Raw genomic sequence first — 72089 nt, 5'->3', positions numbered from 1 at the left:
TATTTCCTGCTTGGCCAATTAACCAATGCGCCATCATAATCATTCTCTGCCATAAGAGCCTTTTTTCCTTTTTCCCCTCTTCTTTAATTTGTCTCTTGTTTTGCTTTCTTTTACACCTAATTGAGTATGTGTTCTTGTTAGCGTTATTGTTTTTGCTTGGACTACATTAATAAGATGTCTCTGTGTTACTCGACAAGCCCTTCTGGGTTTATTTGGCTCCTCCAGCACATTTCTTTCAAAATGTATATTTTGTCAATTAACTAATCATTATGTACAGTCTGTTTTTCCATTGATCTATTATGTTTTTTGTTTGTTTGTTTTGCTTTGCATTTTAAGTGCAATAAAATAAATAAAAAAATAATTAAAAAAATAATAATCAGTCGTGACTTGAAAGGCTCTGAGATTAAAGAAAGGCAGTAGCCACAGGTTTATCCCTTTGCAAACACCTATGCTGTGCAAACATTGTCAGGTTATCTAATAATGCTCATTTCTTTTCAGGTAACACTAAACAACCTGGTTGAATTACTTTGGGCTTCAAAAAATGATATCCAATCTTTGGAGATCTTGATGGTTCTGCTGACATGCCCTCTACTCCAAGAGGGCCTTGCTGTCTTTTACATCGTGCTGCCTTTGGCCCAATTTATCGCAGATCTGAGTTTGAAGAATCGCAAAACACTAAGTAAATAACTTTTGTACTTTTATTGTCACGGGTTTGCTCAGATGTGTAATGAATCATGAGCTTACTGTCAAGAGTTTAAAAAAAACAGAAAGTTACAAACTCAATGTTAAATACAGCCATGAAAAAGAAAAGATTGAATATTTTAACTGTGATGTAAAGTTTATATGTCCCTCCATGTGCTTAGTATTTCTAACACATCCTATTACACAACACTTTAAAAAAATATACTACATACTTATAATAAATCACGAGTTGTTAAAACTGAGGTTTCCTTCTAAATAACTTTAAAAAGCATGAAAATTGGACTTGATGTTCTCTTATTAAATACAGTGACGGTGTTATTTTGTTTTTGCAGAGAGCTGGTGGTCTTCCCTGACTCGGACCATGATTACGAAGCACATCTTGGTGTTTAAAAACGCCCTGAGCTTCTTGGGCACAAACCCTGACAACTTGACAACTCGTGACCAAGGAGTCAGTGTCCTGCTGGGTGCCCTCAAGCTGCTCTACAAAGTCAGTGTTGTGTTTTAGTGTCAAGTTTTGAATTTGGTATCAACTACAAGTGAAAATAAATTATTTATATAAAGTAAGTAAGGGGTATCATAGAATTAAATCTCTTACCCTCACTGGATTAGAAAAGGGGCTGAAAAAATAAGAGATGAGATTACTTTTTTATTTTTTTTCAGTCTGACTTAACAAAATGAAAATATTTTCTGAGCGCTTTGAGTTATCAGAAAACTATATGCGCTCAAACCGTTCAGTCATTAATATGTCTTTTTTTTTTTACAGGCAAACAAAGATGTGTTCCCTCTGGTTCAGAAGGTGGAGGTCTTTGACAGCTGTGCCGACATCTTGAAGGTACAGAATGTATTAGGGATAGACTAACAATTATCCTGCAGGTATACATTAATGCTACAGCATTTATCTTAAAACATATTTTAACTATTTAATGTTTAATTATTTTACCTAGCTGTCTGAGTACTACGGCTTCCTGCTCACATTGAGACGCACTCACCTAGTGGAGGACACCTTCAAACAACTCGCTGCAGCCGACCACTGCGCCTTCCACAGGGGGCTTGTGGTAAATGATGAAACAAAAGTTTGTGTTATGATTTAAATGAAGGACTGGATCCAAGAGCAACACAATAAACACAGGAGCTGGTTTATGGTCCAAAAAAAACAGAGCAGTAATGGTGGATAATCCAGAGGTTGTGGCAGGCGGGCGGACAAAAACACTCAGGCAAAAAAAGAAAACGTGTTAGACTTTTGAAAAACTCCTCAAGAAAGAAGCAAAAACTTGAATTGTTAATTTAAGGGACAGACTCTAGCTACCACTCAGGGTGAGTAGACAATGTGTCAAAGAATGGAGGACAGGCCATGGTTTAAACACTGCAGGCTTGATTATAGATGGGATGCAGGTGTGCAGTAAGGAGGAGGAGGTGGAGAGGCTTGACAAGGTAACGGGAAGGCAGGACTGGAGAGCCTGCCACACAGGCAGACAGACAGACAGACAGGCAGACAGGCAGACAGACAGGCAGGCAGACAGACAGGCAGACAGACAGACAGACAGACAGACAGGCAGGCAGGCAGGCAGACAGACAGACAGACAGGCAGGCAGACAGGCAGACGTTTGTACGCCCAAAAAGCGGTATGTCTCTCTCTTCTGCTCTTGTCCTGTTCATGTGTAATTTATGTTTTCAGACCAAAGAATGATCTCATCCAGCTTTCATGGAGGTTTATTTATCAACCCTGATAGTCATTCAGTTGGTTCAAAATGAACTTGGTTAGGGTCTTTTAAAATATACGGTTTGTTCCCTCCTAGGTGCAGTTTAAGGATCAAAATAAGTTGATGAATGTCAACATAAGGGACCTCTTCCTGCACGTGTTCGATGAGCTGATCGCTCCCGAGTCTGAAATGTTCAATTACAACGAGAGCAAGACTCTGCTCTGGTTCCCTTCCAAGGTAAAACCAGGTGTTAAGTTTTTGCTTTTACTGAATGATCTCATTTGTAGCTGACCAGTACATTTAAAGTATTTCTGACTTTAACATACAATTCTGCAAATTACTGCACATGAAAGTGAGAATTAAAAATGATCAAGTAAAACTCTACCTTTAACTGATGACTGACGCCCCATCAAACAGTTTTGCTCTGAAACTATGCTGTAAGGGTTTACGTGCTGTTTTCATTTAAAACCTGGAAGCTCCTTGATTTATTCAAAATCCTTGTCTTGTCTTCAATCAAAAAGCCAAAAGTGGATGAGAAGACTTACTTCCTCTTTGGCGTTCTGTGTGGACTGGCTCTCTTCAACAAGAACATCATCCACCTGCCTTTCCCCCTGGTTCTCTTCAAGAAGCTGCTTTGCTTCCAACCCTCGTTGGATGACCTGAAGGAGTTTGACCCTGGGATGGGAGAGTAAGATTCAAAATCATGCTGCAGAGCTTTATTGTTTATGTTTTTACCTACCACTGTAAAGAGAACAGTTACATATTCTTTTCACTGTGTCTTGCAGTTTTAAGTTATTTTATTTTGTTATTGTGTCTTCAGGTCTTTGCGTTGCATGCTTGAGGACTACACCCCTGATGAAGTGGAAAGCCTATACATCACCTTTAATGTAGGTTTATTATGTCACAGAACAGACGGTTAGTTTTTATTCCATATTATCACCCAATGTTTTACCTGGACTTTACCCAGTTTTGATCATATTCAGGATATGGTGTTTACATGCACACAGAGAAACCAGGTTATTCGAGCGGCTTTAGCTCAGTCTGTGGGGACCTGTGTTGGGAACCAGAGGGTCACTGGATCAAATCCCGGTGCGGATTAATTCGTGCCGAGGTAACCCTTGAGCAAGACACCAAACCCCTAACTGCTTGAGCACTCCTTCATGTGCACCCCCCCCCCCCCCCCACTCTGACATCTCTCCATTAGTGCATGTCCAGAGGATCCTATTCGTGCATGTGTGTGTGCAGCATGTCTCAATGACAGTGTAAAAGAAATGCCCCCTTGTGAGATTAATAAAGGATATCTTCTTCATATCCCTGTATACATGATTAATACTAGCATACCAGTTTTTGATTACTGTGCAGTAGCCTGTGATGTTTATTTTTTAAAACATGAAATGCAGTAATTTTGAAATCTGAGACAGATTAGACCACCTTGTGGGCTTAGCACTATTAAGTCCAACATTGTGTTGCAGATACCAAAAGACAAAACTCAGTTTCTTCGTTGCTCCAGTAGTAAGACACTCTAGTTGCCACTGCCATGTTTGCCTTGCTGAAAAGTCACTTGGCTGAGGCAGGAGTCAGCTACTGTCAGAATCCAGGGTAAGGCATATGCATGCCCAAGTATCCCGTTTTCCTTCTGAGCTCTCCAGGTAGCAAAATCAGGATTCTGAAAATCAGGAAATTATGTTGACATGCTCAAAGACAAAAACAGGATACTTAAAAAAACGATTCAAACCATGATATTCAAGTGCATGTCACTATCAACTATTCCCTGAAGGTACCTGAAATACTCCAATCTGACTGTAACTCTTATTCCTTGCAGGTGACATGGGATGGTGAGGAAGTTGAGCTTGATCCGACAGAATCTGAAAAACCTGTCACAGCATCAAACAAGTATGTTTATACAGAACTGCTGTCTATAGATTGTCTACAACACAACCTTTTGAGATGCTTTACTTTACTGATCATTTGTTTGAACAGAAACTGTACTAGTTATGAAAACAAAAAAACCTCCAGCACTTGGTCATAGCAGCTTTTGTGATTTAAATGATTTGCTCTTTTTCCAACTAGAAAAGAATTCGTAAACACCTTTGTTAACTATGCCTTCAACAAATCAGTGGAGAGGGTGTTTGAAGAGTTCAAGAGGGGGTTCTTCAAAGTGTGCGATTACGACGTGGTGGACTTCTTCCAACCGGAGGACCTGCGGGCTGTGATGGTGGGCCAAGAAAACTACGACTGGGATGTGTTCAAGCAGGTAGGCTTAAAGACAGCCCTTTAAAGGTCCCATAACATGCAAAATAAACTTCACCATGTTTTTCTGACACTAATCTAACACTACAAACCCCCCAATTATCAGAAAAGACCATCATCTTTTATCTGCTCCACTTTTTAGAAAATGTGTGCTCAAACAGGCCTTTTTGAGATTTTCCCTTCATGACATCACAAAGGGCAGTAGCCCCTCCCCCAGGTGGGTGACACTCCCACAGCTAGATGTTTGTTCTGCCTTCTGAGTCTGCCTTCTCACCGTAAACAATAGGACATGGAGCGAGAAAGACCAAGACACCCAAGCCCTTCCAGAGAGGGGGGCGTGGTCAGACACAGCTCATTTACATATTTAAAGGTACAGACACAGAAACAGCCTGTTCTGAGTAGGGCTGAAATAGAGGGGTTTATAGACATAATCAGAGTGGATTTAGAACAAGAAACTTCAGACACATGTTTTGAGGAGCTCTGTGACCTATTTAAACTGGTTGGAAAGGCGAGCACGGTCCCTGCAAACGTCGAGTCGTTACATACTGATTGCGGTCAGAGTGGTCTGATTGCTCAACATGGCCTGAAGAAAGTACTTTCCGGGCCCTGTAGCCAATCATTGCAACGCGGTCGGCATGAACTTGTCCGTGTTGTTACAAAAGGTGCGCGACTGGGCGCTCAGATCCTCCGTGGACCATTCTCTTGCCGACCGCGATTGCGCAATATCGTTGCGCCTTCCGCAAGAAGCATGAAACCTGATTCAATGAGCCGCCATGTGCAGCACATGGCTAATTTACATAACGTTATTTTTCTGTGAAAACACTGTGGAAAGATTCGGAGTCTGGCTAGCAAGCCAGCCTTTCTGTTAAACATCCTGTCTGATCATATTTAATGTTTGGTAGCCATAGGTAAAGTTGTTGAGAGAAATGCGTGCTAGCTGAAGGTAACTTCATACAGCTTTCTCGTTCATTATTATCTCAGGCAACATTAAAGTGACAGCTGGTCAACAAACATAATAAGGTAGGCCAGAGGGAATATCAAGTTAATGAAAACCCCCTTCACTATGCATCCTAAGAAACACTCTTTCATTCACACTTCCCAACAACCAAAAAAACACAATACTCATAGGGCTCACTATCGCCAAGAAAGCAATCCTCCTCAACTGGAAAAGCAGAAAAAAACTAAACACCTAAGTATGGATAGACCTCTTTGTCGAACATCCGTCCACAATAAAACATACCAATTTCTGACAACTTGGGAGCCAATCCTCACCTCACTACTTCTCGAACAACACAGTTCAAACCCCTGATATTCACTACCACAAATATAGACACATACAAATACATACACACATACATTAAGACACACACACACACGTAAAGACACACGCACACACTTACACACACATAAATACACATACACATACACACACAAACACACGCACATTAAGACACACACACAAAGACACAGACACACATCACATTTCCTCTCTCCCCCTTATATTCATATCATATTCATCATCATGAATTCTCATCACAGCCACTCTCATTTTTTATGCATTTATTTTTTTTTATTTTTTTGTTTGTTTTTTCTTTCTCTTTCTTCATTCAGATGATTATCTGTTTTTCTTTGGTTGCCTTGTTTTATTCATTATTTATGTATTTTCTGTTTCTCTTATAATTACTACTGCTATCACCCCGTGCCAACAAACCTTTGCTTTTTTTTGTTGTTGTTGTTGTTTCTTTTTACTATTATTATCATAATTACTACTGTACACTCTTGTAACAATTGCTTCAAATATTGATATTATCTCTATTATTTACCATTATTTTTTATTTTTTTTCTCTCTCGCATTTTATATATATATATATATTTCGTTCTTTTTAGTATTTATTTTGTACTATCATTATTATTATCATTTTTCTCTTTTTCTGGTATTAGTGGTATGTTGAGGAGGGTAAAGGAGGCAAGATAATGAGAATTAAAACGATACACAAGAAAATCATAGTCAAACAATCTGGAGAAATTACATTATTATTACTACAATACGATCTGCGCTATTTATATTACTGTCATCAACACAACCCAACAACACAATACACTGGAACACATTTGATATGGTCCATACACATACTTTTTTATTTGATCATTCCTCAGTTATTCTAGTTTTCTTCTTTCCCTTTGTTTTGAATGTGCTTTCTAGACCCTCCTGGTGCCTCCATCCTCTCGGTGGTCCATCTTTGGACACGAAGGTTAAAAGGGGGATGGACTTCACATCCCCCACATGGACAAATAAATACAAATACATAAAAAAAGACAAAAAAAGAAAAATGGTTGCAATGGTGAAGATACTGTGCCTTGGAGAGGTTGATCAGGTGATGCCTCCGAGCACCAACACGGGCAGGTCCCCTCCCATCGGGTCTGGGGGTTGTTCGGGATTGGCGGGAGGGTGGCAGTGGGCGACCCTATCGGCTGGCCCCCTCCGCAGGGTCTGGGGGCAACTGAGACAGGGGCACCCCTGCATCGCACAGTGACTGAAGTGGTGGAAATGAGAATATATATAGAAAGAAAGAGGGGGAGGAAAGGGGAAAGAAGAAAAAGGAGGAAAAATTCAATAAATAAAGAAAAGAAAAGAAAAATAGAATAAAAGATAAAAAAAAAGGGAAAAAGAGGAAAGAAAAAAAGAAAATGCAAGCATACACTTGAATTACACACACACCCACACACAGAAACACGCACACACACAAGCAGGGCCCTTTAACACCCTCAACATACAAAATTGTTAAACGTTATTATTACTCCCTGCTTGCCTGTTTTGTCTCTGTCTATGCTGTGCATTGTATCGTCGCGTCTCCCGTCTCCTACATACTACATACTACTTGCTCTTGTCATGTCCCTCACTCGTCTTGTATTGTTCTGCATCACCTAATACATTTTTTTTTAAACAGCAGGAGCAAAACATCAGGTTAATATATTGATAATGTGACATATTTTATGATAGAAGATATTTGACAATATTGTCATACTTGATGACTGTATTATGTTCTCTCAGACTCTGCTCTGAGAGCTACTAGCATAGTGACTGCTCTCTCATCACCCCTTACTAGAACATGGTAAGTCCTGTTCTGCAAATTCATCCCATTTATAAAAAGGGACTGAAGGTTGGGAGCACAGGTTTTTCATGTTTCACTGAAGCTTTATCAAAAAGTTAGAAGAGAACATAGATACCGACAAGCAATTGTGTTGTTCTTATTGTTTGCACTGCTTCTTTAGTCAGTCTGAATGCTAAAATTGTCTGTAAATTAACATTTTAAAGCTGATACTTAACAAAAAATAATAATAATTCCCAGGGGGGCATGTCACCTTTTTCATCCCTGATGAGTTTGCACCCCTGCTTTATGAACCTTTTATTCCACTTCTACATTATTGTTTATATTTTTTCAAACAGAACACAGTCTATGAAGGAGTCTATCGTGCTGAGCATCCAAACATCGTTACCTTCTGGGAGGTGTTTGAGAAACTGACAGCCGAGGATAAGAAGAAATTCCTTTGTAAGTGTTACACGTGACGGTGATTATCATCATTAATTCAAATTGAAGAAGATCAACACGATCTCCTTCTTATTTTTTGTTTCAAGTGTTTCTCACCGGTTGCAACCGCCTTCCCTTCCTGGGTATGGAGAGCATCAGGATGAGAGTCGCTGTCCTTTATGATTCCAATGAGACCCATCGGCCAGAGTCCCAAACCTGCCATAATCGGCTACTACTGCCGCTCTACCGGAGGAACCCGATCAAGGAGAGGATGCAGACCAAGCTCCTGCAGGCTATTCAACACAAAGGGGGCTTCGGGAAAAAAGACACTGCAGAATAAAGTTATGAAGGCTTATTTTAAAAGATTGCACATATTTGACAGTTCTTGTTTTTATTTCTTAAACCTGCCAAATGAAACATCTTTATTTTATACTATTTAAAGATACATTAAGTTAAATTAATACTCTAGAGAGGTTTGACAGTATCATGTTTTCTTTTGGTTCTTGTCTTGAATTTTAATCTCTTTCAAAACTTTCTGGTTTTACATGTCAAGTTGTTGGAGAATAAGATGTACATAAAGTCACTGCTTCATCTCTGCTTTAGGTCTATTATGTTTGACTCTTCATTATTTCACACATTCTCAGTATGTAGTACTCTTTTTGTTTGTATTATAGGAGTTTCAAACAAGAGCAGATATTTTGCTGGCTAATACTTATTTAATTTACTTTTAATAATTCCAGAGTATTGAGGCCCGAAATACACACATGCACAAACTATGGACATGCATTAATGCAGAGATGCCAGAGGGAGCTGCTCACAGGGAGCCCTCCTGAGCTGTAGGGGGTTCAGTGCCTTGCTCAAGGGCACCTCACAGTACTCAGGACGGGACCTGGCACTTCTTCAGCAACCAGACCAATTTGCATACCGTGATCCAACCCAAGTCCCCACAGACTGAGCTACTGCCACACTCAGTTTAGTCATTATACTCTGCTATTCTTCAAGAATGAAATACAATGTGACTCCTTTTACCAGATTGTGAAATGGAAAATAAAATGAAGATGACTAGAGATGGGATCTTATATCAGTGTCAGGTCCGGTATTGACGTAATTTACGTATGGCACATCAGACTGATGGCATCAATCCACATCACTGATCTTTGAAGACGTTCAGACTGAACTATAAGACGTGTACACAAGTCGTCTCCATGACGACGTTCAGACAAGATGGAACAGCTCCTTCTATATGATCAAAAGTACAATTCTTACAATTCAGTTTAAAAGCTTTACTTTGAAAACCTGACAGTTGTTGCTGCTTCCTGTTTGTATGTGAAGCCAGCACAATGCAATGCAGGGCTTACTGTTGTGTAACCTCACCAATAATACCAATAACAACAAAATGATAATAAAAACATCCCAATCAGTATCGTTATAGGATTGGAACTGAAAAAAAGTGGACTGTTGCGTCTCTAATGATGACTCACAATCCCATTGTGATTGTATTTAATGCTTTTGGACTCTTGTGCAGTTAAATAAATTCTGAAAACACTGCTCACATAAAATCTTCATCTCACCATATGTTGAAATGTTAACCTTTCTTTATGTTTTTACCAAAAATGTTCATATTTTTAAATGAGATATGTCCACTAAAGATGAAACAAGATGGTTATTGACTAATTAAATCATTTCATTGGCTCTTCAAAACAATGATGCTCACACATCGTAAGTGTATCTCCTGAACTTTCCTCATGGTGTCAAAGTATATCATACTTTATTAAACAAATCTGCAGCACACCATACAGCTATGAACACTGAAGTGTCTCTCTGAGTGAGTTTGTCTTTGTGAACTTTCTGGAGTTATAGTCCCATCCATGAACTCTTTTCTTCATTTATATATTTATGTAGTGCCATACTGTTTGGTCCTGTGCCTTTGGGTAGTCAGATTCTGTCCTTGTTGTCAAACATCTCTAAGTGGAGTTTAAGTTAAGTCTTTGTGACTGCTTGATGAATGAGGAAGAGCCTAATTTAATACAAATCAAATATAAGATGGCAGTGTTTAATCTGTATGTGGAAATTATATTTCAGTGAGAGTCAGTTAAACAACATTATTATTGTATTGAAGGTTTTTTTTTTTTAAATAGATCAAATTGTAAATAAAATTGATTTTGGCACCAAGACGTGATATGGATGATCTGTGATTCTGGCATGAATTTAAATTTACTTTGAAATGAATATATGCGCTATTAGAATGACTTGATTCGTTTTATTACAGCTATTTATCTGCTGATAGTAGCCTACGTATTTGTTAACATCAGGACAATGTAACTGTGATCAATGCTTTTAACATTCAAACTTATTAAAACCACCTACCGACACCAGAATTTACTAGTATGGAGTCGATAAAGTGCATCTACTTAATTTCCGATTTCTACTCTGATCAAAAGGAGGTGTTGTTAGTTTCGAAACTGAAAGTATGTTAATACTCTAGTTTGCAGACATTTTTGTTAGTCGCTGTCTGTATTAGATTTCTACACTAATAGGAAGAAACTCGATAGGATGTGTGTGTGGCTCTTAAAAGAGCCTTTGTGGTGTTGCGTTCAAGGACGACTTATTTGGCCTTGCCAGCTTTCTCGGCCTTCTTGGGCAGCAGGACAGCCTGGATGTTGGGCAGCACACCGCCCTGAGCGATGGTGACGTTAGTCATGAGCTTGTTGAGCTCCTCGTCGTTGCGGACAGCCAGCTGCAGGTGACGGGGGATGATCCTGGTCTTCTTGTTATCACGGGCTGCATTTCCAGCCAGCTCCAGGATCTCAGCCGTCAGGTACTCAAGCACCGCCGCCAGGTAGACGGGAGCTCCGGCGCCGACACGCTGAGCGTAGTTCCCCTTCCTCAGCAGCCTGTGGACCCGGCCGACAGGAAACTGAAGCCCAGCCCGAGATGACCGGCTCTTCGCCTTTGCCCTGGCCTTCCCGGTGGTCTTTCCTCTTCCTGACATGTTCGATATTAATTTCTTTTCTGTAAAGAAATGTGAATTATTTTATCACCGTCGACTCTCTGTTTATATATTCTTATTGCTCCGCCTAGCTGACACGTTATTGGACAAAGCTAGCGTATGTTGTATCGTCCAATCAGGAGCGGAACTTTATTATGCAACTTCCGTACACGCTTCTGGGGGATTTTCAAAATACAGGAGGCTACTAACTTCTAAATGTAAAAGTTCACTTTCTAACATTATTTGCTTTTTTGATTATAGTCAGACTTGTTTCAATATACAAGGCATTCAAGTATAAAAAATAAAATATAATAATATTAAAATAAAGAGAGCCCTTGTAATTTTGTGAGGATTTGTTTGATAGGACAAGATATACTTTTTTGATCCCGTATTCGGGGAAATTACCTAATTTCAGCAGCTCCAAGTCATGGGCAGGGATAATGAAGAGATGATGATGGACACACTAGTTAAAAAACAATGAAATAAGACTAAAAAATATATAAATCTAAGAATATACACTGCATTCTTGCTTTATGGAAGAGAACAGTTTTAACACAGATAATTGCTTAATGTTATGATAAACAGTGTGCCGCATGTTGGTGTCACAGGCAATACTAGGAATACTTTGCACATGAAAAACATATTTTTAGAGCCATGATTTTACAGTATAGATTAATAGTTATACATCATAATTATGCAAAATATATAAAAAACAGAAGTGTGAATCTATACAACAATATTAAGATAAAGTCGATATGCATATGCGTGGAAAAATGATTAGATTAGATTAGATTAGAAAACTTTATTGATCCCCAGCGGGGAAACTCATTTGTCACCTGGTCAGTTCATAAACACAACAAATAATATTGACAGTACATCACAGTACACAACAAGTAAATAAATAACAAACACCACTGAAACCATTTTAATGATCATGTGCAGCCATGAGTCAGAAACACAACTAAAAATGTTCATTAAAATATCGGACTGCTGCAGGAACAAAGGAGCTCCTGATGCGTTCAGTGGACAGGAACATTGTGGCATCACTAGTCGCTCACTGAAGGAGCTTCGGAGTCCGTCAAAAACATTGTAAAGGATTGCCTTCAAAGATCAAAACAGTTTTAAGTTTGGTCCTCATTCTCTTATCAACAGTGATCTCAAGTGAGTCTGGGGTAATGCCAATCACAGAGCCAGTTTTTTAATCAGTTTATTGATCCTGTTTTTATCATCAACACAGATGCTGCCACCCCAACATAGCACAGCATGAAAGAGGACACTAGCCAAGATTCCCTGATAAAAAAAAACATAAAGAAGACTCTTGCTAATTTCAAAGGATCTCAGCTTCCTTAAGAAGAAAAGTCTGGACTGTACCTTCTTGAAAACAGCATCAGTATTATTTTTCCAGTTCAATTTACTGTCCAGGAAGACGCCAAGGTATTTATAAAACTGGACAGTCTCGATCTGCTGACCGTTAAAGATCTGATGTCCTCGGCCATAATCCCCCACATTATTGATTCTGGCTGACTTTTTGGACATGTGATTATGTCTCTATCACCATATGATAAAAAAAAACATGTCTCACACAATGTAATTTGTCTTCATCACCCTATTCATTTTGTCAAACATAGTCATGAATATCCTGTAGGGGAGGTGAAAAAAAATGAAAAAGCTTACAACACCTGGTATTCCCAGGCGGTCTCCCATCCAAGTACTAACCAGGCCCGACCCTGCTTAGCTTCCGACATCGGGCGTGTTTCTTTTAAATTATTTTTTAAATTATCATCAAAAATACAAATTACATTTTCCATTTCAGTTTCCTTCATGTTTTACGTTCTTTTCCAAATAAACAACAAACAATAAATCAAACAAACAAAAATACCCACAACTATCATAATTGACTTATACACTTCTTTTTTTTTCCTTTTTAAATACACAATAAATTCAAACATACAAAATCAAAACACCAGTCATAATTAAATCATACCTTCCCCCAAATCAAGAAATTCACACAATAAATACATTCCCAAGTGAACCAAACACAAAACTATATACCAAAACCCACCATTCTCCTTCTGTATCTTCTCCCTCCCCCATCCCTCATCAGAGTCACCCTACCCCTGGTGTCACCCTCCTTCCTTGCCTGCTGTCTCCCTCTAGTGGGAGCAGCAGTCACTCAACCACCTCCCACCACATCACAATATACAGGCACCTATCAATCCCACTACTATCATACTTTGTCCTTTTGTCTTCCTATCTCCCATCCCTCCTACATACTTCACCATTTCACAAAAAAACCATACAACTATAATACTCATACAACACTTAAGTGGTACGACATCACATTCAATTCCTCCTTCGCAATGCATTCATACGATCCCTTTCCACTCAACCCTGTTTTTCCCCTCAGTTTTGGCACCACCTAGTGTCCAGAAATAATCCCTACACCCCAATCTTGTTGTCCACTCCCCCTCCAAACCCACTCCTTCCATCCCTATCCATAATCCATCTTCACCTGTACCTCCCCCCTCTTACCCAACTCACAGATCTTGTGCCCTAACACAAACCACTCCTGAAACTCCTCATTCTTCAGGAATTTCTGGCCCAGAAGAAACGTCCTATACACTACCGACCTGAAAATGGACCATACATCAACCTTCCTATTTTCAAAATGTACCAGGTTCCTCCTACTCCACATTGCGTACCTGGCATGACTCAACATAAAGTTTAATAAATGTGCACTACCTACCCTCACTTTCCCCCCCACTCCCAACAGAAACAACTCCCACCACTCCCTTTCTCTGCTTGTTACAATTTTCCATTCATTCTCTAATAATGCCTTCAATTTCTGGTGAAACCTCTCCAACTTGCTGCACTCACAAAATAAATGTGTACTGCCCTTTCTGCATGTTCCAATGTACAGGATTTGACAGCCAGATAACACTCAAACAAAAGTGCCTTGTCTTTTCTTGATTTTACTTGAGTTCCTTTTGTTTTGTTTTGTTTTGTTTTGTAAAACTGCAATATTACAAAGAGAATAACAATATTTCAGTACAGATAACAAGTATACATTTACAAAGTATAAGCATTTCTATCTAAATTCAAGCAAGTACAGAAATGCATAAAAATGCTAATTCAATCCAAAGCTACACGCTATCATAACCATGAAGAAAACAGTTAGCTACTACATTTAGCATTAGCTAAGAGCACATGTAAGACAAAAACAAGTAAAAGTTTCTGACTTGAATTTTGTGTTAATATCTCGATATTTTTAGAAAGAACTGAACATAAAACTTACAGACAAATCTCTCTCTGTCCTTCTGACTGCTTCACTGCAGCATGTGACTTAATGAACAAACTACCCACAATAACCAATAGATGGCAGTATAAACCATGTAAAAATGCAAGGTTTTTAATCTTTTAAATCTAACTTTTTATGACCACTTATTTTAACATTTTTAACTTAATTCAAATTACTGACTTCAAAATAAAGGCAGCACACTCCCCGCTTGATATAACAACATTATATCACTACAAATACAACAAGACTCAAAAGGGAATGTCTTCAGTTCGAAACATACTAAGAGTCCTTTCTCTAAGGCTCTGAAAGAAGATTCACAATTTCTGAGACTGGCCTTTCTGACACCTTTGCCGTCCCATCCTGCACAATGCACACTTCCACCTTGCGCACCTTCTTGTCACTGCTTGCCAAAGCCTTAATCACCAGTCCCATGGGCCATTCATTTCTGTGGGCCTGGCTGTCTTTTAGCAAGACAATGTCTCTTTCCTTGACATTTGGTTTGTCTTTTGTCCATTTTCTACGATTCTGAAGAGTAGACAGATACTCCCCATTCCATCTTTTCCAGAAGGTGTCGGCAAGACTCTGGACATGCTTCCACTGCTTTTTGTACAACTGAGGTACTTCAAATTTTCAAGGGCGTAGGGCGCATTACGGGGCCCGTTGATCTGCTCTCGAACCTTATGCACCCGAAGGATGTCTCTTCCTAAGAGCAGGAGGATCGGGGCATCTTTGTCTACAGGTTGAATCTTGTTAGCAACTGACTGTAAGTGTGGGTGATGTTTTGCAATCTCTGGCAATCGAATTTCGGTCCTGTCGTCAGGTACCATGTCACACTCAATTAGGGTGGGTAATGGTATTTGTAGCTTACCATCCATAGACTCAATAATAAAGTCAGCAGCTCTTCTACCTGAAGTTTCTGATTCCCCAGAACAGGTTTTCAGGGTGTATGGAGCAGGGTTGGCTTTGACTTCAAAGATGTTGAAGAATTCTGTCTTAGCAAGAGATTTATTGCTTTGTTCATCTAACACAGCATACATCTTAATTGCCTTCTCTTTTTTACCTGCAGGATATGCTTTCACCAAGCAGATTTTGGAGCATGAGCGTGGGCTGTCTGCATTTCCACAAATGTCAGTGAACTTTGATGTAACAGAAGGAGATGAAGTGCTACCTTTCTCCCCGCTGTCATCTTTCTCCCCGCTGTCATCTTTGTCAGCAGCTACAGTCTGTGTCGTCACAGAAGGGGGACCTGGATGCAGGGCGGCAATATGTCTGTCGCTATTGCACTCAAAACACTTTACAGTCGCCTTGCAGTCTTTCGCCATGTGTTGTGTAGATCCACAACATCTCAATCAGATGTAGTTCTCTCTGAGATATGCTTTGCGGTCTTCCAGGGATTTTTCTCTGAAGGGTTTACATTTTTTCAGTGGATGAGGATGGATTGGACACTGATGATCTGGATCATCCAATATCTTCAGCCCAGGACTGGACTGGATGCCTGATGATTCTGCAGGGATGTCTGTTTTGTGTACAGTCACAGAAGCTTTACTGTTGAACTTCTCTGGCCTTTCTGTTCTTGGAGAGACATAACTGCTGGTGGTGGATAAAGTAAAGCTAGGATCATTTTTTATCTTAGCCTGTTGACGAATGAACTTAGAAAACACACAAAAGGGAGGAAAAGTCACCAGATGATCCTCCTTGTATTTGCTTCCAAAGCTTACCCATTTTTCTTGGAGATAATATGGAAGTTTTTCTACAATTTGTTTTGTTCCGTGAGCTGTATCCAAATATGAGAGGCCTGGTAGAGTACCATCTTCTTTAGCACATTCCAGCTCCAGCAAAATGTCACCTAGCTCTCTTAGCTTAAAATTATCTTTATTGGTCAGCCTCGGGAAGAGTTCAAGCTTTTTAAGCAGTGCTTCTTCGATGACCTCTGTGGACCATAACACTCTTCGAGACGTTGCCAAACCATGTTAACACCAGCTGCAGCTTGTTGACACTGAAGAAGATGGAGGCTTGCATCAAAATCAGCCTTCTGCTTCAGCAGGCTTGCTTCCAGGTCTGCTCTCTGTTTCATCATGTTAGCTTCTTTTTCAGCGTATGCAAGTTGAGCCTTTGCAGCTTTTGCCTTGGCATAGGCTTTCGTAGCTGAAGAGACTGTTGATGATGAACACTGAGAGGTTCTTGTTGTTGCTCTAGATAACTGTGACTTTGCATCAAATGCTTGATGGAGCTTTGGCTGATTTAATGTTTGTTGCTGTCCGCTAGCTTCATTTTGTAGCACAGTGGACTCGTGTTTGCTGAGTATTGTTTTCTAATGCTTAAGCCTGCTGTAGTATTATCTTTTTACTGTACTGCCCTTTCTGCACGTTCCAATGTACAGGATTTGACAGCTAGATAACACTCAAACAAAAGTCCTCCAATAAAAACACAAGGCCTGTCTTTTCTTGATTTTACTTGACTTCCGTCAAAATTTCATTAGAATTAAAACGACGAATACGATTTTGCAAAAAAATCAGAAAATTCACTGCAGACTTTTGAACATTAGGTCCTTAGCATCCAAATCTCTTCTAGTGAATGATCTGATATCAGATCAGCATATTGATTTACTTTGTTTGACTGAAACCTGGCTGTGTCGAGATGAATATGTTAGTTTAAATGAATCCACTCCTCCCAGTCATTTTAGTACTCATAAACCTTGAGACACTGGACGGGGTGGTGGAGTAGCAGCTATTTTTAATTCTAGTCTTCTTGTTAACCCTCGACCAAAGCTGAATTTTTTTTCTTTTGAAAGCCTTGTTCTTAGTCTTTCACATCCAGTCTCAAGAACCTTTCAGCCAGTTCTAGTTGTTGTAGTTTACCACCCTCCTGGCCCATATTCTGAATTTCTATCTGAATTTAGTCCTTAGCAGTGATAGAATAATTGTTGTAGGTGACTTCAATATCCATGTGGATGTTGATAATGATAGCCTTAGCACAGCTTTCATGTCATTATTAGACTCTATTGGTTTCACCCAGGGTGTAAACGAACCTACTCATCGTTTTAACCACACCCTGGATCTTGTTTTAGTTTATGGCACTGAAATCCAAAACCTTATCCTAGAAAATCCTCTTCTATCAGACCATTTCCTTATTACTTTTGACTTTGTCTTACCAGAATTATCTCTGCTTAATAAAAATGTGCTCTCTAGAAGTTTATCTGATAGTACTGTAGCTAAATTTAAGGAAGCTATTTCAGCTGCTTTTGATTCAGTACCGTGTTTTAACCCAGTTAGAAACTCTTATGATAGCTTTAGTCCCTCTCAGATGGATAAGTTTGTTGATAGTGCAGTGGATTCGCTGAGAGTTACTCTTGATTCGATTGCTCCCCTAAAACAGAAGGTTATCAAACGGCAGAGACTAGCTCCATGGTTCAACTCAGAAACCCGTAGTCTAAAACGAACGTCGCAAAATTTTGGAAGAATATGGCACTCTACCAAAACGGTGGAATCTCATTTATTCTGGCAGGATAGTCATATTAAATATATGAAGGCTCTACGTCACGCTCGAACTGCCTACTACTCCTCTCTAATCGAGGAAAACAAAGCAATCCTAGATACCTTTTCAGCACTGTGGCCAGGCTGACAGAGAGTCATAGCTCCATTGAGCCTTGTATTCCTTTAACCCTCAGCAATAATGATTTCCTGAGCTTTTTCAACAAAAGAATTCTAGACATCAGAGACAAAATTGGTAACCTCCTGCCTTTACCTGGTGCAGATACGTCTGATATAGCAGAAACAGTTCCAGGACCTGATATTAACCTCAACTGTTTTTCTCCAGTCGACCTTTCAGAATTAAATTCTATTATTTCTGTGTCGAAACCATCAACCTATCTTTAAGACCCAATCTTAACCAAGCTGTTTAAGGAAGTCTTTCCCTTAGTTAGCAACTCTATATTAGATATGATCAATATGTCTTTACTGGCAGGCTATGTACCACAGTCATTTAAAGTAGCGGTAATCAAACCTCTAAAAACCTACTCTAGATTCAGGAACTCTAGCTAACTATAGGCCTATATCCAACCTTCCTTTTTTCTCGAAGATCCTGGAGAAGGTGGTAGCTAATCAGCTGTGTGACTTTCTCCATGACAACAATTTATTTGAGGAGTTTAAGTCAGAATTTAGAGTCCACCATAGCACTGAGACTGTATTAGTTAAAGTTACAAACGATCTACTTCTAGCTTCAGACAGGGGACTTCTCTCTGTGCTCATCTTGTTAGATCTTAGTGCTGCTTTTGACACCATTGACCATCAAATCCTATGACACAGACTAGAACAATTGCTTGGAATTACAGGGACTGCTTTAAGTTGGTTTGAATCCTATTTATCAGACCGATCTCAGTTTGTACATGTCAATGATAAGTCCTCTAGCCACACCAAAGTTAGCCATTGAGTGCCACAAGGTTCAGTGCTTGGACCAATTCTCTTTGCATTATATATGCTTCCTCTGGGAAATATTATGAGGAAACACTCCATACAGTTTCATTGTTATGCAGATGATACTCAGCTTTACGTATCAATGAAGCCTGATGGCACCAGTCAGTTATGTAAACTAGAAACGTGCCTTAAGGACGTTAGGACCTGGATGACCAGAAATTTTTTGCTACTTAACTCAGACAAGACTGAAGTTTTTGTGCTAGGCCCTAAAAACTTCAGAGAGACTTTTTCTAATGATGTGACTGTCCTTAATAACATCAGCCTGGCATCTAACACCACTGTTAGGAATCTAAGAGTTCTATTTGATCAAGATATGTCCTTTAGCTCTCACATCAGTCAAATTTAAAGAACAGCCTATTTTCACCTTTGTAATATATCTAAGATCAGGAATATCCTGTCGCAAAATGATGCAGAAAAACTAGTTCACACATTTGTTACCTCCAGACTGGATTATTGTAACTCTCTTTTGTCAGGGTGCTCTGGTAAGTCTCTAAAGACTCTTCAACTGGTCCAGAACGCTGCAGCTCGTGTACTGACTAGAACTAGGAAAAGGGACCACATTACTCCTGTGTTGACTTCTCTGCACTGGCTCCCTATACAGTCTAGAATAGAATTCAAGATCCTTCTTCTCACTTATGAAGCTCTAAGTGGCCAGGCACCATTTTCCAGTCCCAGAATTCAGGCCTGCTAGTGGTACCTACAGTCTCTAAATGTACTATGGGAGGTAGAGCTTTCAGTTATCAGGCCTGCTCGTGGTACCTACAGTCTCTAAATGTACTATGGGAGGTAAAGCCTTCAGTTTTCAGGCTCCTCTCCTCTGGAATCATCTTCCAGCCGGGGTCCGGGAGGCAGACACAGTCTGTATTTTTAAGAATAGACTTAAAACTTTGCTTTTTGATAAATCTCATACTCAGGGCTGGCGCTGGTGTAGACCAGCTCCTAGTTATGCTGCTATAGGCTTAGACTACCAGGGGAACTGGCATCTTGAGCCTCTTTTCTCTCTCTCTCAATTCAATTCAAATGAACTTTATTGGCATGACAAATCAACAATCCATGTTGCCAAAGCAGTACAGAAAACATTTTGATCAACAAATGATTGCACTATTTTACAGTGTATTTCTAAGAAACATTAAGTGTATTTTGTCTCAGTTTGTGACAATCATAAACATAATTATCAGCTCGTACTGCACACAGACTTTTCTCTCCACATAGATAGAGCAGCTTCTGAGGATCAGGAGATGGAGACAGTCAGGATATTTATTATCAATGTCATTAAAGAGAGCCTCTCTTAAATCTTTATATATGTCACAGTGTAGGAGGAAGTGAGATTCTGATGACAGAGTGAACACAGCCTGGCCTCTCTGGGTAACCAGTTCTGTCTGTGACAGCCTGTTTCTATGGTCAGACTGTGTCCACTCAGTCTGGACATCGTCATGGTTTTCCTTAGTTTCACATCCATCACTGTGCTCAGGTACTCTGCCAGCTTGTACTCTCGGTTTAGGCTTAAATAGAATTCTAATTTACTTTGTGATTTGGTGCTTTCCTTCCAATATTTGATATAATTGTCTTTTTGTTTTGAGATAATTTGGTTGGGCCAGATTGTTTGGGGTGTGTCCTGAAGCCCTGGTGTTTGAGGGCGGAGCTTCAGGATCAGCTGGCAGAGGGGACTCTTATCTGGGTTCAACTCTTAGCACTGAAGGGTTTTGAACTGGTAGGAGTGGGGGTCACTGGATTGGAGGTGTTTATAGAATGTTAATGTTAATGATTAAAGGGTATTGGCAGAGTTCTGACCTGCATGCAGGATGTTTCTACACAGTTCTGCATGCAGTGCTTCCAGCGGGTGTTTTTCCCATTTGGGGAAGTCTTGGTTGGTTAATGGGCCCCATACTTCACTACCATATAAAATGATTGGGTCTATTATTGAATTGAGAATTTTGAGCCAGCTCCTAATTGGAATGTCAATCTGAATTTTTCTTTTGATGGCATAAAAAGTCCTTCTTCCTCTCTTCAGCTTATTCACAGCCATACTAAATGTCCAGTGGGAGTAATGACTAAGCCTAAATATCTGTATTGTTTGGTGTGCTGGATTTCTATGTTTCCTAATGTGAATGTGTTTCTCTGAGAGTTGGATATGCTTTGGAAGGTCATTATTTTGATCTTGTTCATATTGACAGTAAGTGCCCATGTTTGGCTGAACTTGTGGAGGATGTCCAGGTCATCAGCAAACATCAGACATTTCACCTCTGTGTCCTGCAGGGTCACACCAGGAGCTGTGGGCTCCTGCAGTTCTTCTGTGAATGTGTTAATATATATGTTAAAGAGGGTTGGGCTCATGTTGCAGCCCTGTTTCACCCCACGGTACTGCCTGAAATAATTTGTTCTTTTGTTTCCAATTTAATTGCACATCTGTTATTTACATACATGGTTTTAATTAAATCATAGGTTTTCCCCCCTATGCCACTTTCTAGTAATCGGTAAAAGAGTCCAAATGGAGTCAAAGGCCTTCCTGAAGTCTACAAAACAAGAATACATTTTCTTTTTCTTTTAGTGTACATGGTGGTTAATGAGAGTGCTGAGGGTGAAGATATGATCTGATGTGCGATGGTGAGGCATGAATCCAATCTGACTTTTATGACGTTGTGTTCTTTTAAGAAGTCTATGAGTTTATGATGCTGCAGAGCACTTTGCAGCTGGTGACACATATTCCTCTGTAGTTCTGAGGGTCACTTTTGTCACCACTTTTAAATATCGGTGTAATAAGACCTTGACGCCAACTCTCAGGGAAATATCCCACACTCAGAATTAAATTAAATAATTTGAGAATAGCCAATTGGAATTGTTCTGTGCTGTATTTTAGCATTTCGTTCAGTATGCCATCAGGGCCACATGATTTTTTGTTTTTGAGGGTCTTTAAAGAGCCCATATTATGCCCTTTTTGGGGTTCGTATATTTAATCTATGTTCCTACTTTTGTACGTTCACAATAGCTAAAGTTCGAAAAAAGTGTCTGTTTTCATGTACTGCTCCTCCTTGCTCCCTCTCCGCTCTGAGTCCGTCAGCTACACTCTGCTGAGCCCACACTGTTAGACCCCACGTGGGCCAAGCCTGCTCTGATTGGTCTGCCGATCCGCTCTGTCCTTATTGGTCAGTTGCCCAGCACGCTTCTCGGAAATTTCAACATGAGCTGCAGGGCTTGCCACAACGAGCCAATGGGCTTAGATCAGTGATCTCACACTGACAATGACGTTGCACTGACAATTTTTATCGAGGGGGGCTAGAACCGAGCGTTACATGCAGCTAATGCTACAGCTAACAGGAAGACGTAGGAGAAGCCACGTTTCCGCGAATTTTTGCACATAAATGCACATGTGCCTAAACATGCACAGGACACAAAACACACTAAAGGGCATATAAAACCAGGAAAAGTATAATATGGGACCTTTAATTTAGTTTTCAGGTGGTTCAAATTAACGGGGAGATCTAGGGGGTTTTGGTAGTCTTTGATGACCAGTTCCATATTTTGTAGTTTTTCTAGTATTTGAATGGTTTCAGAGTCAGTTCCTGGTGGTTTAGGTCCAAATAAGGACTGGAAATGTTCAGTCCATATGTCTCCGTCCTGTATGACCAGCTCTTCAGGCTCAGACTGACAGACAGACTTCCATTGGTCCCAGAAAGAGTTCGACTCGATGCTCTCTTCAAGTCTCTCTAATTGTTTCTGTGTATGGTGGATCTTTTTTTTTCTGATTGTATGTTTATAAGTTTGAAGTGTTTCAAAGTACTGAAGGCGTAGTTGATTGTTTTAAGGTTCTCTGTGCTTAAGATGTGATCATTTTCTGACTTCTTTTCTCAGATTTTGACACTCTTTGTCAAACCACTGGTTCTTTTTGGTTGTTTTCCTTTTGTTTGTACGTACTTTCAGTTCAGCTGAGTTACCGGAGACTCCACTCCTAGAGGTGAGAGTCCCGAGGGAAGTCTCTTCCTCAGATGAGGTGACAGAGTGTAGTGCCCAGACAGTGATTGAGAGTGAAACTGCAGAAGCAGCAAATGATAAAAACGAGAGTGAAAATTGTGTGGAAACGATGAAAGCAGATGAGTCTGTGTGTGAGATTTTAGATGAAGATATGTTGAGCGATGATGATTTGAAAATACCACATAAAAGAAAAAACAAAAGCTCTAGCAATTCCATCTCTAAATGTAAAAACCTGAGAGGAGTTAAAAGCAGCCAGGAGGGGGACAGTGATGTCCTCCTCGGGGCGATGGTGGCGCAGTGGTTAGTGCGCGCACCCCACAGGTGAGTTCACATCCCACCTGTGGCTTCCTTCCTGCATGTCATTCCCCACTCTCTCTCCCTGATTTCCGACTCTATCCACTGTCCTAGCTCTCCATTAAAAAAGACTCAAAAAGCCCAAAAATAAATCTTTAAAAAAAAAAGTGATGTCCTCCTTCGATATCTCAGACTCGTTTGAGATTAGGAAATTTGCTGCTGGTTTCTATAGAGACCTCTTTAGGAGTGAATGGACAGATAATCCAAATGTGCACAGCAGCTTCCTAGCAGGTCTCCCTCAGGTCAGTACAGAGGCAAACTCGGAGCTGGAGGCAGAGTTAACTCTGGAAGAACTGTACACAGCAATGATGAGTTTGCAGAACGGCAGAGCTCCGGGGATGGACGGCCTTCCTGTAGACTTCTTTAAATCGTTTTGGTCCATCATAGGACCAGACCTGCTACAGGTCGTTAAAAACAGTCTTCAGAAGGGAAGACTCCCTCTGAGCTGCAGGAGGGCTGTCATCACCCTGCTGACTAAGAAGGGAGACCTGCAGGAAATTAAGAACTGGAGACCGGTGTCTCTGCTGTGCACAGATTATAAGATCCTGTCCAAAACTCTGGCCCTCAGACTGAGAGAGGTGATGGCGTCCATCATCCACCCTGACCAGACCTACTGTGTGCCTGGCCGGCTCATAAGTGATAATATCACTTTAATTCGAGATGCTCTGGCGGTTTCCAGTGAATTGGGCATAGAAACTGGTCTTATTTCCATAGACCAGGAAAAGGCTTTTGACCGGGTTGAACACCAGTACCTGTCAGACTTTAGCCGGGTTTGGCTTCAACCCTGGGTTCATAGCCAAGATCAGGGTTCGCTACAGTGACATTGCGAGTATTCTAAAGATGGTTAGGTAATGCTTATTCGGAGTATTAATAAATGGTTAATTATGGTTAAGTAATGCTTATTCAGAGAATTAATAAATGGTTAATAATAGTTAAGTAATGTTTATTCAAAGCCTTAATAAATGGTTAATCATGGTTAAGTAATGCTTATTCCGAGCATTAATAAATGGTTAATCATGGTTAAGTAAGGCTTATTCAGAGCATTAATAAATGGTTAATCATGGTTTAGTAAGGCTTATTCAGAGCATTAATAAATGGTTAATCATGGTTAAGTAAGGCTTATGGTTAGTTATGGTTAAGTAAGGCTTATTCAGAGCATTAACAAATGGTTAATCATGGTTTAGTAATGCATAACATCAACAATAATGATAGGTCAGGCTGTAAGTTAAGAATGTCTACATGAAGATAAAAGAACAATCTAACGTCTACATGAAGACCATGGTGTGGTCCACTGATCTCAACCTTTACCAACAATAAGTCACCAGTTGGAGGATGGACAAGTAAGTGAACAGTCATTTACCTTAAATAAACATGAATAAAAACAAACACTTTTGTCTTAATGACATGACTTAGCTGTGAACCTCAAGACATGCATCTACATGAACATCTTTATCAAGCGTTCATTTAGTAATATTAGTTAATAGGCTTAATTAACATGTGAACCCTTAATTAATGTTAACAAGAGCCATCTGTTAAAGGTTTCTTAATGTTCATTATTGTATGAATTTACTGTTAACTAAGGCTTATTACTGTATAAACAAATGTTAATAGCATCCTTAAAAACAATGAAATAATGTATTAATTAATATCTTGATTACTAGACACATTAGTTAACTGTTAGTAACCATTAGTTAATGCTTAATGTATCAACTAATGGTTATGCACCCTTATTGTTAAGTATATAAGTTAATATCTATCTATATCTATATAAATATAGATAATAATAATTATCCCAAAAGTTTATTTGGAATGAATTTGCCTTGGCAAATCGTTCAGTTCAGCCTCATGGAGATAATTGAAATGTTATAACATACCTTAGAATATTAGAAAAAGAAGTTACTGCTTTAACACACTGCAGGTTAACAAAATGTACTGTTTTGAATATTATTTTTAAACATTACCTGACATTAATATAAACACTGAATTCTTAACCCTTTACTCAAGGGTTACATATTTAGGGTACTTAGAAAAATGAAAAAAAACTGTTCACGTTTGTATGTGTACATGTTAATAAAGTAAGTTAATTCTAAGACAATTCTATAACTTGTTGAAAACAGGTTCTTTGAAAAGTATTTGACTGAAGTGCTTAGGCAAAACTTATTTAAAGACACTCATATCAATATGTACAATTATCTTGGGTGCACAAGTTAATTTCTTTCTTTCTTTTTACTTTTCGGGAGTTCATGAGCTACTTTCAATTGCCTTTTGAGTGTCCAAAGAAAAGGTAGCTATCGGGGGTGTCTTTATTGCGACTAAGTTGTATAAGATGTAATAAGTGTCTGACATTATCTGAAGAAAACCTTCCTTTTATAAATCACACTTGGTCTGGGTGTATTAAGTGTTGCAGGATAGTTTCTAACCTCATAGCAAGAACCTTTGTAAGAATTTTACAATCAAAATGAATCAAACTGACTGGTCTGTAATTTCCTGGGTCTGAGGGATCTGTATATTTTTTAGCAATAGGGAAATCAGGGCTTCATTAAATGTTTCTGGTAATTTGTTCAGTGTGAGAATGATTCATAGACTTGGATAAGATTGAAGCCAAATTGTCTGCAAACATTTTATGGTATTCTGAGGAGAAACCACCTAGCCCAGGTGATTTCGGGTTCACTTCTGATTTATAAAGTTGGTTATGAAAATCTGCAAATACCTCTTTAATTTCCTTTAAGTGTTGTCAACTCCCCTTCCTCATTTTTAACCGCTGGCATATTATTACTAATCAGCTTGTGATGCAACTGTCTTGCAAGGAGTTTCCCGGATTTTTCTCCACTCTCATAATAATGACTCTTAAGTCGAAACAGTGCCTACTCTACTTTTTTATTGTATATTTCATTGATCTGAAATTTCAGGTTTCACACTTGTTTCAGTAAGCGATCAGTAAAGTTTTCGGACATAATTTTAACTAAACCAGCACCTTAGAATTTGGATGTTTAACATGTATCTGTGATAAAGACAGATCTTTGTATTAGTTTTTTTTGTCTTCCACTCCTCATGATGTTATAAAAGTAATGACATTTGATGTTATAACGAACTTTGTTAAAAGAAGACAGATTTGAATACCTGCCCATTCCTCCCCTGGTTATCCTTCACACCACAACTGAATTTCTCTCCGGTGGTCATCATTTTTGCTAATCCTGACCTGTTCCTGGTCTCTTTGATACCTAACAGGATCATAATTAGAAGCCAGTGGTCCGTTGTATGCATAAGAATAAAAAACTCTCTTCATTGACAAAACTGACTTGTTTATTAATGCTAAGGTGTTACGTTACATCCTGTTGCCTGCAACACCAAATTTAAAATAAACACACAAAATGATTCCAGAATTCAATGTAGAGTGCTAATTCATATATTTTGTTGACAATATATTTTCTAAACCATTTTCCTGTACACTGATTGAGGTCTCCAACCTACAAGTTTCCCTTTAAGAGCTTGCATACTCTACCAAAGGTTTCTGTCAACACAACAAAGTCCTCAGAGCACTTAACAATAAAAAAAAATCTTCACATTATTCAAAAACAAAAACGTTCAGCTTCTTATTATACTCACAAAGGCAAGATAATTTAAAATGTATATTTTAGGCTATGACAAAACACCAAAACTGACATTACAAACATTGCAAATTATGTTGTTCAATAAAAAAAAAGTATTTGTTCTCGGTGGGCAATTCAAAGGTTAGGTGCAGATTGTTTCTGTAATTTGCTCATTTGCTTAAACCCAAAACCAGCTTTAATGGAATAAATGGTGAAACTATAAGAAGAGAAAATCACACAAAATAAAGACACGTCCCTTCCTTTGAATCATTCCAGTCAAGTCGTTTTGTCATCCTAATCATAACAAATAAAACCACAAGACAAAAAGCTTTTGGTTTCAACATACGTCTAGTCTTAGTTCAACATGATGTAGGGCCCTTATGTAAGTGACAAGAACCTTTTAACTGTACAAATGGTTGTGGTTTGACCTGAAAATTTTCCAAACATTTGGAGTATTTCTTTTAGTTTAGTGAAAAAGTAAAGAGGCAATATGTCTTGGGGAAATAATTTACCATAAAAACTTTACATTTATAAAGTGTGTGTTGGTTTAGTGATAACATGTAAACACATATTAGAACCTATTAGATATGATAAGCCAAACAATGATAATATTGTTGTGCACTGCAGCAAAAGCCAGTGTCGACTATTTATTTGGTTGATCCTTCAATATTTGCTGGAGCCTTCAAGTTGCCTCCCATCTGGAGCAAAAAAGCTGTCCTATTTGACTAAAGTAGGGAGCTGATTTCTTGTTGTTTTTTTGGATAAGTTGGCAAAATCAAAAATACTAAATATTGCCAGCATTATCCATTACATTCCAGAACCTTAAATTCTCAGCTTCTATACTACAATACTATATTTAACACCTAACATTTCACAATTCTTTTTAATGTTCAGTTTTTCATTTGGCTTTAGAATATAAACATAACTTTTTAGGGGCCAATTAGGTTTCCACAGGCCCATTGAGAGGTTTCTTTCATGCAAAGAATCCAGGTTTGGATTGACTTGACAGAGGATATTAGCAGGCATAACCCACATTTCTAAATGTTAAAACTGTGATACAGGTTAAAAAAAAACTCAGATGGCCAGCTGGAGTCTGGTGAGGTTCCTCTGGTGCATGTTGTGGTGTCTCACCAACTCATCGCTGCGGGCAAACTTCTTCTGACAGTTAGGCCAACGGCAGTTAAAAGGCTTCTCACCTAAAAAGAGGTGGAATGAATTGACATGATGGAAGACAGTCAAGATAAATTGAAGAAGAATTTGAAAGAATGGGAGGTAGAAAAAGTATGAAAGATGGAATTTTGTATAGGGGCAGGTCAGATGGAAAAAAAAATTAAATCAAGTGAAAAGACAGGGCACATGAGAAATATTAGAATAAAATTATTATATAAAATATGAATCAAGTATTAATGTGTTGATTTGTAACGATAGGTTGTAAAATAACTATCAATACACCATACATCTTTCATATGAACATCCAATGGATGAAGAGAAATGGGAAAAATTGTACGCACTTGTTTTACCTGTATGAGTCCGGTTGTGTGTCTTAAGGTGGTCAGATCGTGAGAATTTTCTCTGACACGTCTCGCATTGGAAAGGTTTAACTCCTAAACAAATATACAGTAATCATGCACACACAAAATTCAAATGTTAAAGATCGCACACACATGCACACAAACACAAAGATATAATACAGTAGAACAGAGACTTGCAGAAAAGCCACACAGAAGTATGACCATTCATAAGCAACTAAGATTTCACATGCCAAACTGCACACAAAAAAACACTTATTTTCAAAAGACAACATTGTCATCAAAATGCTTGTGTCCAACCTGTGTGCCTCCTCTGGTGTCTTTTGAGCTGGTCAGAGCGAGAAAACCTCCTGCCACAGTCTGTAAATTCACACTGGTAGGGTTTCTCCCCTGATCAAAGACAAATTTAGAAATAGAAAGGTCATTGGAAATGAGTTTGATACTCTTTAGGAACCTTTTTAATCATTGAAGATATCACAGTATTTCCATACTTGGAAACAGGCTTACTTTTTGTTTTTACTAAACGTTTAAAAAAAAGTTTCATGATCAAAACTTAAATAGCCAGATCAGACAGAATTATGACATTTTTTAACTTGTATGACATAAAAGTCATTGCCTTGACTCTTTCTGATATCCCCAAGAAAGTGGGATAAACAGAGCCCCATTTCCAAATCAGTGTCAACTAATGTGTGGTCTTATGAGTAAGTTATGTGTATGTATGACCACTGTCATACAATCAGTTTGCAGGAGAAGAAAGATTCAAAAGTCAGGACCCGTGAAACAAATATTGATAAAACCACAATAAACTAAAAGAGGTGAATATTCAGTATGTTGTACAAAGTATGTGTAAGTGTGTCAAAACATTGGAGAGATCCATTATCCCACTGCCCCCTCCTCCCTATTCGATGCGCAAGCGGGTTGCCCTGCTGCAGACACGGAAGCTTCAGTGTTTAGCCAGCACTGCATCTGTCTTGAAACCTTACTGTGTTCTAACCTCTATCCTATTTTAATAGCATCTCTCCAACATTTTTCCTAATTTTGCCATGTTTCTGGTCATGGAGCTTATAAAAATTTTTTTTTTAGGTCAGGTAGTTTAAAACATTATGTACAAAAGTCAATTATGATGCAGTGCCCTTATAGATCATTTTGATGTGGCTGCTGGTAAAGGTGGAGCAAATCTTGACAATGTATGTACTGCCAAAAAAGTTAGATACTTATTAAAGATGGAGTCAGTAGCTTTTCCCTAAAAAAATAAAATATAGAATTAAACAAAAGTAATGGCACTCAAGTATCACTTGGGTTATGACAGGAAGTTTCTGGGCGGGAGCTGGTGTATTTCACGAAGCCAATGACAGCGTGCAGAGTTTAGGAGTGGATACAATTAAACAATTAGACGCGATTCAATGTGATAGATGTGGACATAGCAGCAAAGAAGAGAAAATAAAGTGAGGCGAAAGGGCGAACGGATAAAGCTTACCAAAACGAAGGTGCCCCTTGGGTAAACTTTTACCCACAGATGCAGAGTTGGCCTTGTCTCTGTTGGACAGGCAGGTTCCAAACACTGTCGATTAGCTTGTGCTAGTTTGCAGCAGCTTGCAGTGAACATCCTGCAGTGAGTGTGCGCTTCTTGAGGCGATGAGCCCAAGAGGAGGGGCCCAGTTTGAATGGTGTGTTTAAAAGCTGCAACAAACAATACTACCGACTCCACCTTCAATATTCTGCTTTCAAATTACATTGAAATCAAAACTGCTAAGTTAATGAAATGTAAAATTGTGTAATGTTTATCACCATAATATTGATAGAAGTACTGAGTCACATCAAGTAAATCTCTTTATTTTTCTTGGTTTCACCTGTGTGCTTGCGACTGTGCATCTGTAAATGGGAAAGCTTGAAGTAGCGCTTGTTGCATCCTGGGTAGGCACACATAAAGGGACGCTTCTCGTTGCTCTCTGACCGAACTATGGCTTGAGGTAGGCTGGGCCCCCGCTGCATATCCTGTACAAGCACACATACAAATCTTTCATATGAAGCAAAACCACTTTTCTTTGACATCAATTATTAATTATTATTACTTAAAGTATTGAAAGGCAACTATGCAAAAGACAAAGACAGATCTTCTTGCGAGGGCCCTCACAACAGTCTGCTGCATATGCTAGGTGAGGAATTAAAAGAAATAACAGAATATTTAATCAATAAAAATCACATTAGGCCTTCTACATAGTTGATCTTAGTTAAACCCTTGCTTTTGTTTCATTCAACATACCAAATGTTCATTTTTTTCAAGTTGTCAACACAATATTACATTCCAGCACTTTTTCCAGGCTTCCCTTATGTTGTCCTCCTCAACTGTTTCCATCATGCTTCCCTAAACAAATACTTCATTATTTTTAAATAATTTTTTTAAACTATCACTTTGAAAAATGTGTAGTAAAAATCATGAATATATAAGTCAAATTTATCCTACTCATGCCATACATCACACCTCAAAAAGGCCTCTCTCTACAGTTGGTATAATCCAAAAGTCATGAGTGGGTGTGCACAGACATGGAGGCCACAAGGAGCTAAGAGTTTCTAAAGTAGTCTAATCAGCAGAGCATCAACTCGTTACAATGTGTAAAGAGGAGATATTATAGCGTACAAATACTTGAGGATCAGCTAAAGATTTAGAGCCTTCCCTCATTCAGCCCTGGCTTACTATAGCTAAAGTTAGCTACAATCTGAGGACAGGGCAACATTTTCTATTAATTCATATTTACAGGATGCAGCAGAAATCTCTAGCTTCCAGAACCCTTAACCGCAGACTGTAAATATAGTTATCTGACATTATGATGAATGTTATACTCCACGTAAATGTCGACATCAAAAAACAAACTTTGTGTAGTAATTATCCATCAGTAACATAAACTGAACTCAACTGAACCTAATCTGCTGTAGGTTAAAAAAAAAAAAAAAAAAAATTATTATTATTATTTTTTTTTAACTTGACCTTCAAGGGGGGCGGGGTGGGCCGTTGGGGGGTGGGCCGCCCCCCTAATATAATGGTAGGGGAAACACTATTACCTTAAAAAAAATAAAGGCAAGCAGATATATATTTTTAAATTGATCAATCTGATCCAACTGAACACATCGTTAAACACAGAATTCAGAAAAATGTCAATGGAAAAAACTGAATCGAGAAAATGAATAAAACAGAATCAGTCACAGTAGTGTTTTTATTTTATTTTAAGAAGTAGGGTGAAAAAAAACCACTCAAATAGCAATCATGTTTTGTGTAAATGTAACATATAAGTACTTTGTAAAAATGGCATTTCGTCTGGTGAAAAGAGCTAATGACCTGAAACATACTTAAAACATAATTTTTTTCGTCATTGTCTCCATAGAACCTGTTACCATAGCTTCCAAGCAATATGGTGGACGTTAAGTTTCGTTTCAGGGAGTGAGTTCCCACCCACTGATCTGTGATTGGTCTGTAGCTTCAGTGGTCGAAAATATGAGGAACTAGTGTTGTAGTTTCACCCTGCTAACCACAACAACCGACGATGACGCACAATAACGATTTTTGCGTCATCGGAGGCTCCTTTTCATTCTTAAAAATAGCCAAAAAAAAGCCAAGGGGCAGCTGTGGCTCAGTTTGTAGAGTCGTCGCCTCTCAACCAGAAGGTCGAGGGTTGGGTTAATGTCCGACGTGTCCTTGGGCAAGACACTTAACCCCGAATTACTCCCTCTGCTTTGGTGGTGGTGTATGAATGGGATTAGTTACTTCTGATGGATGATACTACATAATGATCTTTACCATCAGTGTGTGAATGTGTAGGTGTGACATGCTTGAGTAGTCAGAAGACTAGAAAAGCATTATATAATACCATTTAAAAATACAAAGATTTCCGTCTCAGGGGAAAATTAGGGCGGGATGCATAACCGTTCAAAAATACTACCAAGTTTCTAATAATTAATAAAGCTTAATGCAAATGGGTGAAGTACCACAATAATTAATGTTAGGACTTTTGACTCGACTTGGGACTTGCCTTTCTTTACTTGGAACTTGATTTGGGGACATGAGACCGAAGACTTGAGACTTACTTGTGACTTGCAAAACAGTGATGTGACGGACCGTTCTTTGGGTTTTCATTTCTTTATTTCTGCCGTTTATAAAAAGAGCTGGTTGTAGACAGGAGGTGTGTTATCAAGTTTTGTTGTTTGGGTGGAAACTAAAAATCCCAGTGCTGATGGCTCCTGAAGAGGAAGACAACTTAATTTCCTCCCAACTCTTGATGAGAGGCAGCCGATTGGGCATTGGACACACCTGTGCAAAACACTAAGATACAGTCTACAACCAGTGCGACACACACTCCTCTCGCTCTTCACAAAACTCCGAAATCATACAAAAATCTGAACTCAAAGGAAAAGAGAACGGGCTGGCGGCTCAAGGAAGCTGACGAAACGGTAAGCACAGCTGTCTGGCTTCCACTCGCCTCTTGTTTATTAACTAGCTCTTAGTTAATTTCCCTTGTTTTTATGTTTTGTTTTGGTTGCGGCGTAACAATGACTTTGTCCTACCTCTGGTATAAATTCAGGTTTAAAGGGGCTTTAAGGACATATTGCACTGCATGCAAAGGTTATTATTGCCTGGTTTCATTAAATTTTTCAAGTTTTGGAACTTGTGATCTTTGGGTACCACCCCTTGTACAAAGTCCAACGAGTCTCTGATGACTTTGCATTTTTTGCCAATGTCTAACAAACATAAATTTAGACAAAAAGGAAAGCAATTGACATAAATGGCCGCAGGATTAGCCTATCCCGTTTAAAGCTTGCAGCAACTACATTTAACTACATTAGATTTTATTGTAACGTCAATGTGAGAAAAATACTGCCTAAAAACAGCTCAGATCCAGTTTTAACCAGTGTTTTACACCAGTCTCTGAGATATTTACTGCTTTTGTGTTTCCGAAAAGAGCACATAGCATTTTTCCAGTTTTGAAATCCACACAGAAAAAGCATGTTTGTTAGTTTTGTCTAATCCTGAACCGAGTCCTTTAATAGTCCAAAGGCGACCTTGCGCTTGTGCGCTTACTACCAGAGTAAATACAGCACTCACTGGAGCAGTGGATTTCTGCCCCACTAGAGGGAGCAGGGTCGGTAGCTGGTGAAATAGAGGAGTGTTCAGTTGGAATTTTGTAGTTAGCTTGGCCAGCAAAGGACGTGGGTGGTGTGCTAGCATTTTCTGTAGCATATAGTCTGGGTAGCTAGAGCAGTGACAGAGCAGGCAGAGCAGCCAGTGTTGACTGGAGGCATTGCAGAGGAGCAGGAGCTAACATAACTTTGAGCACTGACAGGAGAGTCAGTGTCGCTGGCAGGCTCTGAAGAGACCTGCTGGAGGAACGCAGGCAGCAGCACGCTGGCTAGCTGAAGAGTCGGCAAACACTTCAGCTTTTCTGGAGCATAATTAGTTAAAGAGAGAAATGGCTGTTTGACTGATTAGCATATGTCTGTTTGACGGTAGAGGGCAGTAGCATTGGGGTGAAAAAAATGTTAACGTCACATGACCAAATAAGCCAATAGATTTTAGAAAACCAAAAGTAGGTCTGGCCAGGACCCTACTTACACCACTGGTTCTGCGGTCAATGGCAGGTGCTGCTAGTTAGTTTATGTAGACATCAACAAAACAGATTAATTGACTGGACTTTGGTGGTCAAGCGTGCCTTGTTTGAGTGTGCCCTCAGATTTCAGGATAATCCTCACAGTGACATCATTGTTGCGCCTGGAAATAGCAGTCTGGATAGGGCTAGTATTACCTTTGACATTCAACAGTTTAATGTTTAATACCTGTAATGAAAATACATCTTTCCTACCTTAATACTTTTAAAGTATTAAGCATGAGAGTTTCTTTATTCTTTCAAACATACCTGTATGCCTCTGAAGACTCCATGTGTGTGTATGCGGTACTGTGTGCTGCAGCTGTACACCATGGGGGAGCTGGGGTCACTGTCATAGCCTGTGGCATGGCTTTCAACACAAAATAGAGAGAGATTGAGTTAGATTATACAAATAGTAAAAACATTAATCAAATACAAAAGTTGTGTTCCTGAGAAATATTCTTAACACTACAACAGATAAGATGCATGAATTGAAATATCACTAATCAACAGAGAGTACAAACACAAGAAAATATAAAAATACTTCACTTGTGTAGTGCGTTTATGGTCCTCCAATTCACACAAAGCACTTTTAATTTCTTCCATTCAACCTTTCATACACATTTATTAAGAATAAGGTTTCAACCTGCCAATCAGGATCTATTTTATTTCTTTAGATTTAGGGACAGCCCAAGGACTTCAGAAGCCTGGGCTCAAACCACAGATATTTGGATTAGAGGACTACCAACTCTAGTGCAGCCACTTCTCCTTATCGGAGCTGACAACACACACTTGATTTTTGCTAAGGAACCAGTTCGTCTAAGCCCTAGAGGAGGACCAGCAGCAGTTAGCACTGAGCTTGGCTGGGCACTGCAGGGTCCCGACAAACTAAAGCCTGTTGAAGCATCAACCAGCTGCAACTTCACCTGCTGCAGACTGCCTCCCGATGAATTTTATCAGCACGTTGAACGCAACTGGTATACTGCAACTGGATGTCCTGCCGTTTAGAAGTGAGAAAATGGCAACACGGTAACGTCAAAACCAAGATGCAGTCATCCTCCTGGAGGAGCGCACTCTACTAGTGAGAGATGGTGATACTCTTAGATTCGGAACGCCACTGTTGCGCACCAAGAATGCACCCATTGATGCAGTAATGCCTGCACTGTGTAGGACGGAAAAGACTGGGAGAATTGGGAGGGGAGACAATTGTGTTCACACAGAAGACAATCCAGAAATGTGAACCAAGATCCACAAATATTAAACAATCGAAAAAGTAAATGTTTTTTGTTAATTCTTCGTATGTCAATAAACGTGTTCACATAGTAGCCTAAACTTGCATATTTGCTAATCTCTGTATTTTTGTGGAAATTACTTCACAAAAAAAACAAACTATAAAAGAATACTTTTAAGGATGCCCCATGTTTCAATTATCCCATGTATTTCATTCACTCAGCCGGAGCAAGAAGGGAGCAGCGGGACAGGGGAAGACAACAGACAACGTCGGAGCAGCACGCTCATACCGCGATAGAAAACAGCAAGGCAATTAATTCCATGGCTCGTTTTCACCCATCACCAACAATAGCGTACTCCCATCATCCTCATCTGCACCTCCGTAAATCTCCCTGGTTATTTCTCAATCACTCTTCACCTCTCACCTGATTCTGAACAAGGGAGACGGTCACATCCCTCAATCCATCAGCCAAAACCAGCACTGGATTCCAAACTGACTGGACTTGACTTCTTGGACAGACTGACAGACTGACGTGAGGATGCAAAAACTAATTTATTTTTTTCACCTAAAGGTAAATATTTTTTTTTCAGTTCAGTTTCTTTATATAACCTGAACTGAATATAAGTTCAAGTGATCTCTTTTATGTGACATATCTTTTAAGTAAGTTATTTGAGGCTGTAAAACAGTTTTTTACGTCATATTTGACGATGATTGACAGCTGCCGATCTTCCGTAGTTCTCTTCGGAAATATCAAAGCTACGTAGCGAAGGAAAGCCGAGGAGACATTGAACTTTTCCACTCCCTGTTTGTCTCTTGGACTGACAAAGTGAGTTTTTCTGCTGTAAACTAATCTAACCGACCTGTGGGATGTAAGGATTTTTACGTTATCTCTTTAAGTTAAATTGTTTGTTTTATGTTCTGTTCGGAGGTATGGTCATTAGCTAGCTAGCTAACACTAAAATAGGCTAATGTAGCTAATGTTATGGTGTCATTAAAAAGGGCCTGAAATTATGTGATGGACATTACTGATCTTTTTATTTCAGCAAAGAATCAGGGGGAAAATATACTGGTAAACTTATTTGCTATGCTTAATGATACTTATACTATAACTTTACTTTGCCCAAGATCATATTAAAGAACAATCAGATTCATAGTAAAATTCAGCCGATAGTTGCGCAATAACTTACATCAAATGATTTTAATCAAGCTAAAATAAATATGTCTGTTAAGGTCTTTCAAAGTAATAAAAAAGTATGCATTATTACTAACTGGTCAGTGTAAACATCAGCAGAAGACGGCGGTGAAATGTAATTATAGCCAGATCAACAACTGTGAGGACTCAAAACCAGTGGGCGCGCACTGCAGCTGCTCTCACTTAATGTTTAATGTTATATAAAAACAATAAATAACTTTGACTATTATGTAATTATTTCTTTAAGTTGAATTCTTGATATATAATTAGTTATCGATGAAAAAGAACAATTAAGTCAGTATTGAAAGACCAGAATCAAACAAGAGTGTCGTTTAGCGAAATATATTATAATAATATTTAAATCTTTATCATATCTCTATGAATTACTCTATGAATTGAAGGTTCTCAACATAAAAAGAAAATTCATAATGTGTTTTTTGTATTTTATTTTTGATGGATGGATGGATGGATGGATTGATGGATGGATAGATAGATAGATAGATAGATAGAAAGAATCATTATTAATCCCTTGGGAAGGTTCCCTCTGGAAATTCAGAATTTTGTAGATCTTTTTAGCTGTTAATGTGTAGTTTTTGTTTTTAGAGTTTAAATTTTAACCCCTAAAATAACAAAGCAGTCTCAAATCATTTTGATGAATTATTGCTAAAAAAAATAATAATAAAAAAAAAAGGATTATACTCTGCATAGCATACAGTACATCCTCTGATAAATAACCTGAATCACTATTGTTGCATTTCTGTGGTGTTCCTGTAGGTGACCACGATGCAGCCAGATTAAAGCAACAGGTTGTGAAGGTGGACGGGTCATCATCTTGTCTTTGCAGTGCTGATTCTGAAGAGCACGTCGTCACATACAGATGAAGCCAACCAAACCGCCCACCCATTCCGTGGTGGGACCTCAACCAGACCGTGCTAGGTCCTTGCCAGGATCGTGCAGGGTCCGTGACTCTAATCAGATCCCCCATGCTGACGTAGTCGATGGCATAGTCAGCGCGGGTGGATTTATACTCCCTATGCGCCACTTGTGAAATCAAGTTGCAACCGTTAATCTAACCACCAGGAGGAGCAGTGATTATGGAAACTAAAGTGATTACTGCATCTCTAAACAGCTGTATGCAAAACTGTATCTGAAAACATTCTCTCTCTCTCTCTGTCTCACATGTGAATAGGTTTTATACAGTTGGCTATCTGTTCTTAGGTCTGAGATCATTCATAACTGTCCCGAAGCAGCTCAAAAGCCAACATTAAATTTATCCGATATTAAAGTGCATTGATTTTGAAGCGACAGTATCCCATACTATACAAGGTCGTTGATTTATCATTCTTCACGCATGTTGTTTATTAGCCTACTTATTCATACAATTTTTATTCCATGTTTACCGATTTAAACTGTGGAACACTGCTTAATTTTTTCGTTTGGTAAAATGTGGGTGTCATTTTTCTAAGATATGAAAGAGACAAGCCTGAAGAACGCCTTAGATTCAGGTTCTGGGTCATTAGTTTTCCATTTTTTTACCTAAGTTTACTGAATGCGACATGCTATTGAATATGCTACATTTCTTCGTTTGGACGTTTTAACAAAACTGCAGTTTGTCATGTTACTTGATATGCAGAGTAGATTCAGTCTGCTGCATTTAATTTTATAATGACAGAAGCATCTGTGTGGCGAAGTGCATGCAGATGCAGAATCGCGCAGAAGACAGACCCAAAACTTGAAAACAAACCGCAAACAGAATTAAAGTTCCTCCAAATGCATTATAATGAAAGGGCACACTTCTACTGCGGATGGAATCAAATCATTAGCATTACAGTGCGTCTTTTGTTCAAACCAATGGACCATCAAACAGCTCTCCCAGCTCCTCCTTCGTCACATATGGGCAAACATTCAGTGCACAGAGACACAACCTGTGACAGAGTTTAGAGCCATGCACAGATGATCCCCTTTCAAAGACAAATAAAACTTTATAATGAAATTTGTACAATAACTGAGCAGCTTCTGTGCCCCAGCCATAATCGCTGCACAGCTGATGGTGCACGCGCCATGACGCAGGCTGGAGTAGCCGTGCCAAGTGCTGAGAAAGTACATTAAAAAGATAAACTGGGGACACCGTTTCAACATTCTCCTCTGTTTAGAGGACGTCTTTCATTGTTATTATTACAGAGACATGAAAGCAATACTCACTAAAATAAAGAAAATGTGTAAAGAGTTTGTACATTAAAATTTAAGTTATTGTTGAGTGAAGAAAGAATGAATACGTTTAATTTCATGAAGAAAATCACAGAATATCTCACACATTATCAGAACTCAGTGTGACGTTTTTCTAGCTGGATTAGCGAAATACATGAAAGATGAACTGGTCTCCTTTGATTTGCCATCCTTCATTGATGATTTAATTGAACTGACTTGCAGAGTTGATAGGCACATCCAGGCAAGTAGACAGGAGCGACACAAGGGGGAGACAGATCGCTGCTCTCGGACGGACATTGCTGGTCCTGACTCCATTCTCCCTCCTTCATGTCTGGTTGCTCCACTGGCCTGCAAGGTGGAGGAAAGAGTCAAGGAGGCCCTGGAGGATCAACCTGGACCCAGTTCCTGCTCTTCTGACCGCCTGCTCATTCCTCAGCCTCTGAAGTCAGATGTACTTCAGTGGGCACACAGCTCCAAACATACCTGCCATCCTGGGGTCCAGCACACCAAGGAGTTCTGGTGGGACACCCTGGAGAAGGACACCCGGGAGTTTGTTGGTGCCTGTCCTGTCTGCAACCAGCACAAACCATCTCACCAGGCTTCTGCTGGTCTTCTGCAACCTCTGCCTGTGCCCCATCGCCCCTGGTCCCACCTCTCTCTGGACTTTTTGCTGGTCTTCTGCCGTCCAACAACAACACTACTATACTAACGGTGGTAGATCAGTAAGATCAGTAAAATGTAAAATGGCCCATTTTGTGGCATTGCCCAAGCTCCCCTTGGCCAAAGAGACTGCTGAACTCCTCCTGCTCCACGTTTTTCATCTCCATGGCCTAACAACTGACATGGTCTCTGACCGGGGGCCCTAGTTCAGTTGTGTTTTCTGGAGAGAGTTCTGCGCACTGATTGGGGCCACGGTCAGCTTGTCTTCTGGGTTTCACCCGCAATCCAATGGCCAGACTGAAAGGAAGAACCACGAGATGGAGGTGGCTCTGCGGTGCATGGTCTCCAAAGAACCGTCTACCTAGTCTCAACAGTTGTTGTGGGTCGAGTACACCCACAACACCATGGTCAGCTTGGCCACAGGACTCTCCCCTTTCCAGTGTGCTTATTAGTACCAGCCTCCTCTGTTTCAGGCCCTGGAGAAGGAGGTTTCCTGCCTGTCCATTGAGGCCTTCATCCACCGCTGCCACCGGACCTGGTCCCAAGCTAGAACCTCTGTCCTCCACTCTGCTGACCGGTACACCATAGCTGCCAACAGTCACCGCACTGAGGCTCCCAGCTACCAAGTGGGCTTGAGGGTGTGGTTGTCGACTCGGGACCTACCTTTGCAAGGGGATTCCAAAAAGTTGTCACCCAGATTCATCGGCCCATTCGCCATTGAGAGGGTCATCAACCCAGTGGTGGTACGGCTAAAGCTCCCTCGATCCATGAGAATCCACCCAACATTCCTTGTGTTCAAGGTGAAGCCTGTTTGTGAGAGTTCTTTGGTCCCAGCGGCTCTGCCGCCCCCTCGCCTAATTGTTGGGGGTCCAGCATTCTCTGTCCGACTCCTTCTTTGTTCCCGCCGTCTGGGCCTTGTTATCCAGTATCTGGTGGACTAGGAGGGGTATGGTCCCGAGGAGAGGTCGTGGGTACCGGCCAGACACATCCTTGACTCCCAACTCATCAGGGACTTCCACCAGCTGCATCCTGACCAACCCACGATGACTACGAGGCGGGGTAAGAAGCCGGCTCCTCCACCTGCACCTCTGGATGAGGAGGGGGCATCTTCTGATTCTGAGGGGTCATCTTCGGCTAACGAGGGATCCCACCTCCAGACCCAAACCAGATCATTGATACGAGAAGACGATCTTCACACTGCAGGCGCGTACCACTTGTATTATATATATATTATATTTCTCACATCATGCCCCAAATATCAGGCTGTGAGAGAGGAATACTTCCCCAAAATAACATATGTAAACCATGAGTTTGAACACACTCAAACACTCCAAAATCTGCTTGAAGAAAACACAAACTGTAAGGATTATAGAGGCAAACTGTATAACAGCCTGTCAGAACCTAAGGACAACCAATGGAACCTGAGACACAAAACACTATAGACACGCCCTGAATATCTTTATAACAATAAATAACACTTTTATTTACATCAATCAACCTAACGAGCATGTCTTTGGACTGCAGAGGAAGCCCGAGTACCCGCAGGTGACCCACGCATGCACGGGGAGAATATTCATACTCCACAGAATGGCTACTGTCCTATAGGGATTTGAACCAGGATCCTCCGTGCTCTGAGGCAACATTATTTTTGAACGCCAGTAGAATTTTGTTGACATGATGTACAAGAAGGCATTAATACCTTTCTTGTAGAGGATTTAGTCTTGCTTATTACAAAATATTCCAATAAATGTTATGTAAAATATAACATAGTCAATAGACTGTAATAAGATGAAAAGTAAAATCAATTCATGGTGTAAATTAAATAATTTGGAATTCCATACTCTGTGATAGGGTTAAAAGAATCGCAAACTAGCTAGGACTGGTAATGAAAACTAGGTCAAATGTGAGAAGGGTGCAATTATTAGCCTTCATACTTAAATTCATCCTTCATGGTTAATTGAAGTGCTGCTTTGTTGTTTTTATCTCTGCTTTGTAAGGTGACCTTGAGAGTTTTGAAAGGCACCTTTAAATAAAATGTATTATTATTTTTTTACTGTATTAAACGTCTCCACATTTTCAGGTATTTGTTCTCCTTTAAACAGAATGTATTTGTCAAGAGTGACAAGCGCTTGAGTAAGAGAGAACTTTAGAGCTTGAAGACTTTAGTACTGCACTAAACTTATTCTTCAACTCTTATTACTAAATTACCATTTAGGTAGTCTACCATTCAAATTATTTTCAACAATGAAGTTGAAAATTTCTGAATGTAAATGAAGTGCCCATAGTATTTGAGTAAGTAGCATCAATATAGAGGTTGATTATCATAAGGATGGCCTCCTAACCTTGGTTCAAGTGTGGCTAAATGTCTCCATATCCAGACAAATCATAAAGTATATCTAAATATTATTTACTGATTTTCTATATGGTAAAATGGCATGCAATAAATTAAAATGTATGAGTTGTGGCAGCAGAGCTGATATTACACAATCAATAATAAGCATAATTTTTATTTTCACAAGTTACACTTAGTGAAGAAACGTAAACTATCTTGACTTTGAGTTATGTTGTTACAATTTTAAGAAGTTATGAGCAAGTACTGGTGGTGGTTATGGAGCTTGTTTACTCATAATTCACATTTGGCTCTGTCCTGTGGCTTTGCTCTTTTAACTGAAAATACATATTTTTGTTCACTTGCTATCATTGCTTTTCAGCAAAATGGGGAAGGGCTTCATATTGGTCTAAGCCTGGGGCCTACAAATAACTAAAACTGCCAAAATTGTTTTGATCTAAAAATCTCCTCTGAATGTTGTATGGGAAGCTTTTTATTTGTCCTTTATTTAACATAGACTTCACTGGCTGTTGCAATTAAATGAGAGAATGAAGTCCTACCTCTTAATGCTGGATGCCAGTGTATTGACAGGGTTCCATGTGACACAGTCCAATTTAGAGGCCATTTGATATAAATTTCCTCCACTGTTGAAGAAAAAAATGTAGAAACAACTTATGAGTAGTGCAGCAAACTGTTATTTAGACAGGTTAAGTGTAGTGTTTATTTTTAGCCATATCGTTTTGCACTGTGAATATATATATTTAAATTATCAATCTAAGCACACCTTTAATGTAAATACTGAAAACTCTACCTCAGGTAAATTAACCCATCTGTCACATGATTAAAATGTTTTGTTCAGCATCTTTTGCACTACTCACCACTGCACGGTTGTCTTATTTAGTCTTGCACATATTAGTCATTGCTATTTTGTGTTTATTGTATAAATTAAATGTTATACTTTGTACATAGAGAGCACAGTTCACCAAAGAAAAAATCCTTGTGTGTGGAAGCATGCATGTCCAATAAAGCTGATTCTGATTCATATTGCCTCTAATTGTTTTAATAGAGGTGAATTCCCTCAAAGAGTTCAGCTGATGTGGAAAGAAAAAAACAATGTTTAACAGATAACAGGCATCTCTCATTTAACACCACACATCCCCCAACAGGGACGTGCACTGAATTTAAGAGGGGCAGTTGCCCAAATTGACAAAGGAGTTATTTTTTAGTAAGTAATTCACTAAATATATGCCTTGAATGACTACTTTTGTGACACTCTTTAACGGACATTAAAATATATTTATTTGAAACAAACACATGACTAAGGGAAGTTCAAAAGTGATAAATGACCGTTAAAAGTAATACATGCCAAAAATGTATACTGTAGGAGCCATTTTTGGAGTAGGAGTATGTAGAATTTGTCTGTATTCAATGTGTATGCTTTGAAGAAGAAATACATATATAAACTTGTAATTAAATATAAATGTGAATAACTTTTACTAGTATATTCATTTTTAGCTTGTTTGGTTATTTAGTTCATTATTATGAAATAATTATTGTTATAATCAGAACACTATTTTTTCTCATGCTTTATTAAGGAAAATAAATACAAATAATGATCCATAATTGCTCACTTAACAATGAAGAGGTAGAGGCAACAAACTGTACGCAATTTCCTCTGACACTTTAATTCTTTTGCCTTGATAATCCTAAAATATAAAACATGCAGCACTGCACAGGAAACATGACACATTTGTGCATGGTGGGGTTGTGGAGAAAGCAGAAGCTAAGAAAGAGGCCAGATATGAAATCAAGAGGGCTAGGCTCCAATATAAGAATAAAATAGAGGACAGTGTGGGATGGCATGAAAAACATGAAATGGGGGGATCAACATGGGCAGTTTTAAATCACACACAGAGCTTGCAAATGTACTGAATGATTTTTATTACTGCAACCTCTCAAACTCAGTCTAATGCTAGTATAAGTGTCCACCAGTGTTTAAATGATGTCACATATATATATATATATATATATATATATATATATATATATATATATATATTTTTTTTTTTTTTTTTTTTTCTCCCCCTGAGTCAGGGCAAACCTGTGCGTAATCAAATACCAAATTTTATGTTCTGACCATACTTCTTTCTGTGCTGGGGTTCTTCAGCCGCTTAGGTGGTGGCCTGGATGTGAGCAGCTGTTGTCTTTCCTTTTATTTATCAAGTTGAGCAGTGTGCGTGAGTGATTTTGTCTCTTGTACAGGTTATACTGCTTTTCCTATTTACCTATGTGGTATGCACATAACGACTTTCATTCCTGTCAATGTTGTTTGTTCATTTGTTTATTCATTTTCATTTATGTTTGTCTCGTCAATTTTCATTATTATTATTTATTTGTTTTTATTTGGTTATTGTATTTTATTTATTTTTTCTGTGAGTTTTCCAATACCTGCAACAAGGATGAATCAAATGGGTCTCTCTGTGGTCTACTTCGATGGATATCAAAAGGTGACTTTTGATCACAAAAAAGTAGTAAAGAACTAAACACTGAACTGAACACATCTTTTGTCCTAATAACCTTCATGTCTCCATCTACTGTTCATCATGGACACCAGCGCCATTAAGGGAATCTAAACAAAGATTTATCTGTCTTGGGGCTTTTTTATCTGTAGTTACCACAATAAACAGAACACACATACAAACTTTGAGCCTAAATACTTCAAACACTGATACTGATCACGTTTTGTAAAATTGTCACTCTATAATGACGAGTAAATACATGTCACTAACACACATTGACCACCTGGTCATCAAACAGGAACCAGAATTCAGTGGAAATCGTCTGCTTTATAGTAAAACAAATTGAAATTAATAGTATAAATTCAATGCTGCACATACGATTACAAAATGCATGACAATGATATCATTCTTAAGAACTGAGTAGCCTATAGTTAAATGGTGTTCAGGATTTTGTGATGCAGGTGGAGACCAACTTTGAACAACATGGCTGTTTGGCGAGAAAGCCTAGCTTGTTTCCTTGAAAGACCATTTGAGTCCAGATGAGATCATAAACAGTAGATGAATCTTGAAAAAATGGGTACTTGGTTGGCACTTCAGGCCTCATAACTATGTTAAACTCTGAATGAAAAAGTAAATACAATATTGATTTACAGAAATATCCACTTTAACAGTTAAGAGATGTAATGCTTACGTTATTAGATCTAAAGTGTTCATATTCCATATTAAGAAAAGTAATCTTAAACATATTATGGCTAATCTTTCTAACCTAACGTGAAGACGTTTTTGAGAAGCAAATAAGTGGGCTATGACTGGAAATCATTTCATAGGCCTTTTAGATTTAGGATTAAGACAACTTTGGTTGGTATTTCTTTAATCTGACGGCTCAGTCGGTTTAAAAACATGCAACAATTAAGGAAATGAATGTATCGTAATAGTACTCAAATGAAACATACGTCTAATGACCCTTAACAACAGCACGCAAGAAAACATAATTTTTCAACCTTTCTTTTTCATTTGTAGCTGTAGCCTTAAAAAGGCTACCTATATTTATAAACGTTTATACAGGCGACAAGTGAACAACGCTACGTAGCCTAGGCCTTTTTTAAATTCTGCTGGACATTATATGCTGTTTGGGGCTATCCAATGAGAACAGTGTTGGGGAGGCGTCGGACATCCGTCCCATTCCACAGTCCGTAGCGAGGACCCACCCGTTTTGACTGCAAAGCAAGGCCACACCCCACCAGGTGGGTGCTAGTTGCATTTGTGAAGTGACTTTTTTTGCAGTCAGCAATGTTTTAATAAAGGTCGGGACAGTTTGATACACAACAGGAAAATAATAACGGCATTTGAAGTTTGTGTTTTGCCTTCAAAGACCTAACAGTGGACCTCTCTCTCTTAAAGAGTGTGGAGACAAGCGACATGTATGAGGGCTGCAGAGTGATTGAGATCTTCCCTACTAGTTCATTGGTCTTAAATGCCGAAAATTTGGGCGGATAATGTAGATGGCGCGCATAACATAACATACTGCATACATCACACAGTTCGAGTGTTGCCAAAACTCGTTTCTGATTGGCTATGTCTGTTGGGTTGAGAGCGAGAGCTGTGTTACTCACATACCATACTTAGATGAACTCCATTGACTCAAACTTAAACAAGCCCATCCACAACAAATTCCTACATGCATTTTTTTTTTAAATGACATTTCTTCCCCTCACAGCCTGAGGCCCTGCTATTGTCTATGCTCACCGTTTTAAGCTACCTGCAGGTAAAATTGTATTGTTATGTGTATCTGTATACAGTTAATGTTACAGATAAAACTACAACCACTGACAGGCTGCTACAATATAAGTAGAACATTAGCTGGTGAAAACAAGGACACTGATCTATTTAAAAACTATGTACCTGGTGTCTGCTATGACTCCATGTAACAGGAGGCACAGGCAATCACACACAATTTCACACCTGATTTCGCAACGTAAAAGTACCAGTGCCATGGGACCATTCTTTTAATTTCAGTTGATAAGACACAGAACTCCACCAATCATATGCCTTGCTTGCAAAATGTATCAATGCATTTGCAGGCAAGTTTCAGACTGTCCTCTGCATGCTCTGACCTAGCCCCACATTCTATTCCTCTGAACTCCTCAAGCAGAATCTGCATTCAAGGCACTCAAGTCCAGGTTTGTCCCTGCACCGATTCTCACTCTGTGATGGTGGAGGGCGATGAGACATTTATGTCATATGAACTGCATAGTCCGTCTCTTCCTACACTTTCCGGTGTCTGTGATTACCTGCTGTGTTCTACCTGCATCTTATCACTCCCCTTAGTCTTGTCCCCATGTCAGCATTCAATCAATCTTTCTCCGTATAGCGCCAATTTATAACAAATGTTATTTCAATACACTTGCAAGAGCCGGTAAAAGACCTTACTAATTGTTATATTATGTTTACAAAGAGCAGGTAAAGGACCTTACTAACTGTTATATTATCTAGACCCCACGACCCAACATTAATCCATCATGAGCACAGCACTAAGCAACATTTAGCAGAGTTACAGTGGCAAAGAAAAACTTCCTTTTAAGAGGCAGATCCCTTGAGCAAATGATGGACAGCCATCTGCCAAAGTGTGCTGGGTGTGAAAAAATGGGATAGAGGGAGATGCAGGAAGAAAGGTCGGTACAAAAAGAGCAGCATCAACAACAACAATGAATATGATAGATCTATGGCTACAGTGTAAGTAATACTCAGACATGGGAGTAAGTCACACATGTACAAGTCACAAGCATGTCTCAACCTTCAAGTCTCTAGCAAGTCACAAGTCCCTGCGGTGAGAATCAAGCAAGTCAAGTCATTGCTCAGATCAAGCAAGTCACAAGTCAAGTCATACGATGTTTTTCTTGATATTCACTTAATTATGTGGTACACCTGGCACCCTTCTGTTTCTCGTACTACAATTTCAGAGATTATGATAATACGAACAATTTATTCAGCATTTTTCCACATTACAACTAATGTTGTCAGGTGGTGTGACCAGGTAAAATGGTAATTCAAAGCAGTAAAAAAAAGGTTAAAGGGGTCATATTATGCCCTTTTATTGTGTGTGTGTGTGTGTGTGTGTGTGTGTGTGTGTGTGTGTGTGTGTGTGTGTGTGTGTGTGTGTGTGTGTGTGTGTGTGTGTGTGTGTGTGTGTGTGGCCCTTTTTGAAATCAAACCCTACACCCTCCCCCTCCGTGACGGAGTGCACTCCATTAGAAGTGACACTCTCAGCTGAGTGAAGTCTCCTTCATCAAGGTGTAGGGTAGAAATACAGCAGCAGGCTTTGGGAAAAACTTCCCTCTCTCAGGTGGAAACAGGAACTGTGTGTTACCATGGTTACTCAGCGGTATCTTACGGGAACAGCTTTTTTTGTAGCGAATGCATTCTGTAAAAATATTTATGTAGCCTAGATTATTCTTCTTCTTCAGTTATATTAGTGTAGACTGATAACAAAACTATTAGATTAACCCAAGTTAATTTATTGTAATTTCATAGAACAGGGTGTCCTAAATTAATGTAAAGACAAGGAGACTATTGTTGAACATCAGAGCAGCAAAAAAGTGAATTTTTTGTTGTTGAATTGAGATTTCACAAAGACATCAAAAGTAGAAAAATAAGAAAAAAATATTAAGAGCGAAAAGTTGTCTGCAACATGATTTAATATGATTTTGTGTTTGCAACAGTCCCTGTAAACATAAAACACTTAACAATAAATACATATATTTGATCCTCTACACATTTGAAGTTGTTAACGTCTGTATGATGATATTAAATGTCTATCTTAGTTGGAGCAGTGTTTGAACTCACAGGTTGCTTCCTCCATGACGACCGGACACAATAGGCGTTGCACGTGATCCGAAAGTCGGCATCGGTGCAGACTCGCTGGTGGAGGGTTTTATAACCCACTACCACTCCCTACTAGTTGTTTTGGGACGGACTTAATATGGCGGACCCTCCGCGAGGACGCACAAACGGAGGGGTAGTGGGTAGGGAGAGGGTTTAGTGGCCGGTTTGAAAAAGACCCTGTGTGTGTGAGCGTGTAGATGAGAGAGAGCGAGGACAAGATGGCGGCGTACCCACATGTGGTCACGTCGCCCGTAAGATGGCGGACACTCAACAAAGACGCCTTCTGACGTGGTCTATTGTCTCAACAGGCCGAGTTAAGCTTGGAGTCTGCACGATCTGTGTCTCTGAGGCGCTTGAAAGACCACGAGTGTACAGCCCTTAAATGCTGTCTTCTCGGTCCTCGCTCCTCAGCCGAACTGTAAGTGGTTCTAGATCCGCCATGTTAAGGAGCGTCCCAAAGCTCTTATAACTGAAAGGAGGAGAGAGGAGACAGGGGAGAGGAGAGAGAAGGGAGGAGAGAGAAGGGAGGAGAGAGGAGAGAGAAGGGAGGAGAGAGGAGGGAGAAGGGAGGGAGGAGAGAGGAGAGAGGAGGGAGGAGGGAGAAGGGAGGAGAGAGGAGGGATGAGGGAGGAGAGAGGAGAGAGAAGGGAGGAGAGAGGAGGAAGAAGGGAGGGAGGAGAGAGGAGAGAGGAGGGAGGAGAGAGGAGAGAGAAGGGAGGAGAGAGAAGGGAGGAGAGAGAAGGGAGGAGAGAGGAGGGAGAAGGGAGGGAGGAGAGAGGAGAGAGAAGGGAGGAGAGAGGAGAGAGGAGAGAGGAGAGAGAAGGGAGGAGAGAGGAGGGAGAAGGGAGGGAGGAGAGAGGAGAGAGGAGGGAGGAGAGAGGAGGGAGAAGGGAGGGAGGAGAGAGGAGAGAGGAGGGAGATCCGAGGAGCGATGAGCGAGCATACACGAGAGCTGACTTTGCGGAGGTCTTTTTACTGACATGGACGCCTCCTTATTGAATATCACTCATTGATTAGACGCTGCAGCGGATCAGACTTCAATGAAACTTATCAACATCAGCGGAGTTTAATAACGGAGAAAAGAAGGACATCATCATTTGTCCTTTTGTCAGGACAAATGAACAAATGAACTGGAAATATACTAATCTGCATATTTAAACTTAATTGACTAATCCTCACATTAACAATCTGCTCATTTTGTATGTAAAATACAAAAACTCATTATAACAAGATAACAACTGGAAGGACTGAGGGACCCAGAGGAAAAGAAAAACATCAGATAGGAACCTGTATGTTGGTGTTACCTGTTGTAAGGGTTTCTCAGCAGAAGAGCCTGGCTGCCTGAACAGCTGTCTGAAGGTGTGTGGCATCCATAGACCGGAGGAGGAATAGAATACTGCTGCTCACCTGTGTATTGTATTTACACACGCACGCACGCAGGGAGGGTCATTTAATGGAACTGTATCATATCCAAGCAAAAATATAAACATTTTGTTTTGTCATAAGCAGACATCCATGCAAAATAATACAATTCAAAATCCACCATACAGACATAGCTGTGCAGTCACACACTCAGCTCTAAATACACTGAGAGATCTACATTTGTTCCTCCTGAAAGAAGGAGTATTAACATGACCAAAATACACAAAATAATTCAGATTGCTTTACTGATTTCTTCAGTAAACACACAAGGCTACATCAGTCAGGATCTGTTATACTTTAGTGAAATATTATGTTGCATTTTTAACCCAGGGAGAAGAGATCATGAAACTCAAGAGTTCACTTTCTGATGTCCATTACTGTTTAATAAATACGTAAAAGCCATTTATGTAATTGTAAATATATAAATTTGAAACTGCTTTAATAAAAAATCAGTTAATACAAAATCCACTAGCTTGAATCAGCAGTCACACTTATTTGCAGAAAAAGCTAACCGGATATAAAGTGTGAGGGCTACTAAAGTTAATGTTAATTTATTGATCTAGCAACTGATGATTGAACAGAATATCTTACATAATATCTTTGTTTACCAGTTTGTTATTTTACATAACCTAACGTTGCATAGACCAAATTCAATCACTAAACACAAACACAAACACACACCCCCACACACAAAAACATACACTTACCCATAGTGCTTTGCTGGGTTAAAGTGTCTTCATGTTTAAAGGAGTGGTTGGAGAACTGGGAGCCCTGGTATGTAGGAATTTGACTGTAATTACCAGCTCCATCGAATGCAACTGCACTGTAACCTGAAGGACAAACAAAAACAAGACAAGTAATATCAAAGAGAACCCTGAACACTCATGTGCATCATGATGTACAATGATACAATTCTGGATTTTTTCATTCACTGATTCTTTGACAGACTCTAATCACAACAATTATAAAAAAAAGTTAAAGATATAATGTATATTTATATAAAGACATGATCTGATTCATTATAAAGTAACTGCTGCTGAATAGTATCGACTTATAAATTATTTTCTTTTTAGATCTCTGTTTGGGCTTTCGCTTTTATTTCGGGTAGCTCTAGAGAGACAGGAAATGTGGGCAGAGTGCAGTTTGATATGAAACAGTATCAGGATTGGGAGTTCATCCTGCGATTAGTGCAACAAGGACTGAAGCCTCTAAACATGGAGCACTAACCCCTCCCTACACACAGAATCAACATACTGTTTTTTTTCTTACTCTTATCATAGAGTATATTTTAATATTAGGTTTGTATTTATATCAAATGTGTTTTCCCCACTAAATTAATCTAGTTTTTGCAACAAACAACTTTAATCTGCTCAATTTATCCAGGAACGCGCACAGACACAAACACCATGAGTAGGCCTACGTCTCTCATTTTGAAAAGTTCCACTCGATATCCCGTTATTTATAGGAGTCCAGCACAGAATCAGCTGTACATTAACATTATTAAAACGAAGCCTTTAGAAGCTTCAGTTTTGATTGGAGCAAGATGCATTAACAAGAGGGGTGTGCGGACAGTGGGCCTTCTCTCTCTCTCTGTCTTTCTCTCAAGCTGATGTGATTCTGCACTCTTGGTTTTAGTCTTATCTGTCCGCAGGAGTCGAGAGGGATCTTCAACAGGAGTTTTGCTCAGGTCCAACCGTTCCTTTATGCACAGGGTATTGTTTAGGGTAAGGTAACCCCCAGGCTAGCAAGAGTTGATCAGTCTCAACTTCACTCCACTACTGAAAACGATAAATGACAATATCCATCTCTGGATGAAACTCCCACAATCCATCATAGACAGAATAGCAACCGTTAAATGATAATTCTTCCAAAAATGAACTACCTATTGAAGGGCCTTTCAGTTAGGGCGTGGTGCGCACTGAGCTTGCCCCGGAGGCCGCAGAGCAGAAGGGGAGTGCACACATGACCAAAAAGCAAGTGCGACCGTTGCTAGGTGACCTGAAGAATGGTTTAGAAAATAGCTACTTTTGTGGACGTGCAGTATTTGTTTCTGAACACTAATAAGTAGAAAACTCTGATCTTTCTACTGATGAAGAGGAAGAGACGAGCAGCACAGAAGGAGGGGGAGTCTGTTCATTAAATTCTCAGGGCATGACAGGATTTGGGAGTTTAGGCTCATACAGGAGCTGCAGCTCTAGAACGACCGCTTCACAAGCACGACACTTTTCTGCTGCTGTTTAAAACACACCTGGTACGCCCAAACTGCTGGGACATTTCTTTTCAAACAAGATATTTCTCTTCGAAGGGCCGGTAGGTCTGTAAACTAGAGCTCAGGAAAGTGGGACACTGTTTGTTGTGATCTGATCTTCCCTCCTATTGGAGGTTCAGTGGTGATGTCAGAGAGGGCTACGCCAAAGTTTTAAAAAATTTAACTTCCGCATATAGCGAAAGAACGGCAGGCAAGCATGTACACACACACATATATATATATATATATATATATATATATATATATATATATATATGTATATACAGTATATAATATATAGGCTATACATATGTGTGTGTGTAAAGTGACAGGACTACTCCTGTCACTTTAAATGTTTTTCGTTGAAGTTAAAGTTACTTTAATGGCTTAGTAGGCTTCTACTTGCAACAAGTCACATTTGCATCATTTATGAACTCTTTACTTCTCAAACATAATCCAATATCTCTTGTCATTATTATTATTATAATATTCTTCTTCTATTTGTTTTTGCCTGACCACCTCTTTCCACGTCACTACACCCAATAAGAAATCCTATCATTGGTAATCCTTGGTCTATCAGGAACTATCTATTCACCTTACAGGTAAAGACCAGCTGACAACTTGGCCCTGGACTCGGCAGTGATGACGGTAGATCCACAACTTCCACAATCTTCTTGGTATTAGATCTTCTGAAGTTACAGTCAATGGATGCGCCTGGCTATTTCCACTTCCAGCGTTACCATATGAGTAAGTCAAGAGATGTGTCCATGGACCTTACATAACGGCTGTTATGGGGGTGGCAATTCTGAGTTCCCATTTCCAACAGTAGGTGGCAGCACTGTATAAGGTGCAATTTGGTAATTTAACCAAACAGCAATAAGGACAGTTTAGAGGGCCCTCTGTGATCTGCTGTAATTCTTTCTTTCTGGCCTGGACTGGTAGTGACTGAACAGCATATTCAATTCAATTCAATTCAATTTATTTTGTATAGCGTCAACTCATAACAAGTGTTATCTCAAGACACTTTACAAAAAGCAGGTAAAAGACCTTACTCATTGTTATGTTACAAAGATCCGGCCTATCCATCATGAGCACTTTAGCAAAGCAGCAAAAGTTACAGTGGTAAGAAAAAACTGCCTTATTAAAAGCCTTACATATGAAGCATGTAAGTTCCCTAAATTGGTTAATTGTATTGTTATTCATTAATTCTCACTGGGGAGATCCCTGGTTGTCATGGGGGATCACCCAGTGACACCCCCGGACCTAACCGAAGTTATGAACTCTATTGTTAATCTCCGCTGTAATCTCTGGCTACCTTTTATGCCTTCTCCACTCCAACCTGGTACAATGAGGCATTCTTACTCTCTACACAACTCCACCAGTTTCTTCCTCATTTCAGTTTTCAGAGGTTTTATATAACGCTATGTTGTTATTCGCAAAGCATGATAACCTGTGCAGTGGCGTAAGGTAGTCCCAACAAGACCCAGTGCCAGCTATTTTGAAGGGCCCTAGTGCACGCTAGTTACAGTGAACTCAAACACACAATTATTCAGGGCTAACGTTAGCTAGCTTCAATCCTCCTAAAGTTACCTGCTGCATGGCTGTTGCGCCACGGGCTGAACAGCTGTATTGCTACTTGGAGCTGTGGTCTGGCAACTGTTTGTGAAACCAAAAGAGTCTTATTTAAGGAGCTTTGAAACCTTTCCTTTCTCTCCTGTCATTTTTGACTTCCGCTTTTGTGTTTGAAAGGCATTTTGAATTGCTCGGTTTATTTTTATGTAAGAGTCACTTTTGACAGACAGACACAAGGGTCTAGCTCCTATACTTGTTTCAGCTTGTTATTACTTTGTACTCGTGTGCGTATCAGAATAACAATTAACAATTATTTCGGATTAAAGTTTAAAAATTACATATGATTAGTTTTTGTAAATAAAGAAAGTTAAGGTAAAATGACATTTTGCTTTGTACTGTTTTTGAGGGGCATAATACATTTTGTTTGTCCAGTGAGTCAGGCTGGGGGGGCGACAGACTGAGATTTTGATGTCCATTTTACCCATGTCCTCCTCTCGTTAACAGTTACAGCTTGTCAGTGGACAAATATGTTTTATTTCCACAAATGGAAAAAAAAAAGCTTTTATTCTAGCTATTGCTCTCACTTTAATTTTACTTAAAACAAATAAGACATATCTAAATGAATGAACAAAGAATGTCAAACTCACTCATTGATCCATAAAAATCCACTCACAAAACAGTAGAGATGACGAGGTAGGCCTAATCAAAGCAACGCTGGTAAACCAATGTACAGTACCGGGCCCATTTTGACCACAATCCCTTAAATTTGATCTGAATGCACTTTTATTTCAAATGTAAGTAAATAAATAATGTACAATACACAGTCTAATATTGCATCTGGTTGTAATGACTCCCTGTTCAGGGCCTTTTTTACCTTGGACAAATAATTGTCACGGCTGGCTGTGATCCTGTTTCCGCGGTTCCCTTGTGTCTCCTCCCCCTTTGTATGTCTGTGTGTGTCTGTGTGTGTGTCTGTGTGTGTGTGTCTCTGGAGGGCGGGGCTTCCTCAATCAAACACCTGGTGACTACTCACACCTGCAAACTCGTCTTCTCATCTGCCTTACTAAAAAAACCCTGGCTTCAAATCACCTCATCATCAGATTATTCAGTCTACTGACGTGGTAGTTATGATCGGCCACACTTTGTTAGAGTTTATTCCAAATGTGTTTTTTCCACGAGTTCTAACAGATTTTCTCTCTTGTTGTCCAGATTTTTGCCGGTGTCATTAAACTCATTCTCTGTCTGCCTACTGAACCAGATAAGCTCCAAAGTCTCCTCCACTCAGTCTTCACCAGCCAGCCAGTCGGCTCTCCACCAATAACAAGCCCTGCAATAAAACCTCAAACCCTTCAATGCTGCCGTGTCTGCTTTTGGGTCTACATACTAACCTTAACAGTAATACTCATTATTTGTCTGCTGTTGATTTTGTGCTATAGTGCCCAAATATATTGTCAGAACATGAAATGCAATAGAGAATTGAAATAGAGTTTTTAAACATTCATGAACTTCATCAGGAAGATTGTTTCATTCATTCAGTAAGTCATTCATATTGCTCCCTTTCTATGGCTCATACCTCTTAAGTTTCGTCTATGCTCCCGCATTGCGTCTTTTCCTTAAGTCTAAGTCCCTCCCACATGAGATGCATAGATAAAGGAATTGAAGATAGAGAAGAATCAAGGAAACTAGTTTAAAGTGATGTGACAGTCTCCTCCAGCAGCACTAAAAGCACAGGGATAGCACTTCTGATGGCAGGTCCAGGACTACTTCTGGTTCAAGCAAAGATCAAGGAAAGTCAAGAGACACAGGATGCAGCCACACATATCTCTGTCTCCCTTTCTTTCTCTTCTTGCAGCCAAGGTGATAAACTGTTTCTGGGCATTTATTTTATTTCGTACCAACAACCAAGTTTTAGCTCTTGTCAACCAATCATCCTGCTGCTGTCGGCTATCCTTTTCTTCTCATTCGACATGTGGGCAAGGAACCACAGGTCGGATTCGAACCCTGCAGGCCACCCGCTCTCAAGGATTTAGGCCTCTTTGCATGGGCCTACCAGCGCAACACTCCTCCACACCATTTACCTCCAATCTAAATCATCAGAAAGCCTTCCCCTTTGATTACATACTGCATCATGTTTGGGTCTAATCCCCTTAGAAGAACACATTTCAAATCTTTCTCTAGCCGAGAAAAAACAATTGTTAGTCTAGAGAGATGACTGAGATCATAGTCTTCTGAACTGAAAATAATAAAACATTACATTCTTAATACAAGATGACTAAGACCAACAAAGCACAAGCTTGGTGACCTAAAGGGCACCACACAGTCACATAAATCACCCACACACACACACACACACACACACACACACACAGTCATTAACGCAGACTCCCACAGGCCTTCATTAATTAAAAGGTAGATTGTATGTTTAGTATGTTGAGAATGTTGAGAAAGGACAAAGAGAAAAAAATCCAATATATATCTTCCTGTCACCTCTGTATGACTCCTATGTGAGTGAGTGTGTGTGTGTGTGTGTGTGTGTGTGTGTGTGTGTGTGTGTGTGTGTGTGTGTGTGTGTGTGTGTGTGTGTGTGTGTGTGTGTGTGTGTGGGTGCGTAGGTGTGTGTGTGTGTGTGTGTGTGTGTGTGTGTGTGTGTGTGTGGGTGCGTAGGTGTGTGTGTGTGTGGGTGTGTTTTAAGGATGTCACTTTTGTTGCCTTATAGTACTGAGAAGGAAATCCCAAAGTATGAAAATACTGATGCATCTGTCCTACAAAAGCATTCAAGGCCATCAGCAGTTGGATACATTATAGTTATTTTAAAGCAAACCAGAAGTTCTTTTGTTTACTTTTCCACAACAAAGTTAATAATACATTTGTCAGATTAAAAAAATATTTAGAGAATATTCACGCATGTACATAACAGGAACAAAAAACAGATCGGACATGACGATCTGCCAACAGGGTCTGTCAAAGTTGACAAAAAATGAAAGATCTCACAAACTTTTAAATGAAATTATTTACAAATATTTAGAGATTTAAATTTATGGAATTGTATTTAAATGTAAAAACTTTATTTTGTGTAATTTCTTCATGTGTGAAACATTTCACATGGACTTTATTCATACACTTTACTATCATAAAACAGCAGTGCTTGGTCGTTGTTATGCTGTTATGAATAATTTATTTTATTTTTTATTTAACCTTTATTTAACCAGGAAAGAAAACTCATTGAGATTAAAAATCTCTTTTTCAAGAGTGTCCTGGCCAAGACAGGCAGCAGCACAATAACAAAGTTTCACACGGACAACAAGCAGCCAATCATACAAATACAAAAATACATTAGACATTAAAAGACACAAATAACAAATCCGAACAGCAAAATGTTTGTCAAAAATCATCCACAAAAACATCAGGAAGAACATCTACTGCCAGATGTGTCCTCCTACAAGTTATATAAGTTCCTCTTAAAAGCGTCCAATGAGAGAAGTTTGTTAAGTTTCAGCTCTTTTTGTAATTCTTACCAAGTAAAGGGAACAGAAAACTTAAAGGACCTTTCCCCCAGTTCAGTTCTGACTGAAACAGTAAGAAAAGGTCCTGAGATCATTATAAATCCCTGTATTCTTCTGACTGATGAAGGTCAGAAGGTATGAAGGAAGCAGACCTAAAATAGGCCAATGTTTAAGTCTACGTAGGGTCAGAGAAGTCCATCCAACACGTTCATACAACAAACAGTGATGAGTGATGATACACAGTGTCCAGAGCGTGTATAAAACATCACCGTAATCCAACACAGACATCAAAGTGTCAGCAACCAGCCTCTTCTTAGACTCAAAAGAGAGGCAGGATGTGATTCTAAAGTAGAATCCCAGTTTCAGCTTTAACCTTTTAATGAACTTGTAAAATTAAAAGATGATTCTTTTAAATGTGTGAGTATAGTTTTTTAATATATGAACATATTGGAACAAAAAAATAATTATATCATTAGGAGGCTTCTCAACATGCATATGATAACATAGTTATTCATATTTATCTGCTTGGTAACCACTTACAGATTCAAAATGTGACATGAAAAACATTTGGGATTAGAATAAAACACAAGGCCAAGGTTTTTTCAAAATATGGATTAGGTTTAAAGTAATTCATGTATTGATTGTGTAATTATTAGTGACTAGTCTGTGTGCTTAAATGATTATAATTATAATAGCAGATAAGAATTAAAGTGTGAACAATTGAAATCTACATAATTTAATTTCAACTTCACAGAATAAAATGTTGATTCAGATCATCTTTTTTGTCTTCAACATCCTCTCTATCATGCAATGTATAGGTCAATTTAAAGTTTTAACAATTACATTTAAAATGAATTGGAAGACACAAACTAATGAAGTTATTTTTTTTTTAATTACAGATAAGAAAGTGAAAGCAACAGTGGCTAGAGTAATGCTGCAGCTCACTGGGATCCTAATAAACTAAACTTAAATCAACCTTAAGGGGCCATACTGGACCGTATTGCAATGTGTTTAACAAAGGGAAACAATTTTCAAGTAAGGCTTTTAGAATTGATGTTTTTCTCTGAATGAATGTTTCCATTTGTCATTATAAAGGGTTTGACATCAGGACTGTGGACTGGAAGTAGAAGAGTTTTGAAAGTGACATTCTGGCATTAGATATTTTACATTTATATCAACAAATTACTTTTCAACATAGCACTGCAAAATGTAAATTTCAAAAGCAAGTACAAAATAAATGAATAAAATAAATGCATGAAGATTTTTAAAGTGTGTAGTACACAATTATATTTAGAAATAAATAAACGATGGAAACCCCAGGAAACCTAAAAAACAAAACTAATATGTCAAAGTGACTAGAGTCAAAACATGTTTATGATATGACTTCCTGTGATTGTTTAGACTAATTATTTGCCCTTGTTTGGTGTGATCTTTTGAACTTCGCCATGCATTTACACACACAGCAAAATGATTGAAACTCTAATTCATAATTATGTAAAGTCATTCCAGGGAATTACAGTGTTTTTATATGTAGTATTTAAAGACAAATATTTCTGTGAATTAAATACACTTAAAACCCTGTCTCAGAGTTAAGCCATAAGGCTCAGTGGACCAAATTTGTGAATAAATTTAAACCTTTCAATTTTATTTATTTCCATTAAAAGAAAAGTTTTTTTCCTGACATTTCTGACAGATTATTAAACTTTCAGAAAAGGAGGATATGAAGAGCTGATTGCAGATATTATATTAGAGAGATTTGAGTGGTGTGCTATAAAGACACTGGGACAATTGATTATGATACTTTGTGATTGACCTGCAATGACATCTATAGTGAAATAAAATCCCAAATACACAATGTCACCCACTTGTCTTGCCCCTCTAGTCCTACCTGTCTGGTTGCGGACTGCTTGCTGTGTGTCCATGCAGTTGGTCAGGTGCGGTGGGTTGCTGAACATCCTGCTGGGTGGCTGGTGGTGGTGGTGGTGGTGTGGGGCAGCCACAGATGGGGGTTGAGTGGGTGGTGGCGGAGGTAGTTGCGCCCCAAATGTTCCATACCTACATGCCCCAGTCCCTGTGAACTGCCCAGAGAAATGGACAGTGAAGGCGCTGAGGCCGCAGTGAGGGTCAGCGTCATGGTGGTGGGGGTCAGTGTTAGCACCCCAGGTGGGCTCCTGCTTGATGAAGGAGTGTTGTCCTAGGGAGGTGTGGGTGGCTGCAAGGGGAGGATAAGGAGATCCAGCGGTATGGAAATCCAGGACAGGAGCCCATTGAGGGGCTGAGCTGACGGGCAGGGCAGGGCAGCTGGGGCTATGGCCCGTAGGAAGCGGGGGCAGCAGAGAGTTTAGGTCACGTACATCTGAACCCATTTTGTCGGCGGGAGAAAAACTAGGACCAGTTAGGCTCTGTGTAAATAATTCTCCCTATAGCTTTCTGACTGACCCAAAACCAAAGCAGCCAACAATTGGATGCTTCAGTATCTGAAAAGTCTTTGTAAGAAAGTTCCACCTTTTTCAAAGTTCTCTCTGGTTTGATTCTTGTCCATCAGTTGTGCACAACACAACAAAGCTGCTCTGGAATGTCCAACAGAAGGTCATGAAACAGAGGAAATGTTTCCCTGCAGCAGAGCAAGAGTAAGAAATAAAGAAAAAGTGAAATGTTGTTCAGCAGTGCCTTTACCGTTTCCATCAAGAGTCCATGCAAGAACAGAGGGGCATCCGCTTAGTGCTTTCTCAGTAAATGGAGAGAAAGGAGTGGAGGACTGAGGAGGAGTAGCCCTCTTTTCTCTTCAAGCTGTGTGTGTGTTTTTGTGTATATTTACACACGTGCAAAGAGGTAGGAGGCGGAGTCAGGAGGTGATGAGGTAAGGAGCCTTCCCTCTGCCGTCATTCATTCATTCACTGTAGGCCTTTGCTGAAAAATAAACACACAGAGACACAAAAAGATTTGAAGGAAAAACTTACCAATTCTAAAGCCCATCCGACAAAAAAAGTTCCTTGTAATATAGAAATGTTGATGATATGGGAAAAAAACAAAACATTATCTTGAATGTTTCTGTCAGATGACTGAAAACAATATCCTATGAACCACCGTGGTTTTAAAACATTTTTTTTTACTTTAAATTTAGGCCTATTCATTCTTTATCCGTCTTTCCGACAGAAACTAATGACATATGAGGCCAGGTGTTTTATTTGTTTTAAAGCCTACACGGCCGTTTTCACACGATTTCTGCATTTCATTTCATGTAAGCCTAATGTTTAACAACGTGACCACGAGATTAGAGAGCACAGTATTTTCTTGATCCGTTTTGATATGGATAAGCGTTTGAATTTTCGGGAGCAGACGGATCTCTCTCACACACCCTTTTCCGTTTTTGCTATTTTTTTTATTTCAGCTCTAATCGTTATGATAACTCAATTTAAGTAACTATTAGAGGTAGTGAATTTGTACACTTGGGCGATTTACAAGAGGCAACGGATCCTCCGTATAGCCCACATTTAGGTTACACAGGATTTAGGCTACCTGAAATAAACCGAAGAACATCTTATTAAATCCATAGTAAAAAAAAAAAAAGATAAGTTTTATACTGAACAAAATTAAATCAGAGCAAATGTAAGTTTATTGGCTAATACTGAAGGATTTTTTTGGGCCAGGTTGCTCCAACATTAGGGCACAATACAAAAAGAGTAACACAAAAAGGCCATGAAAAAGGCCTATAGGTGAGATAAAAACATAAAGCATATTGGGTTGAATAATAATGATAATTATTATTATTAGGGTACAGTGGCCTAATGAGCGCAATCAGAGGTGTGGACTCGAGTCACAGATTTGATGATTTTGGACTGGACTTGACAAAATCATGAAAGACTTGCAACTCGACTTGGACTTTAACGCCATGATGATTTGTGACTTCACTTGGACTTGAGCCTAATGACTCGAAAATACTTTAGGTTTTAATGTGTTATTTTAGGTCCCATATATAATGTCTGCGATGCGGAATCACGGAGTTTTACAATGAAAATATAATCAACTGTGCACAAAATATCGTGCGGATTTGTCTCAACGTGGGTGTTAAAAATACCAGTTGTTTTTATAAACATGTGATGAGATATACGCGCGTCTGGTGTCGCCTACCTGCAGCCTCGCGCTGCTGCTCCTCTTCTGTCTGCATGTTGCAGGCGCGAGCCGACGCGCGCGCGTACACACACACACACACACACACACACACACCTATTTACTTTTAGTGCAACAGTCCGTGATCTGTATGGACCTTAATGTTTACGGTCTATGGTATAATGGACCAAGTCTTTATGTTCGGGAATGTAAGTAATCCGGTCAAACGCATACTGCATTTATCAACAATCAGAACCTTAAAAATAGTAGGCTGTTATCTCACAGCCTAATGTAATCTGGGAACATCAGCACACACACTGTTAAAAAGGGGGAGCAAGGGTGGCATGGGTACTGCTACCTTTAAAAAAATAAAGGCAAGCAAATGTATACTTTACAATTTCCCTATTTCCATGACCTGATCTAATAAAACTAACAAATCAGCGATCTGATCCAATGGAACACATTGCTAAACGCAGAATTCAGAAAAATAAAAATGAAAAAAAACAGAATTTAGGTGGATAAACAAAACAGAGTCAGTCACAGTGGTACTGTTATTTTATTTTAAGAAGTAGGCTAAATAAAATCATATAAGCAATCATGAGTTGTGTAACTGTAACAAATTATTACTCTGTTAAAATGGCATTTCATTTGGTGAAGAGAGCTAAAACTTAAGACTCTAAATTCAAAGGTTAGGACTGTTGAGACGATTCGAGACTTGCCTGTCATCACTTGGGACTTGACTCAGGACTCGGGACTTGAGAACAAAGAGTTAAGACTTACTTGTGACTTTCAAAACAATGACTTTGTCCCACTACTGAGCACAATTGAAGTGGGGATAGGCTAACAGTGAGGGTCCCCTGTCTCTGGCACCCTGATGTCAGGGGTCATGATCCAGTCATGATCCAGCATGATTCAGTATGCCGCGGCCACGCTCTTTAGTGTAGAATCTTGGTTTCGCACAACTTTGGATCCTCAACAGGTCTAGAACACGCTGACACTGAGTTGGCGATGATTGGATGAACGGGGCCTAGGGGAAGTACGTTCAAATAGGTGGCCTCTGAAACGCGAGATTGGGGCCATTTTGTAGAAATCCAAAAAGGATGGTGGACTTCCTGTTGGGTTTTGACAATGGGTGCATGACAATTTATATGTAGGTCCTGACATGGTTAATATACATACAAATTGTCATGCATGTAAGTGTAAAAGTTCACAGGGGGCGTGGCCAGACATCAAAGTTTGACGGTACGCAACCGCCATGCCCGTTTATGTAGGATCGTGGGGAGAACAACGGGAGATCTTCAAAGTGTCTGGAAAAAACTGACACTGAGTTTGCGATGATCGGATGAACGCCCTTGGGCAAGTTCTTTCAAATAGTTAACCTGTGAAATGCGAATTTGAGCCATTTAAATTAAAAAATGACGGCAGACTTCCTGTTGGGTTCTGATAATGGGTGCAATAAGATTTTATGTAGGTCCTGACATGGTTGATATACATAAAAATTGTCATGCATGTAGGTGAAAAAAACTTTGACTTCCTTTTTGAAAATTTCTAGGTGGTGCCACTGAGCCATTTAGTAAGGCCACTTACTATACCCACATGAAAAGGTTAACTTTCCCACAGGGATAATGTGTATGAAGTTTCGTGTGTATACGACCATGTTAAGCCCCTCAAATAACTACTTCCTGTTTGATGGAATAGCTTGTGCTAAGAAGCAAATACTTCCTGTTTTCAACATGTGTTCAAGCATGGACCATTATCTTGCATGACAAATCTGGTGATGATAGAACACTGCATACCAGAGTTATAACAATTTATTTTTCAAAATGTTTGATGGCAAAGGTCCACTCCAATCTTGAGGAAGATAAGACCAACTGTGTAGGAACAGCTAGTGCTAAGTCAGAAGCAGTGACTTTCTGTTGTCAACAGGTGGCCCTGTGACAAAAACATTTTTTAAAACATGGATGTGTTCAGGGCCTGCCCGTGCCTTGCATGAAAAATTTGGTGATGATAGAACACTGCATGTCAGAGTAACAACAATTTATTTCGTTGGCGGCGAACAAAAGAAAAATGACATCAAACTTTGAGAGCCCGCCACTCCCAAAGGTGAAACCTCGTGGTTCACACATCTTTGAATCTTGAACTTGTCTACTTTCATATGATACCAAACTTTAATTTGATCAGATGAACACTCTCGGGCAAGTGCGTTCAAATAGGAGCGGTATGAAATCTCAAAAATTGCTAAATTTGGCCCTAATCACACACGCACGCACGCACGCACGCACGCACGCACGCACGCACACACACACACACACACTCCCGCAGACTGTCTGTGATAGAACAAAGAGAAACCGACACAACATTTCAGAGGTGCACAAAACACAAATGTGGTCACTTTAGTACTCACAGACATATAGATGGTTCATGTCTGCACACGAAAAGGCTTTTAAACACAAAGGTTTATGTCTTTTGTTTTGCTAATGAATTTGGACTGACTCTTTGTGATAAGCCTTGTAATCGCTGTCAGACTGAGAAAAAGGCCAACAGTAAAAAAGGACAGCCACAGGGACATCTTGAGGTCAGTCTGCTGCTCTTTTTTTCCTGTTCTTATTTCTGCCTTTTCTCTATCTCTCCTCAGGAACACATATACAAAGATACTAATAAAAGAAGGACAATCCCACATGCATCCACTCTATATTGGCATGGCTGCCTTCTGCTCCTGTGGAGCACTCAGGAATTTGAGCATGATTAATCTAGTTTTAAGAGTGATGGCTTCTACGGCAAATGGAACACATTCCGTAACATCAAACAATAAATCACTTCAAATGTGGGCTGGACCACATTAGCGTCTGTGATTTATTTTTTTTTTACAAAAATGGGAGGACTACATTTTCTTTTTTTCCACTTTGTTAAACTAATTCCACACATGGCTGTGGTTCAGACAGAGCAAGTCATCTTACATTCTGTAGATGGGTACTTGACATCCCTGGATACCCTGCATGTTCAGTGTCCTTGGGCGAGACACTAAATGCATAATTGATGAATAAATATCTGATATTAAGTCTAAACTGTTTTTGTGTGCTTACATGCACTATCTTTATGGTGTCTCTCGTGTGTGTGTGTGTTAATGTCAACTATTCCGTTTTATCTGTCTGTGTGTGAAGAATTAAAGAATTTTAAACATAAAAATTACATTTTTGGGTCTTGTTATACCGTTACAAAAAGGCATACTTGTCACAATGACTTTGAATCCCAACTGATGTGAAATAAGTGAGAGGTACTCACTAAAGGTTAGTGTGTGTTACTCCCTGTTCTATCACAGGCCAGCTGTTTATGCGTGCGTGTTTCCATTTCATCCTCCTGACTAAGCTATTTATAAATAGAACTTAATGGTAACATGGCAAAACAAAGAAAATCTCAAAGAACCACAATACCTTTCACAAATCACATTAGAATTTACTGGAACACGCAAACCCCTCCACAGGTTTGGATGGCAATTCTTTAAGGAGAAAATCCTGCATGACTTTGGTCTTACAGGTATTTCTAAGTCAGTTTGATGTGGATATGCTAGAGTCCCTTATCTTAGATGGGACATTAAGGTAAGACTGGAGCATGTACAGCTGATTCATAAACCAGATTTTTTTGTTCAGGATGGTATGCTACGCATATAAGAGTAGCCTGAGGAGCCTTCTAGAGAACATCAACACCATCATAGATTTGCAGAAGACACTGCCATGTGATACTCCTTGTTGGGAAGAGGGGAACCTAGGGGAATCATAAATTGGGACATTGTTGTGGCAGAGCTGAACATGGAGTTGCATATTCTCATCCCAGAGGTGAACTCTGCAGGATTTTGTGGAGGCTAATCATTAATCACTAGGAGGTCTGCTGTCTCTGGAGCAGCAGGCAGCTTGTATGTGGGACCAACATGCCCAGCCTTAGAAAAATGGTCTCCAAAAGTGAGTATAGTTGTAACACCTTCAGGGGTAGGGAGGGGCTTGAGAATTGCTGAACACTTCCCTTGAGTTAAAATGTTCAGGAGGTAGAGAGAATAGATCTGGAGGCTCTGTGGATAGAGTTGCTGGAGATAAGCCAAGTTGAATTTTTTTTTGAAAGTGTCTCAAGAAAGGACAAACTACTATTCCCTTTTTGGTAAAGCACTTGAAACATGAAGTGACCTCAGAAAATGTTGCATACTATTATTCCTCATAGACTTAAACTAAACTCAATAGCAAGAGCACACTAAATACTGTTTTTTTTTGTTCAAACTTTTATCTTTTGCCTGTTATCTGGCCAACTGGACTTCCTTGTGAAAACCTTCTATTTGTAGCTCCACATGTTGCTCTTGTAGGAGAACAAACAAACACTGTGTATCTGTATGAGAGAAACACAGAAAGATAACCATCCTGGATGTAGGAGGGGAAGCTCTGCTGATCTGAAACTACTGACCTTTAACCTCTTTTTTCCCTCCATCTGACAGGTCATTATTGGACCGACTGAGTGCCATCCATCAACAACTGACAGATTACCATCAACTTATATTATTGCTTCCCTGCAAATAGTTTTTGAAAGGAAAAACACTTTATCCATCTTTCATCAGTTGTCAAAAGACAGTGTTTATTTTAATGTCTGGATAAAATCCTAGTTATTGGAAAAAGTTAATGGAAATTGTCAACCATTAGAAAAAAAAACAAAACAAGAGACGGAATGAGTAAATTGAAATGACTGTCTTGTATCTAGATAAACAGCCATAAGTCTTTCTGTAGACTTTACTATAGACTCCTTCATGCTGAAAACCAAGGCGGTTAAGTATATGCCATGTTTCACATATGTTCATTTTGTGTGAACTCCTCCCTCTCCAACCGTTATCCCTCGGGAAGAGAAGCGGCACGCCCCCTCAGGGAGACAGAGACAGTTTTCTAATCTCAATCCAGTCTTCCTAATGTTGAAATATCTGGAAGTCTAATTTACTTAGAACACAAAACTTATGAAAGAATAAAAAACTGAGGCAGAGAGGAGTGAGAAACAGAGCATGGTTGAGACAGCTTTATAGGAGTTCTCCATCTGTTAACCTGCCATTTACTGAGGGCATAAATATAATAATGGCCTTATCTTCTGGAGAGGATTGCCTGTACAGAGACATCCAAACCAGAGCTAGACTTTCTTGTTGTCTGTCATTTTGACGGACATCGTCGTAACATTTCCGTCATAATCTATAATGATCCATCTTTTTCATTTCTTATATGTTTATGATAAGACATTGCCTTTTTCTTTATTAATTATTTATTTTAGCATTTGATTATAGAAACAAGTTGATCACACATTACGTTTAACTTGCAGAACAATAGGGCGTACTCAAACAAGCAAAGTTGTTTCACCCGCCTCCGGGACTAACTCGGCCTGAGCACGGTCATTTCTTGTACATAACGTCGGCTTTATGTTATCATGAAGCGTGCTTAGTTTACAAGACAGGTGGACTCGAAAAAAATAAAATAAAGGGACGCACGGTCGAGTCTGCGTCCTCACATCAAAGAACAACACAGAGACATTGTGCCATTACCATGACAGCTACTTTACCGACTTTATGGCTTATTTTGAGTCACTTTAGTCAGATACAGACAGAACACTCTCCTGAATGAAGGCTGTCATCGTTGTGTACGTTCATGCACTTGAATTTGTGCATGAACTGTACCGTGCCGAAGCACACCAGCCGCTAGACTCCTCTCTGCTTTGACTGCAGCTGGAACTGCTGCGCAAGGCTACTGTGAGACTTACCGCCTGTGAGTGCTTTGGGACGGGGGAGGGGCTCACGGCAGCACTAGCTGCTCGTTGAGGACGTTGAGGACAGTAACTGCAGAGCGTTAATTGACACACAAATACAGTCTAGAGTATCACATCAATTACCCTATCTTTCACCTCATCCTCTCTTTAGCTCTTGTAGGCCCATTCTTTCTGGTGACAACAACATCAGCAGTCCTTTTACAATGAGGGACATATGGATGAGCCGGGCACATTTAAGAGTTTATAAATGATGAATCTCTTCGTCTCTGTTCATGTGGGTCAAAGACGAGCAGACAGTGTGTGTGCTTGTGAGGTTAAGTGTGTCCAGCAAAAATGATATACAGCTGAGGACATACTCTCATAGACACAGGAGTGCAATGAATGTGCAACATTTTACATATAAATATAGCAGATATCGAGTATATCATCTGTAAATATCTCTCTAAGTCATGACAGTCTACAATGACTGTGACGCGCAAGTCCCGCTGTCTGTGATGTTGTCTAAGCCATGTTTACATCGTGTTTACATGGACGGGAGGTTTAAGCTGTTTAAGCGAGGGACTAGTGAAAAGAAGAATAACATACTGTACTCACTGCTTATTTGAATTAACGTAAGCATTTTTAGATCATAGTCATAGTCACTAGCATTAGCATGCTAACACAACAATGCAGTGCAAGTTGTTTTGGTTTCATTCTGGGGCTCAAGGGCGACATCTGCTGGATCAAAAAATCACAAATTAAGCCTTTAAGTACGTTAGGACCTGGATGGCCAGAAATTTTTTTTTGTTACTAACTCAGACAAGACTGAAGTTTTTGTGCTAGGCCCTAAAAACCTCAGAGAGACTTTTTCTAGTGATTTAACTGTCCTTAATAACATCAGCCTGACATCTAGCACCACTGTTAGGAATCTAGGAGTTCTATTTGATCAAGATATGTCTTTTAGCTCTCACATCAGGCAAGTTTCAAGAACAGCATATTTTCACCTTTGTAATATATCTAAGATCAGGAATATCCTGTCGCAAAATGATGCAGAAAAACTAGTTCACACATTTGTTACCTCCAGGTTGGATTATTGTAACTCTCTTTTGTCAGGGTGCTCTGGTAAGTCTCTAAAGACTCTTCAACTGGTCCAGAACGCTGCAGCTCGTGTACTGACTAGAACTAGGAAAAGGGACCACATTACTCCTGTGTTGACTTCTCTGCACTGGCTCCCTATACAGTCTAGAATAAAATTTAAAATCCTTCTTCTCACTTATGAAGCTCTAAATGGTCAGGCACCATTTTATCTTAAGGAGCTACTAGTGCCGTACTGCCCTTCAAGAACATTACGGTCCCAGAATGCAGGCCTGCTCGTGGTACCTACAGTCTCTAAATGTACTATGGGAGGTAGAGCCTTCAGTTATCAGACCTGCTAGTGGTACCTACAGTCTCTAGTGGTACCTACAGTCTCTAACTGTACTATGGGAGGTAGAGCCTTCAGTTATCAGACCTGCTAGTGGTACCTACAGTCTCTAACTGTACTATGGGAGGTAGAGCCTTCAGTTATCAGGCCTGCTCGTGGTACCTACAGTCTCTAACTGTACTATGGGAGGTAGAGCTTTCAGTTATCAGGCCTGCTCGTGGTACCTACAGTCTCTAAATGTACTATGGGAGGTAAAGCCTTCAGTTTCCTCTCCTCTGGAATCGTCTTCCAGCCGGGGTCCGGGAGGCAGACACAGTCTGTATTTTTAAGAATAGACTTAAAACTTTCCTTTTTGATAAATCTTCTAGGGCTGGTGCTGGTGTAGACCAGCTCCTAGTTATGCTGTTATAGGCTTAGACTACCGGGGGAACTGGCACCTTGAGCTCCTCTCTCTCTCTCTCTGCATATACAGCACATATTATTACTGCATGTATCTATCTGTAAATCTCAGTCACTAACCACATATTTTCCTGAGAGCTCCTGAGCTCTCTTAGGCTCCTCGGGATTGTTGGTGGACGGCCTGCCAGAACAAAAAAATGAACTACCTCTTTAGAATGATTCCAACACACCCATCTCTCAGCTGGTTTCAATTAAACTCTCACCAATTACTACTAGGAAAATAAGACACCAAGAAATAAACTGGCAACATTACAAAAAACGAAATCACTTGGTAGACTTGATGCACCAAACTTTCACCACTAATCATTTGAAAATCAGCTTCAATACATTTACAAATGGACCCACCCCAATCAATCAGAGAACACATGGATAGACATAGAACAAGCAGTTAGTAAAGACATTCACATTTCAGACACTTTAATTTTACACCCATTTCGGACTTCCTCAGCAATTAAAAAAACACTCAACTCACACACATAGAGAGAAAAAGGAATAACACCTCTCAAACACATCTTTCACAATAATCAGCTGCTCTCACCCCCCTTTTGGTCAAGAGGTTTGGCATTGGGAACGAACAATTTCTAGAATATCTGCAAGTCAAACAACATTTAAAACTACACCAATAAAAAGTAGACACTCCTCCATCAACCTTAGAACTAATTAACATCACCTCTCACAGAAAGCTTTTACAAAAAATATACAAAATAATATCCCAGGCTGATAAAACCTGATCAAACCAAAACGAAAAATGGGCTGTAGACCTCTGCATTGCTTCCAATGCTGACTTCTGAAGAAAAATTGGCAAAAACATCTACTTCATGACAAAAAATTCCAATTTACAACTCATACAATACAAAATCATCCACAGAACTCACCTCACTGGAAGAAAATGTTTAATATGGGTTTCTCTTCCCAAATCGGGAATCGCGCTTCTTGGGCTGCCACATCCAATTATCCCCTGCCTTCTGTCCATTGGAATTGAATGCTGTTTTCACTGCATGTACATGGCTCAGAAGGTGTAACTCCAAGCTTAAGAAATAAAAATGACCCTTATATGTAAACGTGAACTAGTATGGGGATAAGCTTTGCAGCATCATTCATACATAATGTAGAAAGGGTGAAGTATCCTGAAGAGAAAGGAAACAATGAATTCTTTTAGGGCTTCATGATGTGAGTTTTAACCTTTAATAGCAAGAGTAGCAGCAGGTGGTGGTTCTGAAGATGTAGTCGTGTCCATGCTAGGAGGTATTTGGTCAATGTCAGTGTTGGTACACTCCTCTTCCTCACTTGAAGTGTCACTTGAAGCATTCCCTCATTCAATGGGAGTGTGGCACTTTCTCTAGGGAAGCACAAGACAGGTAGAAAATAAGCTAAATTAAATCAGAGGAAGAACTCTGAATCTGAAGAATCCAGTATAGCACTATCACAGTAATATGAAACCTTGTATTCCTAAATCAGGCTGAATGATTTTGGGAAATAATCCAATTGCGATTTTTTTTAAACTGTGTTTACTGTAGGGCCTGGCATACAGTACATGTTGCCTATATGATCAAATTAGATGATAAATGAAATGATTTGAATGACAGTTTCATATTGACTGATCTGTTTAACTTCCAGCCTTGTAAACATGTAATAATTGTCACACAACAAACCACTACCAAATAATAAGCATGGTGTAAAGATTAATGTCAAACCCAGTGACATATCACACAAACTGAAGTGCAAAAAAATAAAGGAGAAGAAACTTTTTAACTAAACAACAAAAAAAAAAAACAACTCTCTATCTCCTGGGGTGCATCCTCTCTTGTCTTCTCCGGACAGATTTTGATATGTTCATACAATGTGTTTTTTTTGAGTATAGACCTTGACAGTAAACACAGTGAATAAAATCTATACCACATCTGGTTGCCTTTGTTCGGTAACGTGCAACAAGATGTCCACTTCCTTTTCTCACCCCAGCTGTATTGTGTAAAGTTTCCTCTGTTCCTGTTCCAGACTTGCCGTTCTTTGGACTCTTTTGGATAATAAAATGGTTTTTCAACCTCTGATTTGTTACAATGCAGAGTTTGAAGGTGTTATTCGATTTTCAGGTGTCGGCTTGGATCAATAAAGGCAATCGGTCCCCTTTTCATAGACTCAATGCTCTTGAGTAGATGAGCTACACAGTAAATGAATCCAGCTTTTTTCTGTCTCTGGGCTGAATGTCAGTCTCCTCTTCTTCCTTCCTGCGTGGTCTTCTTCTATACTTTCTTTTTCGGGGCTGTTCACTATTGCTGCTATTAATTGGGGAAATCGTGACCTCTGTAGTGTGTTTTCAGGGGACTAAGGTATGCTGCCATCAGTCAGTTCCCTCAGTGTCAGGTATGTAATCAACATAACTGTAGTCTCTATGAACACTCTCATCTGTTGATTCATCTGAGGTTTCGTCTTTGTTCTAAAAAAAGAGGAAAATTGTGGTGTTTAAGGGGTTATTTGTAACCTTCGATTGTACTGAAGGGTGAAATGCTATGTCCACATGATTCAAGCACTGAAATAAGATTAAAGTTCACACAAAATGATAGTAAGAAAAGTGTTCTACCCTAACCCATTTAAATGCAGACAATTAGCTGTCAACAGAGAATGTGCACTGCTAATCAAACTACTGTTAGGCAGTATTTACAAGGATGTTTATGTTTTAAGTGGACAAGCATTTCAACCTAAGGGGTTCAGAAAGTAGTAAACAACAAAATGAACCAAAAGAATACTTTAATATAGTCAGTCTGTTACATTATGGTATATGCTACTTGCAGTGTCCTATACAACACAACCGGCTTTCTTCATTCAATTTCACTTGGCCCTTTGGCATTATTTCTGGTTTAGGATAGGCTGAGAAATATATTAAATGACACAAAATCTAATCCATATATTTTGTAAATTCAACCTTAACATAAAATCCATCAGGGAGTGAAATGTAGTATAAATGATAGTATATAACTGTTCATCTTTAAAAAGGAATGTAATCAATTTCAAGTTCAATCTGAATAACTGACAGAACAATTGCAGTGTGATATTTTGTCTCCATTGTGCATCCCCTCTTTATTAATCTTAGCTTAAAACCTGAGTACAGGAGTCAAGGAGTCTTTGCAAGGGACATTTGACACCACCATATACACATACTGTACACTTGGCAGAGCCCTCAAATGGATAGACATGATGGTGGATTTTTGTTTCTTGTATACAGTTTGAATGGAAACTCTGCAGTGTCTCAATGAGTGGAGATGAGCACGATGAGACTCCCTTCATAAATGAGGGAAACATTTTCCAAATGTATATAGTTACAAAATGAGTATAATAAGAGAATGAGATAATAACCTGTCTTTTTCCTGATTTTAGTTTTGGTTAACACTCGTGGGTCGCTGCATGATTCCAAGGTATTTTCATTTCTGAGGATTTGGCAGGAGATGGGCAGACACTTAATTAAAACACATAAATACTGTTACATTTTAGATACTCCAACTGAGAAGTAAATAAAATGCACAAATAATGTATATGAAATGCATTTATAAAAACATTTAGTTA

General features: G+C 39.4%; 3 protein-coding genes across 5 annotated transcripts in view; 1 reads left to right on the top strand and 2 right to left on the bottom strand.

The window, feature by feature from the left end:
• LOC109987852 (probable E3 ubiquitin-protein ligase HERC6) overlaps positions 1–8779 on the top strand; it is a 16099-nt gene extending 7320 nt beyond the window's left edge. For both annotated transcript variants that reach the window (XM_065956822.1, XM_065956821.1), the window contains exons 12-22: positions 499–679; positions 1035–1189; positions 1466–1534; positions 1647–1757; positions 2499–2639; positions 2924–3090; positions 3223–3289; positions 4225–4295; positions 4473–4656; positions 8101–8203; positions 8290–8779. In XM_065956822.1, the coding sequence (XP_065812894.1) occupies positions 499–679; positions 1035–1189; positions 1466–1534; positions 1647–1757; positions 2499–2639; positions 2924–3090; positions 3223–3289; positions 4225–4295; positions 4473–4656; positions 8101–8203; positions 8290–8522 (1482 nt within the window). In that variant the 3' untranslated portion in view covers positions 8523–8779. The remainder of the gene's footprint in view (positions 1–498; positions 680–1034; positions 1190–1465; positions 1535–1646; positions 1758–2498; positions 2640–2923; positions 3091–3222; positions 3290–4224; positions 4296–4472; positions 4657–8100; positions 8204–8289) is intronic.
• A 1564-nt stretch (positions 8780–10343) lies between these two features.
• LOC110002971 (histone H2A-like) lies at positions 10344–11174 on the bottom strand. The gene has a single exon (XM_020658660.3). It carries the CDS (start codon positions 11172–11174, stop codon positions 10788–10790), a length of 387 nt encoding a protein of 128 aa, XP_020514316.1. The 3' UTR covers positions 10344–10787.
• Positions 11175–26422: 15248 nt separating this feature from the next.
• On the bottom strand, positions 26423–59553 carry wt1a (WT1 transcription factor a). 2 transcript variants are annotated; one of them, XM_065957470.1, is made up of 9 exons: positions 58671–59553; positions 50167–50289; positions 49342–49444; positions 42197–42280; positions 34287–34386; positions 30234–30378; positions 28684–28773; positions 28366–28458; positions 26423–28050 (listed from the first exon to the last, which is right to left on the bottom strand). In XM_065957470.1, exons 1-9 carry the CDS (start codon positions 59146–59148, stop codon positions 27929–27931), a joined length of 1338 nt encoding a protein of 445 aa, XP_065813542.1. In that variant the 5' UTR covers positions 59149–59553; the 3' UTR covers positions 26423–27928. The 2 variants fall into 2 exon arrangements, with proteins under 2 accessions (XP_065813542.1, XP_065813541.1); XM_065957469.1 differs by lacking the exon at positions 42197–42280 and having other exon boundaries at positions 26424–28050.
• Positions 59554–72089: the final 12536 nt, after the last annotated feature.

This window comes from Labrus bergylta, chromosome 7, assembly GCF_963930695.1.
Source record: "Labrus bergylta chromosome 7, fLabBer1.1, whole genome shotgun sequence".
NCBI lineage: Eukaryota > Metazoa > Chordata > Actinopteri > Labriformes > Labridae > Labrus > Labrus bergylta.
Note: the sequence above shows the minus strand (reverse complement) of the source record. Positions and strands in the feature narration are given on the sequence as shown.

Coding starts and splice junctions, on each gene's coding strand:
- LOC110002971 (XM_020658660.3), bottom strand. CDS start 11,174: ATGTCAGGAAGAGGAAAGACCACCGGGAAGGCCAGGGCAAAGGCGAAG.
- wt1a (XM_065957470.1), bottom strand. CDS start 59,148: ATGGGTTCAGATGTACGTGACCTAAACTCTCTGCTGCCCCCGCTTCCT. Junction 34,387..42,196: donor CTGGCATCCAGCATTAAGAG/GTAGGACTTCAT, acceptor TTGTGTTGAAAG/CCATGCCACAGGCTATGACA. Junction 28,459..28,683: donor ACACCAGAGGAGGCACACAG/GTTGGACACAAG, acceptor ATATTTGTTTAG/GAGTTAAACCTTTCCAATGC.